The following is a 72,089-nucleotide window of genomic DNA, read 5'->3' on the forward strand; positions in this document are numbered from 1 at the left end:
TGGCAGGTGAGATGCATCGTACCCTTTGCACTGGGCAGTCTGTATGGTCCTGCTTTGACCAGTTCTGAGTGGTTTTTCATGGAAAACTTCTGGGAGATGATGTAATCAGCTGACCTTGCTCCTTTAGGGTATGAAACAACACTTTTAGGGACTTAGAAGCCCTTGGTTTATGGACATATGTGATTGGGGTTGCAGTGCCCAAATATGTCTATAACAATTTCCCCCTAAAGCATGAGGTCATAAATCTTTTGATGTTGGGTGAAATGCTTTATAATGAGGATATGAGGTTTTTCGCAGTGGATGGTGACCTGTAATAAGATACAATACAATACATTATCTTCATAATATTTTCATGATCTAGCTGAGGCAGGCATTCCCATTCTCAGCTTGATAAATTCATTTTCATGTACATGGGACAGACAACCGTTTGTGTGCAGACTCATGATTCTGGTAGAGCAATCATCCCTTAGTTTGGATGATTATCTGTGTAACAATGATGCACATTTGATGTCTTTATTTTCCTGAATATATCACAGCTCGGATGGATGAAACTAGATCCAGGGTCTTCAAAACTCGTTCAATCTTCGCCCGAAAGTACAAGTTGATCCATGTGAAAAGATGTTTTGATGTTGAACATGGAAGGACATCGCCTGATTACCAGCCAATGATGTAAGCTATTAATAGACGTGAGAGGAATCACCGATGATGATGATGACCCTCAAGGTACTGCAATACAATTCACGTGGTGTGAATATATGAGTTGATGTCGAACACCACGCAAAATCTTTCAGTCGAAGGCCATTAGTGTAAACCTGTCGTCGAAAGTGAGAAACTTGCCATTGAGGCATGCAAGCTTCAAAGTACTGGAAGGGTTGTCCCTAGGTCGGCTTCTTGGATAATGAGCTGATGTCGACAAGAAGTGACCCGTCGTAGGAGGGCATTAATGGATCCCACATCTACGACACGGAATGGAGAAAATGATTCTGTAGAGGTGAAAACGATATGATGATACAAGGTTCAGGGTGGCGGTCATGAAAGAATGAAGTGCGAAGGTATTGTAATGGATGAGACACAAGCTGGGTAGGTGAATTCTCTGAGTGACTTCTCTTGAACATATCGGCGACACTGAAATGGATTGGTAGCGTTAACCCCAAAAGTGGATGGTACGGTGGACCAATGGTGGTATGACCGGTGAACGGAATAACCCAACCCGACTCAATCATGGTGATGGAGTGAAAGTGTCATGTTCAAGAGCGAGCTGCTACCAATAAATTTTCTTCAAGTTTTCTTCCCAATTTTCCCTAGTCATTTCTAACCAGTACCTCTTTATTTTTGTCAAGCTTGAGGGGGATAACATATGCTTGTTCTATAACTTTCCCTTCGGGCAAACCCGTCGCTATGTTTTAACAAGCCTAGTGACAGTGAAACTCGCTCTTGTCTGAATGGACAAGTTTGTCGCTATTGTTTTAACGAGTTTAACGACAAGGATAACTCGGTACTTTTCAATTTTAGGGATTCTGAAAAGAGACGGAAAGAAAACTCCAATATTCCTTTTTCGTAATATAATCCCTTAAGTCCGAAAAAGTATAAAACAATGCGAAAGGGATGACTTTTCGATAGATTTAACGATCCGAACAAGACAAACGCTCGATCTTTTTGTGTAATAATCCCTCAGGTCCAAAAAGATTAAAATCTAGAGGATGGATAGCACTTCCAATCACTTTAATGAGCTGGAGAGGCCAATTGCTCGACAATCTTTTCATATTTTACGAGTCAGGTGAAAAGAGCTTAAAGGAGACTCGTTTTTTGAGGAATGAGTGATGTTTTCAGATAGCAACTGGTTCCAAGTAAGGTTTGGAACTTTCCAATCATGACAGTGTAAAGAAGGTGGCTAATAGGACCACTCGTCGCAGTTGTTCCTCAAAAGGGGTACACAATCAAATGGAGGCGAATGATCAGCTAAAATAGAGTGGAGGTGACGGTAAGAACATGACCAAGGCTCAAAAGCTGATGATAATCATTCACAATGGTTATTTACCGGAGGTGGGTTCATTTTTTAATGAGCTTAAACTCTAGTGGAACATATGCTCATTGCTAGGTTTAATTTTTAACGAGCTTAAACTTCGCGTAAAACTGCTCATGCCAGTCGTATAATAAGGATGTCTCATCGATAAGTTCATTTTTTAGGGAGCTTGCACCATTCGAAATTATGCTCCGACTCCTTTTATTATGTAAGCTAGGAAGAACTAATCCTACGAGTTTAAAGGGTTAAGAACCTACAAACTAAGAAAATAAATGGTCGTTTTTCACTTTCACGCAAAAAGGTTTGCATTCCCCTAGGTATAGCGAAGTAGAGTTTCCCAGGTTACCCCTCAATTTGCAGACAAAACATTTTTTCTATCGGGAAAGGCCTACCTTTTCCAAGTTACCCTTCAATTTGCAAACAAAACATTTGTTCTATCAGGAAAGGCCTACCTTCTAATAGAGGTATCTTATTCCAGTCTAATCCCATTTTCCTAAATGGATGGGTGTGTCAGACCAGTCATATATCCTCTACGGAAACCTACCCTATACCTGAAGTTTTCCTACCGAAGCAGACCAGGGTGCATGCCCCCTAGGTTTCAGTCACGACCACCGAATCACTCGCGCTCATCAGGTGGATGGACTGGAGATTGATGAGACATTCCTTGTGCAAAAAGACCTGTTAGGGATGGCATTTGACTATTAGCTATGTGTGAACCGGGGAATGAAAGCTGGTCTACGAGTTGGACCACTCTGCCTTCATGCGGAAAACACATTACTCGAAAGAGTGAGGAGACAATGGCTCCCATGCTATAAATGTAGTCACGCCCAAGGAGTAGATTGTAATCTAAAGGTCCTTGGACTACCATTACGTTCAGATAAATGGTTTTCCTTCTTAAATTCATAGGCAAACTTGGAAGGATCCCTAACGGTCGACTGGTTCATTTATCGAAGCCTGTCATATTTCGCATCTCAGGCAAAAGCGATGGTGAACCAAGCGCTTTCCAAGAAATTGAGGAAAGGATACTCACAGAAGCCCCTTCATCTATGATGGTACCAACCATGACCATTTTGTAAGTTTGCACTATGATTCGAAATGGTACATTAGATGGTAAACAGGGTATGCCTAGTAGATTCCAATCGAAGGAAATGACTAGGTTGCTTAGAGGTGGGACCGAATAAATGGCCGGATACAACTTTGACGAACTTCCTTCCTGCAGTAAAGGGATGGGAAAATTTCCCCCATGTTCATCAGAGTCTTTGTTTACGAAAAGAATTTGAACGGTGTCGTTCTCATTCTCTTTAGTGACTGTATCATCTGAAGGTAAATCTTCTGAAGCCAAGATGGGGTCGACTACCATCTCGACTTGTTGACTTTGGTCCGATGTGGAATCAGAGGGTTTATCTTCAATGATAGGTGCTTCGACCGACAAAAAAGGTGGCTCAGTCAGATTTTCAACTAGTAATGGATTCGGCAAGAGTTTCTTGTATCCAGGAGGGAGTTGCTGTGGCGATGCAGGACGATTATCCAAGACTCTTTTAGCTTCGTCCAGGAAGGGACAATGGTGGAGGGCATGATTGCCTTCACACAGTCTGCAAGGAAATTTAGATCTTCCTTTATGTCCGGTGACTTCGTTTTCACTAGTTGACGATGTACTCTCAACATAATCGTCAGAGGTTGACAACACCGGATTGTGCAAGTGGGGAGACCAGTCTCTTAAGATCCATGGGATGCAAGAACAATCTCAATGATAGTGGTCTCCTTTGCAGATGACACATGGAGATTTAGGTTTGGACAGTGTAGTGTGTGGATTTGCGCTAGACGATGCACGCTTGCCCCTTTTTGTCGTTGGCTCCTTCTTCTTCTTCTCCTTCCCCTTCTTCTTATTCCCAGTTACTTGGTTTTTAGTTTTATTATATTCACCAAGCAAAGAGGAAGAAGGAGAGGGAGAGACAAACGAAGTAGAAGGTTGGGGTGAACTCTGGTATCATCTAGTTGCTGATTCGATTGTTCAGGAATCACGGTGCTTTGAATGACAGAGGTCGAGAAAAGCCATACCAGCAGACCAATTGTCAGTCCTTGAAGGGACAACGTGGCCATATGAGGTGCACCAACATCTCCCCAAGAGGATAAAGGACTAGGATTTCCCCTAAGGGGAAATCCTTGGTTGGTGGACTCCATTTTCTCAACCTAAGACCAATGAGGAACAATGACGTTATTCCGATTAAAATAAATTTTAGACACTTTGACACAACTTGATTTTTCACTTTTTAAGAGTCAAGAAAAAGCTAAAGATGACTCTAGTCGCCTTCGATTTTTAATGAGCCTGAAGTGACAAGTGCTTAGATGGACCTTTTTCTTTAAGGAATTTGAAAAGGAACAAAAGAGACTACTCTAGAAATCTAGACAGAGGGATTACCAAACCAATCGCAAAACTGCAAAATACTTTTTTACGGTACGACATTCAATCTTCCCGAATGCTGTGTTCAGTGCATTGCGATCGATAGGGCGGCAGACACGACTTCCTAAGGATAAATGATATAGCCTATTATGGTCTCCCAATATATACTCGATGGTATGTGGGAGCACAAGTCCATACTGGCACTTGTCATCTCAAAGAGGAGGAATCACCCAACCTACGATGAAAGCGACAGTTACTAGGCTTTACGACATGGAATACATCTCTAGCCTAGACTTCTAGATGTTGTGCGTTAGGTTCCAAAGCGTTTTTATGTTCATTGAATTTATTTTACAGTTGATCTTTCTTAAGAAATTTGCCTTTCAGGTTCACCGCGTGACGTAGATATACAATTCCTAAAATGCAATCTAAGATGATAAACAGTCGTTTAATCTTATTTTTGCAATGAAAAATCCTAGCTACTAAGGAAAGAGAAATGAAATTCTTTCAACATAGAGCAGCGAGCACACGCTAGATGCACTGTCCTAAATCACAATCAATAAGCAGTCTAAATGCAAATGCACATGCATGTATTTGTTTTCTGTTTTCTTAATGTGAGAATGACAAAAAGAATGCTAAGCACAAATCTGAATTATATCTTCTTTCAAAGCGACAGTACTAACGATTTTCTTTTCAAAAAAAAAACAAAATGTAGACAAGACGACTCTTTGCAATTTTGAATTGAAAATTGCTTTCGACACTTGAAGTACTATTAATTCAGATCAAATACAAGAGTAACAGTGTAATCGACTATCAAAAAGAGAAGGATTCTTTTCCTTGATTGAAAATGACACTTGCGACACTTTCAAATCCAAAGACGACAATTCGATTAAGCTACCATTTTGTAAATGAGAATTGTGAATAGCGAAAAATACATAAAAAAATTCACAAATCTTTGCACAATGGAGGTTGGATGATGCAAAGAAAGGGGGTTTCAATAGTGGTCTACTGATCACAGACAACAAAACTCTTGAATAAAGCTGAAGAGAGTGAAGAAAAAACAAAAATCTGGAGGCAAATCTAGTCGTGTCTGATCATCGCACCTGTAACATAGGGAAACAGGGATGGCCCTAAAGAGGTTGCCCCCTCGAAGAGGCTGAATTCTAAGGCGTTGATCTATCTTTTCTATATTTTCTTGAGTTGGTTTCATAACATTAAACTTTTGAACACAACAATAATGGAGGGTCCATCACTGAACTTGCTCCTCTTTTTAATGTTTCTCTCAACTTTATTCTCAATGCTATGATGGATGAGAATAGTCATGTTAATTTGGGTTATACATAAAATATTTTAATATGAACTAATATTGATGTATACTTAAAAACATATTAATAACAAAAACCTATTTTAATGTCCATGGATAAAATGTTTCATTGCACATGTTATATATATATGTGTGTGTGTGTGTGTGTTGTGGGGGGCGGGGCGGCCGGGGGCGTGGGGTTGGTTAAAAGGTTTGAAGTAGTGTTAGTATTAGATATATTTTTTTTGTTGAAATCTAACAAAGAATTTTATGAACATATAAATTTAAATTATGTAATTTGTATAACATTCAAAAATACAATTTAAACAAATGTATTATATATAGAGAGAGAATTTCTTTTCTAATTTTGCATTCTAAAATTTGCACATGAAGAAATTTAATCCTTCTCTACTAATGTTAGATTCCTCCTTAAGAAAGATCTACACTAGCTAAATAGTTGAAATTAAAAAAAAACAACAACAACAACAACATTATTAAATATTTCCCCATCAAAGAATTTTGCTCTTCATCTTCTTTAAAAAATAAGAAATTATATCAATGCAAATATGTCATTTCAAACAATGTCTATCTACCTAGTCATGTAAATATGTGATTTCACATCATGTAGTTTTCATTGTATTGATATCATTTGATGTTTAGAAAGTGCTACATTGGTTGGGAATACTCATTGTTTTATCATTAACCTAAGTTAAGTTGTAAGAGACATGTTTGACCATAATGATAGTTTACCTATTCACCATAATTTAAAAAATAAAATAAAGGCAAATACATTTTATGTTTATTTAAAAAGATATATGTACTTCATTCCCATTACAATTTAATGAAGCATTTTAATTAATGTTTTGATTCTTTTATTTAGTTTTATTTTCATATTTACGTAATGATATAAAATAATATTACCTTTAAAACATAAAATTAATTATTTCTAAAAATTTAAATAATATTAACTATAATTTTAGTTTTAAATTTTACCAAAAATACAAACCATAATTTTTTTTAATGAGAGTGACTCAAAATATTTGTTAACATTTTGGATATATGTACTTCATTCGCATTACAATTTAATGGAGCATTATAATTAATGTTTTGATTCTTTTATTTAGTTTTATTTTTATATTTACATAATGATATAAAATAATATTTTATTTTATTTTTTTTATTTTTATTTTTTTTTCAAGAGAAAAAAACCAACATAGATTTATATTAAGAAAATATAAAGGTCTTCAATACATAAGGCTGTTGATTGAGCTGAAGAAAAGCCCCACATGATTGCAGAAAATGATACAGATAGTCCGAATCATCCATATCTGAAACAGGAAATACCTATAAATCACATCTACAAAGCCCGCTTGTCCTTAAATTTCCACAGATTATACAAAACTAGAGAAACAACCCTTCAATGATTACATTACAAATAACACATAAGAAAAAAGGAGCAGACAGCTCTGCCTTGGAACGGAGATCCAAAAGGACTGATACCATCATTGCCGGAGCAGAAAAAATAACCCCAGAATCATATAGCAGGCACATTTGGCGAAAAGTCATTTTGATGAAAAGATTCATGGCAAGCCAGGATTCGCTGAAGAATGGCATGAAGGGGTTCCTTTGAACCTTGGAAAATTTGTGCATTTCGCCAGATCCACAAGAACCAATAGGAGATGATAAACAGCGACCTCCAAGATGAGGATTGCCTACTCCACCATATAAAAGCATCCTGAACAGAAGAAAAGATAATGTAAGGAAAACCAAAATGTAAAGACAGATCATACCAGATATTAAGGGACGAGGCACATTGAAAGAACATGTGCAGATTGGATTCCGCTTCATTGAGGCACATAGCACATCTGCTCGGGCCCTGCCATTTTTTCCTTTGAAGAACCTCCCATGTAAGATTTTTGTTCCAAAATAACAGCCAGGAGAAAATAATCATTTTGAGAGGACATGCAGCCTTCCAGAGACAGGGAGGAAACAGCGGTTGAGGACTCCTTCCAATAACAGAGATCATATCAGTATAAATAAGCTTTACGCTCACAGACTGATTGGATCTTTTGAGAGCCCAAACCAGAAGATCTTTTGTACCCGATCGAATGATTCCCATGCTACAAAGGCTCGCTTTTACCGAATTCCAGAGAGAGAGCATCGAATGGGGCAGATGCAAATCCTCCCCTTCTTTCCAAACCGGGGAAGAACCAGACCATTCTTTTATCAGCTTATCCCATGTGAAGCATCCCAGCCTGTGAAAAATGAGGACCAACAGCAAAGGAAACGAGAACTCCTGGGTGCATGAAATATGATCATAACCAATGAGCATGCTAGTTCCCGAGCAGAGATTCCAGCTAAAATACTGCATGAAGAAATGATGAACTTTCCTGAGACTCTGCCATATCGACGATCCACTCCTGATACCAATGGACCGCCTCCTGTACCAATATTCAATACTCTTGCCTCTTAGATATTTTGCCTTAATAATCTTACTCCATGGCCCATCGCCAAAAATACCTCGATGAAGAGACTTACAGAGGAGGGCATTTCCAAAAGTGCGCAAATCTAAAAGGCCCCATCCACCAGCACTTTTTGGTTTTGTTATAGAAGCCAACTTGACAAGATGTATTTTGTTCTGAAATGCATATCCTCCCCAAAGGAAATTTGCAATCAATCTGTTCATATGGTTTATAGTGCTAGCAGGGAGATAGAAAATATGAGCCCAATAGACTGAAAGTTGTGAGAGGACGGCCTGTACTAGGATGAATCTGCCAGCCAGAGAAAGAAATTTAAACTCCCATCCTGAAATCTTTTTATAAAACCGATCCAGAAGCCATTGCCAATCCCTTTTTGAGTTTCCTTTTGCCTTTAAGGTGAAACCCAAGTATTTAAACCCTTGCTTAATTGAAAAAGGAGCAATACTCATCAGTTCAGATATCCAGAGAACAATTTCCATATTTGAATCATTGTGAAACAAAGAGGATTTTTCCTTATTGATAAACAGACCTGTAGCTTTCTGAAATTTAGTAAGAATATCATTTATGCATATCCATGAGGCCTTACAAAGCATAGCAAAGATAAGGACATCGTCCACAAAGAGATTATGAGAGAGGGAGACGTCCTTACAAATCTTTACCGGGCGGCATCTCTTCTCCTCAACTGCTTTATTTATCTGCAAACTGAGAGAGTTCATTACCAGAATGAAGAGCAGTGGGGAAAGGGGACATCCCTGTCGGAGTCCTCTCTCCGCTTGGAAGAAAGGCGAAGGAGATCCATTTACAATCACTGAATATCTGACGTTCTCAACACATCACATGACCCAATTGACACTTTGTGACTTCAGTCCAATTTTTGCCAGCAGGATTCTTAAAAAACCCCAATCCACACAATCATAGGCTTTTTGTAAATCAATCTTGAGGATGGCTACATCCATATTCTTTGACAGCATTGTGAACAGACTTTCCTGAGTCATGGCAACCACATCCAAGATAAAACGACCCTTTAAGAAAGCATGTTGGTCCCCAGAAATAAAGGAATTTAGAATAGGTTTCATTCTTTCCGCAATGATTTTTGAGGATAATTTGAACATGATGTTGCAAAGCGAGATAGGCCTAAAGTCGTGAAAGGACTCAGACCTGTACTTTTTTGGAATTAGAGCAATAAAAGTAGAAGAGGTGGCCGAATGTATGCTTCCAGACATCCGGGATGCATCAACCATCCGCAACAAGTCTGTTTTAAGAAGGTCAAAGAAATGGGAGAAAAATTCGATTGGCCATCCGTCCGGCCCCAGACTTTTATCCTTTTTAAAAGATTTGATAGCACTTAAGAGTTCATCTTCAGAAATTGGCTTTATGAACTCTTCATTTGCAGCATCATCGAACATTTCCGGAACCAACTCTATGCCCCACATAGCATCTTGAAAGAGAACCTCCCTTCTTTTATATTGGTTTTGGAAAAATCTCACGGCCTCCATCGTGATCTCATGCTGAGATATGAGGACATTCCCCTTTTCATCTTTTATGCTCCAGATAGAGTTCCTTTCTCTCCTTGCATTTGCGAACTTATGGAAGAATCTCGTATTTCTGTCTCCCTCCTTGAGCCAAATGGCTCTGCTCTTGAGACGCCATGTAGCCTCCTCCTTTTGCAAGATCAATTGTTTCCTTTTCTCCAAATTCCTTATCATGATTTTCAGTTCTATAGATAGACTGTTGGGATCAGCTAACTGTAATAGGGAGTCCAGTTCCTTTCGTGTATTTTCCAGCTCTTGTTTATCCGACCTCCTCTTTTGATTTTGCCATTCCTTCGTCACGGCCCGCAAACTCTCCATCTTTACACGGAAAGGCATATAAGGCGCCAGTTCGGATTCAAGGAGGCTCTTCCATTTACTGGAGATTATTTCATTAAAGGATGGGTCTGCTAAATGAATCCTGTTGAATTTAAAAGGATAACCAAGTCTGATAACATTTTCTCGCCATTTTAAGAGAATGGGTCTGTGGTCTGAGGAGTGATCATTCCCGATGGATAGTACTGGCATTCCCATTTTCCCAATAATGCTAGCATGCATAATGATTCTATCAATTCTCTTTGCTATGTAGGCCTGCCCGGTCCTACTGTTGTCCCACGTTGGCCTCATTTTATCAGGGGCAATGTCCACCAGATCCCTATTTAGTAATTCCTTCCTTAATCTGTCAGCCAATGGGTCAATTTTCTTGCAATTACCCCAACATTCATCAGAACTGAGAATCAGATTAAAATCGCCAGCCATCAACAGAGAATCAATCTCAAGAATTTGGGATTCAAAAAGCCTTTCCCAAAAAGTAAGTCTATTTTTATATGGAGCATAGACATTTAGCAGGTTGAGTACAAAAGCTTGACCCCTGATAGATGTTGTTATTAAAATTCCTGCACTGCATTTATAAGCTTTTGCCCTTATCCATACTGGGTCCCACAATACAACAAGGCCACCAGACTGACCATTTGCCTCAGTGGCGACCATATACCACTTCGGAAACATTCTCCTAAAGTAAGCAATAGACACATAGCTAGGATGCATGGTTTCTTGAATAAAAATGACCTTTGGATGAGCCCTGAAGAAAACATCTTTTAGCGCATTAAACTTTGGGGCTGCGCCTAAGCCCCTGATATTCATAGAAACAAGAAAGGTCATTTTGATGATTCGCCAGCCATACATGCTCTAAGAGGCTGAAACTCCAATGAATCCAGAACAGGAACTTCCACTAGTGATAAATTCCTCACACCATGCGCTGTGACTACAGATCTTCCTCTAAAATGACGACTACCACCTTTAGATTTCTTCCTGACCGTAATATTTTTTGCCGAATTTGGACTTATGTTTAGGTTGGGCGAACTGATCGGTTTATGAATGGTCAATGGTTCAAGTTCCAGAGATGTCCTATTGAGAAGAAAATCAATGTCGCTATCAAGATTGTTGACAGGGGATTCTGAAAGCGAATTATCTGGGGAGAGCAAGGGACAAGGATCTTTTCCTTGTATTTGGATTGGATCCTTTCCTTTTGAGACAGCAGGATGAGATTTAACAGGAGTCGGAGAAGAGGAGGATATCTGAATAGGAAGAGAGCCAACAACAATATCCCTTTGATTCATAACAGGGGGAGAGGGGACCGGGATATCCTCTCGGGGCTCTGGAATTGGAGCGTATATAGGAGGCGAGGAAATTGTATCAAACCGACCGAGAGAGTCTTGAAGGGAGCAACATGGGTCTGGCTCAGATAGTAGATCATGAATAGGGAAATTATGAATCTTTTTTTGAGCATGAACCGAGTGATTTTGTTTCCCCTGTAGAGAGATCTCCTGAACATCCAAGGAGTCCAGGGAGTGCTCGGATTCAGACTTTCTATCTAGCTTGAAGTTAGATTTCTTGATTCTTCTGGAGAGCCGATGACTGCAATTTTTAATCAAGTGTCCGGTTTTATGACACCAGGAACACCTGAAGGGTATGCCCCAAAAGTCTAATCTTTGATGGATTTTAGAGCTGCCCCAAGCTATCTCCAAATGATCGGGATATCCACCTTTATACGGCTTCTCTATAAGGATCCAAGCAATTCGCTTGTCTTTCTCTCCTCTGCACCAGGGGTCTACATACACAAACTTGCCAATCGAATTGCCAATTTTTGAGAGAGTTTCTTCTGACCATAGTTCCAACGGCAAGTTCGGAAGTTTCACCCATATCAGACTGTTCGATGGGGTGTTCTTTAATGGGTCAAAACCTATATACCAACGAGAAAGTGCCAGGAAACTTCTTCCAAGAACCCAGGGATTATTTAGAACCATCTCTAAATCAGATACTTTAAGGAAATGGAAAGAGTACCATTCCTTCATGAGTCGGGAGATGATGGGAGTATATCCTATCAAAGGAGACCATTTGTCCGACAGCCACTTCCTCATGTCCGAATCATCCATTTCAGGGAATTGCCATTTCCCAACCAGAGCTAAATTCTTCAGACTGTCAATACGTTCTGAAAGGGTGGCACCATCCAAAGAAACAGCTTTCGGGGGAGGGACTGTCTTCACAGGATTCTTGGATTTGTTGAAGAATAGGGAAGGAGACCCGTCTTTTCTGGATAATTCCTTTTTAGACCTATGTGACACTTTACAGGCTGGGTTGATTATCATGTCCTCCACCGTAGCTTGCCAGCCTGTAAGGTTAGAAACTTTTTCCCGCGCCTCCTCAGCTTGAATGGTGGCCTGAACAAGCGCCCTTGTGGCTGATGAGTCAGACTCATCCGTCATCTTAATGGAAGATAGGACGCAATCAGTCCAAAAATAGGCGTTTTGGGATCTATCACCACAGCAATAGTACAAGCAATATCCAGCCCGTAGATTTTTCTGAGCAAAATCCCCAGATGGAGTAATGCCTAGAGGATAAGGAATTATATAAAACAAATCAGGAGAGATCCAGTCCGTAGATCCGATCCTGACAAGAGGACGCAACTTGATAGGAAATATTAAGAGCTCCTGCGAGATGTGGATTCAGAATGCTAGAGATAGAAGACTCCAGAAAGGGAAATTGGAGGCGGATCAACTGACACTCTAGAAAATGCTTCTGTTGATAAGACAGAACAGGACAAATACCATTCCCCCAGTCAGAAGACTATAAATGAAAGAGAGGGATTTGGTATACTGTGCCAAGAAGGAGGTACCAACCAATGCAGATGGATTGAGACTGATGACTATTCGGGAAATTTTGAAAATTTCAGGTCACCGGTATGATAGGAAAGGCCTTAAACTTATCTGGTATTCCGGCAGCCGTTTTAAAACAGCTTTTGAACCAGAATGGAAATTGTAGCACTATGCAGAAGGGTAATCTTGGCAATCGATACAACAGCAGATAGGTTGGAAAACACACCACCATTTCCCAATTCTAATGCGAAAATCAGTACAGGGACTGTAAAAAACTATGGAATGCTTTATCTTAGTAGAAATTGACTTCAGCATTTTTATATCAATACCACTAATTGGCCTATATCGATTCCATATAATTGTTAAAACAATTTACTACAGACCCTGATTAAGAAAACAGACATCATCTTCAAGACCCTGATATCAAATGGCATATGATGAGAAAAACATACTGACCTCATTGAGCTTTAACCGGAGCGATGGGAGAGAGCGTCCAAAACCGTTCCAGAAACGTCCATGCAAAGTAGAAGAGAACCCCGAGGAACTGAAGCCCAAAAAGATCCAATTTTGCTACAAAGGAGTAACAAAGACCTCCCTCGCAACGAATTTTTGCAGAGGAACCCAAGGCCGAAAGGCCCCAGATTGGAGAAGGAAAAACACAAGAAAGCGTTCGGTGGGGATATTTATAAGCTCAAGGGGTCAACAGAAACACCATCCTATTCCCGCTTCAGGCGTCCTTGCATGGAAGCTAGAAACGTCAACGTGTCCAGTGGAAAAAGAAGGGAGAGCATGCAGGAGCCTACATCTAGACGCAGGGTGGCGAATCTTGAAGGAAACTATAAACAGATGTCTGAGGGTGGCACTTGTGTGATGACACCTGCCTAAAACCAGAAGAAACCAATCAGCTGCAAGGGATTTAGATCTCCCGAAAGATTGTCTGTCTTACACTTTAACGAGTGGCTAAAACCAGGGAGTGCCTGCAGGATGCTACATCAAGACACAAGGTGGCGTAATCTTGTGAGAAAACTATAATGCCTTGCGAGCCAATCAACTGTAAAAGATTAGGATCTCCCGCCGGATGTCTAGCTTTGACGAGTGTCCGAATCCTGTGTGTGCCTGAGAAATGGTGTCAAGTTCTCTCTGGAAACGCTCGCTCTCCCGCGCTCCGGAGAGCGAGCATTTAAATTTTATCAAAAATATAAACCATATTTTTTTGTAATGAGAGTCACTCAAAATATTTGTCACATTTTGTTATTAATAACCGCAAATTCTTACTAACATGACAAATTATTTTTTATAAAAGGAAATCAAAATATATTATGTATTCTCAAAAACATAAAACTGCTATTATTATTTCCTTCTTTATAATAATTTTTATTTATTTTAATAAAAATTAAAATTAAAATATATTAATCACAACCAAAAAATCATTTTAATGTGTATAAATAAAAATTTCAATGCACATCTTATGTAATATATATATATATATATATATATATATATATATATAAGATTTTATGGTTAAAAAGTTTGTAGTGTTGGTATAAGATTTTATGGTTAAAAAGTTTGTAGTGTTAGTATTTTACACTTTAGTATTTTTTTAGGTATATTTTTTTTGTGCTTGAAATCCAACAAAGATTTTTTGAAGATATAAGTTTAAATTATTCAATTTATATAATATTCAAAAATATAATTTAAACAATAATAATACTAGGCATAGTTTAATTTATAGACTAAATAGCCTTTTTCACCTGAATTCACTAAATAGTCAGTGTTCTATTTAGAAAGTACTAGATTGATTTTTTTTTTCCCTTAGAAAAAAGTCGTAATTTTCATTAATGAGGAAAATTACATTTTGCATATGCCTATGACACATATTATACTTTGGGCTAGAAGCCTTCGCTGTTTGAGAATTCAAGAAATGAGGTGTACTCCACGCAGGGAGACACTAGTCTGTACTATGATTTTCAATATGAAATACGTATTTACTCTACGCAGAGAATATCAAAAAATAGTTGTGATGTATAGGACTACTTGACAATACATTTATATAATATTATATATAAAGTTGAAATATATAACAAAAACTATGTATCCAGCTCCATTTGAGCTTGACTATTCTGATATATCTATAAAAGGTCGATGATAATACTAATGGAAGGTTCCATCAGTTTGCTCCAATATGCTCCATGTTCCTATAGGCCTGTGCGTTGCTTCCTTGGATAGTAGATCGGGAGTTGTGTTCCGCTCCCTGTATATATGTTGACAAATAAATGTGTCAAATATGTTTATGAGTCTGTGTATTTCTTCCATGATGCGTCTCAGAGAAAATGCATGATAAATTGTAATTTTGTTTATCCAATTACATATTGTTTCTGAATCTCCAAATAGCTGTAAGTTTCTGCAATGTTTTTCCAGTGCAAAATGTATGGTGTATTTCGCTGTTGAAAGCTCAACAAAGTTGTTTGTCCCTTTGCCTAGTCCCATACTAAATCTCGTATGGTGAGCATCCTATAGCCGTTATAGTGGACTCTTCATTATTAACCATCATGCCTATGGCTACTAGGAATATAGTGAAGGAATTGAGAAGTGCAGTCACATCCCCAATACTCCCATTAAGGAAGAGCAGCACATCGTCAACGAAGAGCAAGTGTGTCAATGTGCATCCTTTTGTGATGGGGATCCCCCTTAGCCTACCTCTTCAATGTTCCTCCTTTATCGAACAACTGAGTCCTTCCATGATGAGTAAGAAGAGGAGTGGGGACAGTGGGCATCCTTGCCTGAGGCCTCTTTTGGAGTGGAAGAAAGGAGAGGCCGCACCATTTATAAGAACGTTGAATGTTACATTAGTAATACATCACATAATCCATCTTATGAATTCATATGGAAAACCCAAGTGTGTTAATAGCATTCTAATGAATAGCCGGTTTACTCTGTCAAAGGCTTTCGAGAAGTCAACTTTCAGGACCATATCTTTTAGCTTCTGGGTCTGAATATAATGTAGAATTTCTTGAGAAATTCTGACCACTTCATGAATTTGTCTGTTCTGTAGGAAGGCAAATTGTTGAGTTGAGATGTGGTTTGATAAGATCGGTTGAAGGTGATTTTCTATTATCTTGGATATGATCTTGTAGATACAGTTACATAAGGAGATGGGCCGAAAGTCATTGAAGGAGGTGGGATTGTCTCATTTGGGTATAAGGGCGATAAAGGTTGAGTTATAGGCCTCATACATTCTTCCAGAGGATTTGCATTCTTCTATAACTTGTAATAGATCCCCCCCCAGAGTATCAAAGAAGGCCAGGTAGAATTCCACATTCCAGCCATCCGGACCAGGGCTTTTGTCTCGCTTAAACCATTTGAGAGTGTCCTCTAGTTCTCCCAAGGAGACCTCCTTTGTCAATTCCTAGCCTTCTTCTTGCTCAACAAACCTTGGGAATAGTTGAGTTGTCCTCATGATTTCAGCCAAGGTGGCATTTGGGGGTGACTTATAGATGTTCCTGAAGTGGGTAGTGGCCATAGCTACCAGACGGGGGAAGGTGTTCACTGGTTCTCATTGTTCCTCTATTAGCTGCCAAATAGTATTTATAGCTTTGCACCCATTCGCAAATTTGTGATAGAAATTGGTATTGTCATCCCCTTCCTTAAACCAAATGGCTCTGCTTCTCAATCTCCAGCTCTCCTCTCTATCCTTAAGAATTTGGTTTCTCTTAGCCAAAAGAGAGGTTATCTGCTCTTTGTGTTTTGGGGAAGAGGAGATCCCCTCATAGTCATTCTCATACTCCTTAAGGCTTCTTCAGTCAGTTTGAGTGTATGGTCTTCCTGCGTTCTCTCCTTATGAGCCCATTGTTTGGTGAGGCTTTTTAGTTTTTTTGGGTTTTTTGCAAATCCTTCCGATATAGTCCTTTCTACTGCAGGGGGATGAGTCCTCCAGTAATTAGTTACTAGATGGATATATTCAGCATCTTTAAGCCATGCAGTAGTAAATTTGAAAGGACCTTTTGGCTTGTTTATACCCTCTCCGATTTACAAATAGATCCGCCTATGGTCCGATATTCCACCTGAGCCCACCCACTATCTATATCCCTGCCCCAAGTTTAGCATTTGCTCCTTAATGAGGAACCTATCTAGTCTTCTAGAGAGACTGTCCTCCCCTGGTCTGTTGTTTCTCCAAGTAGGCATGATTTTTTGGGAGGGGATATTTATGAGATTATGATCCTCCAGATTGGTCTCAAAAAAACCTGAGAGGTTATCTCTTTGTGCATTGTGTCCCCATGACTCTGCAAAACCAATGGAGAAATTTTAAATCCCCCCCAGAATGAACTTGTCCTTTTGAAGGATGTGTAAGTCTAAGAGTCTGCTCCAATATCCTTCCCTGTTGTCACAAGGGCCATATATGTTGATAATCCTAAGCTCAGTATCGAGCTCTAAGGAGTAAATGTCAACTCCTAGGTGGCCCAAGCTCCCCCAAGTATTACAAATTCTGATAGAGTGATTGTTTACACCCAACGCGAGACCCCCAAACAACCTTGATACATCTAGGGTGTAAAATGTCCATCCAGTTAGCCAAGATTCGAGGAGGTGGATAATGACACAACCCTGGCCTAGGGTTTCTTGAAGAAATAGAATATCAAAGGGTTCTGCTGAGAGCAATCTCCTCATGGCTAGTTTTTTGTCAAGGCTAGCCAACCCTCTACAATTGAAGGAGAGAAATTTCATGGAGGAGGGAGCTCTTGGGTATTCACTGCTCTAAGTACCCAGTCGATGGAGTGTTGCTTACCCACAAAAATCTCTTCCCCAGCTTGTAGCTTAGCTTTGGATAGAGAGGAGGGTCTGCCTCTAGTCATCTTTAGGGGAAGGGGAGAGGTGATTAGGCAGATACCCAGGGTGTTAGGGTCTTGAGAGTGAATCTGGGCTCGGGTGGGGTATCTGAAGGATGCAGGGTTGGAATGGGGGGGGGGGCATGTATAAGGGAAATGGGAGGAGGTTCATCAGGAAAGGATGGTTGAGTGCAGGAGATGGTGGGGGAGGAGGGTTTGATAGGGAAATCCATAGCTATGGGAGGGTTGAAGGTGTGAGCAAGGGACTATACTGAATAGAACTGAACAGAACTAGTATCAATGCAGTGCAGAGAAACATTAGAGTAAACAGAGGAGGAGTTTGTATTCGACATACCCGTAGAGAAAGCAGCCTCAGCAGCCGCCCTTGCTCTGGTTAGAGGAGGAGAGGGTGCGCCGATGGGTGCCTTTCCCCGCTTCTTTCTGGTCACCTTAGTAGGCACAGGTAATGCTTCTAAATGTGCCAAATTTGCTACCTCTTCCACCACTGGAGGGCTACCCTGAGCTTGTGAGTTTTTCTGCAGTGTTTCCATCCCCTTAGCTCCCTCCCTCACCTTCTTGTTTAGAGGACAATCTTTGTACAGGTGTCCCACTTTGTGGCAACGTCTGCAGTGGAAAGGGACACCTTCATAGTCTAGGGTTTGTTTTCAAGAGAAGGTTTTCCACTGTAAGGTGATATGCTCCTGAAGACCGCCCCAAGTATCCAGATGAACGAGTATCCTGGCATATGCCATCATGCCCGAAGCCAGATATGATCTATCATGTTCGAGATAGGTTCCCAGAGTGTTGCCAATGCGCCAGAATATATCCTCTGACCAGAATTGAAGGGGTAGTCCAGGTAGCCGAACCCATATAGGCCCGACTCCTATCTATTCTTTTTCCAGATCAAAAAGAGGGTTCCAACACCGGAGAAGAATTGGAGCATGCTCGAAATGCCAGAAGGACGACATGACCCAATTTGTGTGCTCAGCTCTAGCAAAGCGTAGAGCAAACTAGCCTCTAACAAAGGTTTGTATAGTTGGGAGGTCCGCTAGGTGCTGCCCCCATACCTCAGAGGTCCACAGCTTAAGCCTAGCTACTGTGTAGCTACGGCCGCGAATTATTCCAACCAATACTCAGTCCGTTGTGTCCATGGTGTCGCCCCACTGAATATCCTCCTTGAGTCTGAGAATCACGTCTTTGCCTCTAGCTTTGAAGCACTTCCTTTTTTTCCCCAGCCGTGTTGGCTCTTTAGGGGCATCCGAATTATCCACCAACTGGTTAGGGTTTGTATAAGGGTTATCAGGGCGGGGATCTTCGGCCACTGGAATTGGTTTCAAAAAAGGGGGTACCGCCACGTAACAACCCAATGGTGGCACCTTAGGTACAATAACTTGTGGTTTTCCCTGGGTTAGGATGAGGTGTCTCAGGGGGTTTCTTGAAGATTCAGCAGGGTGAGATGAGAGGGGGGTTTGTGAGCTAGTAGCCTCAAGGTTTGGGTGGAGGTAGGCTGATACAAAAGTTGCAGCAGAGGGTGACTATGGCGGTGAGAGAGGAAATGGCTAGATCGGAGGAGGCTCTGAGAATGTCACTGTGGAGCAGGAAGGTCCCGAGATAAAAGGTAGACCCGCAATGGTAGCAATAGGTCGCAGCAGAAGGGAAGGATTTCATCCGCGGCAGAGCGAGTGGTTTGCCAAATATTGACATTCTCCAACGATTCCTTTGAATACTCTACTAGGTCAAGCTCCATCCCTATGCCAAGATGTTCTCTGCCAACTGCCTCCTAAACCATCGTAACCATCGCTGCGGTGAGGGTATTGAAATTTGGTGGGTATGCAATAATCGAGGAGGAGGGCGGTAAGCTACGCTGTTACTGAGGGCCTCGAGGGGATATGGGTACTAGGAACCACCGTAGTTGATGCAGTCAAAGGGAAACAAACGACGACAGCTAGAGGTAGGTAGGGTGGGTAGGGTGCAGTCGTGGCAATCCGCTGTAGAAAAACCCTAACCCTTTTCAAACAGTCTTCGTGGCTCCGTCGCCAAGGTCAGTGGTCACCACCAGTAATATTCACAGTCACCAAGTGCTAGATTGATTGTTTGAGTGATTGGGAACATTAATTGTTTTCTCATTAACCTAAATTAAATTGTAAATGACAATTTACCTATTTACCTTAATTTAAAAAAAGCAAAAACAAAAACATATATATACTTCATTTCCATTACAATTTAATGGACCATCCATCAGGGCCCTGCGCCCTACAAGGAGGGATCAGTTAGGCTCAAGCACTTCAGGCTAGCGAAGAGGAGGGATCGGTTGGGCTCAATCACTTCAAGCTAGTGAAGAGGGTGGGAAGTGGGGATTGGCTAGTAGGTTGATTCAAGTTTGTATGCCCTCAAGGTGGTGGATAAGGAAGCCATGTTTCACATGAATAAGTTTCACAGGGCTGAGGTGGAGAAACAGATCCTCTCCACGTTGGACCACCCCTTCCTATACTCTATGCACATTTTGAGGCTTCACATTATTCATGCCTTGTCATGGAGTATTGTGCAGGTGGAGACCTGCATTCTCCTAGGCTGCGCCAACATGGAAGGTGTTTCAATCTCAGATCTGCAAGGTTGGTATACGTCTCTTGTATGTATTGACTTCACCCGTTGTGTTTTGTGTTGTTGGTTGGTATTGTAGAGTATTGGTGAGTGAGCATGTGTCTTTGTTGGGCATTCCCCTCCTCTGAAAGTTTTAGTGTGTGATACAACAGTGAGATACACATATTTTTTAAGGTGGGGTGGGGTTGTATTAGCTTCTAATCCATAAAATCATTTCTTTCTGGTTTTCTTATCTTTTGTTTGCTTGTCTTGTGTGTGTGGAGACTAGTCTGCCATTGTTATTCAGTTCCCTGAAAAAATGTTTATTGGATATGGCTTGATTCAAGGGCTCTGACTGAATGAGAAATTTTATGTTGATAAAATGGATTCAAGTCTCTCTATATTTTATGTGGCTATGTTGATTTTGCCTTGGTCTAATTACACATTGAAGTTATTCATCACCTTGTACATATTCAAGCCTCCTTCACTTGTAGTTCAGTGTACCACCCTGTGATAAAAATTGATATTAAATTAGCTAAATAGCTCTCCAGGTGAGATACCTAAAGAGTGCCAAAGCACTACACACACAATACACCATTCTACAATCAGGAGAACAACTTAGTTCATATCCCTAGATAATGGGATCCCAATCTTATCTAAAGAAACAAACACCTAAACAATAATCTAAGTTTAGCTTTCTCCATTAATTCCAACACCCCCGCTTAATGGAGAAATGGTACTGAACAATAACATATGCATGTTGGTCTCAATCTCAGCGAGGCTTACAATTAAAACATGAAACGAATTGGTAACAAAGTTTTCATTTTAGTCTTCTTGCATCAGAGCCCATACCTGTTTATCTTCAATCGAGGCTTCATCTTTGCTTTCCTCGCCATGAGGTAGTTGATCTAAATTTGAAACTACTTGAAATTTGTTTGCAAGGTATTCAATTCAGAATTAAACATGTTTAAAAGATTTCCATGTCTTGCAGAAAGAAAACACATGAAATTTTCAGCTGTTCATGACCCATTTAAGCATAACAGAGTTATTTCCTTTTACTGTTGAACACATTAAAATGGATTTGTTCTGCAAAATAAATCAACCACAAATGAAAAATAAGATGATAAAGCAGTTCACCCCCTCCAGGGCTATGTCTACTGGGTCCAAATCTCCCAACTGGGCTTGTCCTTGTTTTTATTAAATGCTCAAATTGAAAATACAGATAAATAGAAGCATCTACAGGTGAAATAGATGGCAAAAATGGATTCCGAACACTTGAATCCTTTAGTATTGACTATTGGATCACCTCCAATGGATACCTGCAACCCTATACAGTCTTCACAAAATTGGGCCCTAGTGGCTCCTAGAACTTTGACGGCTCCAAAACCTCTGAAAATGACCTTAGATGGCTGTAAGACCTACACCAATGGCTTTAGAAGGTCAAAAATACCCAAAATCAAAAAAAAATTCGTCCAAAACCGACTTTCCTAGCCAAAGTTGTGGCCATTTAAAGTTTCTCCAGTTTTCCCCTAGAAAAACTCCAGCTAACTTTAGTTAATTCCAGATAGCTCCACCAATTATGGCGGGTTCGCCAAATTTGGCGCTCCTGCCAAAATTCAGCCAACTTAACTGCAGTTACATTTAACGTTTGGTGGTTTCCTCGGATTTCGTGCCAGGCGGAATATTCCTTTTTTAATTTTTTTTTGAAAAAATAAAATTTCTAATGTTATGGACAAATTCTTCTTTTTGCCATAACTTCTTCATACGGCGACCGTTTTTCGAACCATTTATGGTGCCGGAATCGGGAAAACGAGCACTTTCCAGTCATTCAACTTTGAACCAGTTCTAAGCACTTTAAATTTTGAGCATTTTACAACACTTAGGACATGAGCACCTGATCACGCCTCCCCATTGGGAAGCTTTTGGACCCCAAAAGCCTTCAACTACTTGTTAAAGAGGTGAGGGTACAACTCCCTCACTCTGTCCACCTCCATCCACTTTGCCTTGTTCGGTTTGCTGCCTTTGAAACCAACCCGAGCATAATCTACATTGACCCTCCTTGAAGAGTGTGTCCTTCTGTCAAGGATTGTATCTTCTTTCAGCTCATCTAAGAATTCTAGCGAGAAATCTTCTATAGATGGCAGTTGAACAGCATTTTCATGATCAGCAATCAAAGGAGGTTCATACAAACGTAAGTTCTCCACATTGACAACAGAATACATTTGCATGTAGGAAGACAAATCTAATTGAAAAGCATTATTTCCAACCTTCTTGAGGATTTTGAATGGACCATAACGAATAGGCTTCAGCTTTTTACCTTCTCCTTGCATCCTTTCCTTACTAATGTACAGCCATACCTCATCTCCTTCTTGAAACTTGTGATCGACTCTATGCTTGTCATGTCTTTCCTTGTACTTGCCTTGACTCTTCTCAAGTTGTTCTTGAATTTGCTGATGTATTTGCTGAATCCTTTCAATGAATGAACGAGCTTTGTCAATGTCACTATGTCCCTCAATGGCAACATCTTTCTCAAGAATGAAATCAAGAGGTGATTTTGGCAAATAACCAAAACAAGCTTCAAACGGTGAGGTGTTTGTGGAAGAGTGCTTGGCACGATTGTAAGCATGTTGTATGTAGTGCTTGGGATGCTTGCTGCAATAACCTCTCAAGAGGTGCACAATGGTTATGTTCACAACTTTGGTTTGTCCATCTGTTTGCGGATGGAAAGCAGTACTTTTTTTCAACTTTGTGTCCATCATCTCCCATAGGTTGGACCAAAAATTCCCCACAAATCTGGAATCCATGTCACTAATAATGGAAGTAGGCAAACCAAAGTGAATCCATACATGATGAAAAAATAATTCAGCAGTTTGTTCAGCAGTTATAGTTTTCTTACAAGGCATAAGTATACACATTTTGCTGAAACGATCAACTACTACATATAAATAATCATGTTGCTTTCGAGATTTTGGCAAACCTGCTACAAAATCCATAGAGATGCTCTCCCATGGTCTAGAAGGTACCGGCAAAGGAGTATATAAACCAAGCTTCCTGTTGCTAGGCTTGCTTGTAGCACATAATGAATAACCTCTTATGAACCTTGAAACAAAATCTACCATGCGAGGCCAATAGCAATACCTCTGTAGATGTGCAACTGTTTTGCTCACACCAAAATGGCCAGAAATAAGAGAAGAATGGGCTTCTCTTATGACATTTATCCTTTCCCCCTGTGGTATACACAACTTTCCAAAATGAAACAGAAAATTGTTATTCATGTGATAGTCATTTTCCTCTACATGATTTCCTTTACTCAAGTTAGCATACACATCTTTAAAGTCATCATCAGATGCATATTGTTCTATGTAACTATCATGTACAATGGAAGCATTCTTAAGTAAAGTAACAACACCAATAATAGGCCTTGAAAGCATATCAGCAACCTTATTCAAAGTACCTCTCTTATACCTTATTACCAAATGGAATTGTTGCAAGAAGCCCATCCATCTGAAGTGTCGTGACTGTTGTAACTTGTTTTGTGATTGCAAGTACTGTAAGGGCTGATGGTCGGTATGTATAACAGTTTCTTTGCCCATCAAATAGTGTTTCCACTTTTTGACGCTTTGTACCAACGCATACAACTCCTTATCATATGTAGGATAATTTACAACAGCACCATTAAAAGTTTCAGAATGAAAAGAAATAGACTTACCATGTTGTAGAAGAACTGCATCCATAGCATAATCACTAGCATCAGTTTGTATCTCAAATGGCTGTCTCAAATCCAGTAATGCAAGGACTGGAGCTGAACTAATATTCTCTTTCAAAGATTCGAAATCTTTTTGCTGCTTGCCTCCCCATTGGAAAGCATGCTTCACACTTGTCACTGCATGCATAGGAGCTGCTATAGAAGAGAAGTTAGAGATAAACTTCCTCCAATATTGAGCTGCACCCAAAAAACTTCTTACCTCTGTTATGGATTTTGGAGTAGGCCACTTCACAATAGCCTCACTCTTAGCAGGATCAATTCTCAAAGCACCTCCTCCTACTATGTGTCCCAAATAAACCAAAGAAGTCTTTCCAAATTCACACTTTGACATTTTAAGAAATAACTGATTCTTCTTCAAAACATCAAGTACTTTCCTAACATGCATGACATGATCTTCTCTAGACTTGCTGAAAATTAAGATGTCATCTAAGTAGACAATAACGAAATCATCAAGAAAAGGACGCAAGACATCATCCATTACCCGTATGAAAGTTGCAGGTGCATTGCACAAACCAAACGGAATCACAAGCCACTCAAAGAGTCATTGTTTGGTTTTAAAGGTTGTCTTCCAAATGTCACTTTCTTCAATTCTTACTTGATGATATCCACTGCGCAAGTCTAGCTTAGTGAAATATCGAGCGTCTTTCAGCTGATCTGGCAAATCATCTATCCTTGGGAGTGGGTAACGATTCTTTACCGTTATCTTGTTCAAGGCCCTGAAATCAACACACATATGCCAAGTGCCATCTTTCTTTGGAATCAATACAATCGGTGACCCACATGGCGAAGTACTTGGCCTTATGAAACCCTTGTCCAACAAGTCCTTGATTTGCTTCTTTATTTCAGCATTCTCCCTAATAGACATGCGGTACATGCCTATGTTTGGAAGAGGACAATCTGGATGCAAATGAATTTCATGTTGAATCTCCCTTTTAGGAGGCAAACCTGTTGGCTCCTGAAACATCTCATGATATGCATCAACTACATCATACAGATCTGATTTAAGTTTTGGATCACAATTGTCAAATGACTCATGATTCACATCAACCTTGGGCTTAATCATAAGAAGAACAAAATTCTTACTTGAATTGACCAGCCTTTTTACCTGTCCTGCATTCACCATCGCTATATTTGTCTTCTTGCGATGAGCTCTAACAATGAACTCCTTGCCATCTTTGAACAGATGATATTTGTTTTCATGGCGATGAAAGATAGCTTTCCTGTCAAACAAGTAAGAACTTCCCAAAACAATTCCTGCTATATCAAAAGGTACCACATCAAGTTCAACTGTGTCAATAAAATGTGCAGTAATTGCAAAGCGCAATGTGCACTTTCTTGAAACTTGTAAATTTGCATCCTTGCAAATCCATCCAAGTGGATATGGCTTCGAATGTGGAACGGTCTCAAGTTTAAGCTGCTTGACCAAGTCCTCTGATATAAGGTTTGCTTGTGACCCACTATCAAAAAGTGTGTCAATTTTAGTATGTTTTGAAATCACCCTCACATGAAACAGTTCAATTCTTTCTTCCTCATTAGGAGCTTGTACATGGCAGTTTGAGGTACTAGTGCTGGCTTGAGTTTCAATTTCTTTTCCCTTCAAGTTTTTCAAACCCATGGCTGCAATTTTGGTTTCATCACCTGAATCTTCCCCTAAATCTTGTGTTGTAGATGTAGTAGCAACAATTTTTTGTTTCCCTTTGGATTTGTTAAATTGAGGTCTTTTTTCAGGATATAATTTCCAACAGTTTTTCTCCTCATGACCTGGTTTAGAACATTGTTTACAGATCACTTTCTCACTTTCATGTTTGACAGATGCATTCTTTTTGCCCTTTCCCTTGGAGGTTTTCTCTTTGTTTTTCCGCTTGGGGGGCTTGTTTCTACCCTCTTCAAATGTGTTTTTTCCCCTTGCCTCTAAATGGGTAGCTTGGACACAAACCTCGTCCAGGCTAGTAGGGTTAAACATCAAGATGGTGTGTCTAAGGTAGCTATGCAAGCCACCAATGCAAATCTACCCCTAACAAGAGAGCTCTTCTCCTGAATTCTTGGGTGTAGTCTTGGACACTCTGACCCTTAAGTTGTCTGAAATTTTGCCAATTCATAATGGCTTTTTTCATGTGAGCAAGAGGATAAAACTGTTTTTTAATGGCTAACAAAAATTCAGGCCATGTTAAGTTAACCTTACCAAATTTCTTGATCTCCTCTTTAGTCTTGGCCTCCCACCAGACCAGTGCTGCTCCATCCATTCTCAAAGAAGCCAACTGAATCTTTGTGGCATCATCATGCATATTTTGGATCCTCAAGTAAACTTCCAACTGCCTAATCCAGTTGTCAAGCTTTTCTGCATTCACTTCACCATTAAACATAGGTAATTCGAATTTTACATCAAGCTTCAAAAAAAGACTTTTTCTAGAGGATCTATGCTTATGAATGGAAGAAGACGAGGATGAAGAGGAAGAAGGTGAAGATGGGGGTGGTGGATCACCATTTCCTCCATGTCCTTTCTTGGAATGATCATCATCCTTCTTACCTCCTGAAGAGCTCTCTCCTTCATGTGGATGTTTGGACCCTTCTCCAACCAATTTCTCATTTCTTTCTTGGTACAATATCCTCACCATTTCAGTGAGGTCCAAGAAAGCCTTTCTGAAGACTCTTTCTTCTTCTCTTGGATCTGTCTCTGTAGGAATTTCTCATTCATGTTCAGACATCCTTGAAGCTTCTGCTGAGACTCTTGAGGGTGAAATTGAAGGTGGAGGTGATGGCTCTATGGCCTTCCTTGACTGAGGATTCTCTCGTTCTCTAGTCAACTGCCCTTCCCCTCTTTTGAGTTTCAACCTAGTAGGCATCAATACTTTGCAAGACAGTTAGAAAATCTTTGCACAAAAACCCTGAGCTCTGATACCTACTTGATCTGAATTTGAAACTACTTGAAATTTGTTTGCAAGGTATTCAATTCAGAATTAAACATGTTTAAAAGATTTCCATGTCTTGCAGAAAGAAAACACATGAAATTTTCAGCTGTTCATGACCCATTTAAGCATAGCAGAGTTATTTCTTTTTACTGTTGAACACATTAAAATGGATTTGTTCTACAAAATAAATCAACCACAAATGCAAAAGAAGTTGATAAAGCAGTTCACCCCCTCCAGGGCTACGTCTACTGGGTCCAAAGCTCCCAACCGGGCTTGTCCTTGTTTTTATTAAATGCTCAAATTGAAAATACAGCTAAATAAAAGCATCTACATGTGAAATAGATGGAAAAAATGGATTCAGAACACTTGAATCCTTCAGGATTGACTATTGGATCACCTCCAATGGATACCTGCAACCCTATACAGTCTTCACAAAACTGGGCCCTAGTGGCCCCTAGAACTTTCACGGCTCCAAAACCTCTGCAAATGACCTCAGATGGCTGTAAGACCTGCACCAATGGCTTTATAAGGTCGAAAATATCCAAAATAAAAAAAGAAAATCGTCCAAAACCGACTTTCCTAGCCAAAGTTATGGCCATTTAAAGTTTCTTCAATTTTCCCCTCAAAAAACTCTAACTAACTTTAGTTAACTCCAGATAGCTCCGCCAATTATGGTGGGTCCGCCAAATTTGGCTCTCCTGCCAAAATTCCGCCAACTTAACTGCAATTAAATTTAATGTTTGGTGGTTGCCTCGGATTTCGTGCCAGGCGGAATATTCATTTTTTAATTTTTTTTTGAAAAATTAAAATTTCTAATGTTATAGACAAATTCTTCTTTTTGCCATAACTTCGTCATACGACGACCGTTTTTCGAACCGTTTGCAGCGCCGGAATCGGGAAGACGAGCACTTTCCAGTCATTCAACTTTGAACCAGTTCTAAGCACTTTAAATTTTGAGCATTTTACAACACTTAGGACATGAGCACCTGATCAGTAGTGATATCTCTTCACCTCATTTCTTCCCAAGTGATGGAAAGCTTTAATTCTAATTCTCACTCTTCTCAAAATTATGAGAGCCTCGATAGGAGAATTTTCTCTCTCACTATTTATGGCGTCAACCATCTGAAAATCAGCTATGATGTCTTCATCATTCATCGATGTAACGTCTGCACATACATAAATATTAATGAGATCATTACACTTTAAATATAAATTTTCTCCAGTGTTGTCTTCTTCTGCCACGTCTTTGCAATCAGCGTCTTGTGGCTTGTTCCATTGATCTTCAACACTTTGATCCTCTTCACTTCCTTCTTGAAGATCAACTCGTAAATCTTGCACAACAAATTGTGCCTCTTGATTCTCATGGTCACTAACAAAACCACATTTTTTTCTAAAATTTCGTCTGACTTGAACATACTACCCATGCTAATTCCAAATGCTAATATGAAAAAATCATCATCTTCATAATAAAAAATATCTAAAAATATAGACAAACTGATAATTGGTGCGGTCAAACACCAGCGATTCCACAAACGCTGAGACTATCCCAACAGCCACACCACAGTCAAATTCCCACCAGCAAATATCTCCACAGCCTCTATGGCTCCAGAAACAGATCAGATAGCCTCCAATCAACTAGTTCCAATGTGGCCGCTCAGTGCCTTCCAGGCTTACAGATTTTTTTTTTGACATCATCCAGCTTTCAATTACCAGATTTTTGATGTTTAACCTGGAGCGCCATCGCAAGTTTTGATCCGTTGTTACCAGATCTGTTGATTAACCTTAACAGTCTCCTCTGCTCAGCCTCCCAGCAAACTCAGCCGACTTAGACTCTTTGCAAAGCTTGAGCCCACGCGCTGCGTTCCTCAGCCTTCTCCACGGCAGAGTCGTGGCGGCTTTTGCATCCCCAATCCTGGATTCAACACTCGACAGCAGAAAATGTCAGCCTTCAAGCAAGAGATCTCGGCTTCCTCCTCAACAGTCCAGGTGCCCTCCAGATCTAAAAGCAGAACACGGGTTCAGATCCTCTAAAGCATGCAGAAAATAGCAGGCCGCTAGCCACGGTAGCCACTCCACCACTGTGCGGAGATGGATCTCCAAGACGCAGACCACTGTGCCGCAATCTTCTCCGCCTCTTCCCGTGGTTATTGTAGCCGAATAAACCAATTTCTCCATAACTAAACATACAACAACTTAGATCTTTAAGCCTTCACACAAATTTTCACCGTTACGCCAAACAAATCCCTGATCTTTAACAGTTGCATATGCTTAACTAAAGAATCGTTCTTTGTAAAGAATTGACGCCAAACAATAATTCTTCATATAAAATAAAAATTCAAAGAATTGTTTCAGATTTAAGTCGTTAAGCTGTTCAATTCTTTAAATCTTGAGCAGCTTTGGATCTTGACATCCCCTGCAGGGATTAGAGAGCGATAGTAAGCAACAAAGATCGACTTTTACAAGTGGACTTCTCCTAAAAGAACGACAATAATAATGCTCAGCTCCAGCAAAGGTATGTACGCACATTCACCATGACTCGGCTCATTCACCTGGTCCAAATCTCCAACAGGTGTTGGCTCTTCCACAACGCCAACATATCCCAAACACATCTCCACATTGGCTAACCAAAGGTTGAATACAAGAAACAGTGAGGCAACGCTCAAACAGAGACGCTGCCCACACCGAGTCTGCTCTACAGACAGGTCGGCTCACCAGTCGGCAACCACACAACACACAGGCCTCTGACCTATGTTGATAGGCTTGGTTTATTTATTTTCTTTTTTCCCAAATAGTGTTTTTATTTCAAAACTTATGAGGTGTGTTTGCAATCTCCACTCTCTTGGATTTACAGATTAAGAATCAGAGACCCTTTTATTAAGTACCCTATTAAGGTAGAGTGAATTGTGTGTAGTGTTGTCTGTTTGAATCTTTGTGGATATTTGATTCGTAGCTCACGTTTAACAATTTTTCTGTTTTTTCCCTTTCAGATTCTACGCAGCAGAGGTTCTTCTAGCTCTAGAATATCTGCACATGTTGGGAATAATATACCGGAATTTGAAGCCAGAGAATGTTCTGGTGACGCAAGATGGCCATAGAATGCTTTCAGACTTTGACCTCTCATTCTCATGCCAAGTCACTCCGACATTGCAGAAAAGCTTCAGCAGACCTCCTTCCACAGCCGTAGAGCATAATAGGATACCATCATCGTCAAATTCTGGTGCTAGAAGAAATTGCATGTTCCCATTGCGGAATAAACGACAAAAAAAGTAGAAGAATCAAGTTTCGAGCGAGGGCAGGCCGGAATTAATAGTCGAGCCCACAGAGGCCCGGTCCGGATCTTTCGTGGGAACCCATGAATACGTGGCCCCGCACGACAACGCCGTGGACTGGTGGACTCTGTGAGTCTTCCTCTACGAGATGCTCTTCGGCCGGACTCCGTTCAAGGGCGCCGGAAAGGATTCCACGCTCACAAATATCATCACCCATTCGTTGAAATTCCCGGCCAATATGAGCAGTATAGGCCAGGCGGAGACATGAGGGGCCGAGGCCGAGCAATGGAAGGCCTCCGGGATCTGATAAAACAGCTTCTCGTAAAGACCCGAGGAGGCGGCTAGGGTCGGCCCAGAGAGCCGCCGATATCAAGAAACACCCATTTTTCAAGAACATCAACTGGGCGCTCATATGCTCTGTTCGGCCCCAGGAGTACAACAAAAACTCAGACGCACCAAATCTTCCCCTACCGATCACTGTAAAATTCAAAACTTGTCCAGAGCTGCCGAGGCACAAGCTGCTGACTTCGACTACTATTACTTGATCACCATCATCCAATTCAATCCAATCTGGTCATCTTTTTAAGGGTTCCAATGCGTTATTTTTCTGTTCGAAGTTGGGGTCCAGGCTTCTGTTCTCCGTTTTCCGCCATTGTATTATAGATTCATGTAATTATCAGAGCCGGCATGATATACAGTATAAAATATAAAACGGTGTTTGAGCGTGGGTTTTGCAGGTGTGATTCTTTCAACTTTTGGATTTTTGAGATTGAGGTGATGGGATATGCAAGCAGTAAACAAAAGATTTTGGGACTCTTAATAAAACAGACGATAGTACAATTAAAGAATTTCTCAAAATTATTCTAGATTGTAAAACCGATTCCAAAAGCCAAAACTCCATAAACCAGAATTATTTATAATACCATAAATCATACCCATATTATTACAATTTTTTCATTTATACCTTTAACCCTTATCCACAGTATTGTACTGAGACAAAATTTGCCATAGCTTGCCATTATGTCGTTACCAAGGATTTCCATCCGCATCATTTCTATGGAGCAGGAAGGTCCCGAGATCGAAGGTAGACCTGCAATGGTAGCCAACAGGTCGCACCAGAAGCAAAGGAGTTCATCCACGGTGGAGTGAGGGGTTTGCCAGATATTGACATTCTCCAACGAGTCCTTTGAATAGTCTACTAGGTCCAGCTCCATCCTTGTTCCAAGGTGTTCTCTGCCAGCTGCCTCCAGGACCATCGTAACCATCGTCGCGGTGAGGGTATTGGAATTCAGTGGGTATGTAGTAATCGGGGAGGATGGTAAGCTATGCTGTTACTGAGGGCCTCGAGGGGATACGGGTACCGAGAACCACCGCGGTTGATGCAGCCGGAGGGAAACGAACGACGACAGCTAGAGGTAGGTAGGGTGGGTAGGGTGCAGTCGTGGCAATCGGCTGCAGAAAAACCCTAACCCTTTTCAGACAGTCTCTGTGGCTCCATTGCCAAGGTCAGTGGTCACCACCAGTGATATTCACAGTCACCAAGTGCTAGATTGATTGTTTGAGTGATTGGGAACATTAATTGTTTTCTCATTAACCTAAATTAAATTGTAAATGACAATTTACCTATTTACCTTAATTTAAAAAAAAAAAAAAAAAAAACATATATATACATCATTTCCATTACAATTTAATGGACCATCCATCAGGGCCCTACGCCCTGCGAGGAGGGATCAATTGGGCTCAATCACTTCAGGCTAGTGAAGAGGAGGGATCGGTTGGGCTCAATCACTTTAGGCTAGTGAAGAGGGTGGGGAGTGGGGATTGGCTAGTAGGTTGATTCAAGTTTGTGTGCCCTCAAGGTGGTGGATAAGGAAGCCTTGTTTCACATGAATAAGTTTCACAGGGCTAAAGTGGAGAAACAGAACCTCTCCGCGTTGGACCACCCCTTCCTATCCTCTATGCACATTTTGAGGCTTCACATTATTCATGCCTTGTCATGGAGTACTGTGCAGGTGGAGACCTACATTCTCTTAGGCTGCGCCAGCATGGAAGGTGTTTCAGTCTCAAATCTGCAAGGTTGGTATACATCTCTTGTATGTATTGACTTCACCTGTTGTGTTTTGTGTTGCTGGTTGGTATTGTAGAGTATTGGTGAGTGAGTATGTGTCTTTGTTTGGCATTCCCCTCCTTTGAAAGTTCTAGTGTGTGATACAACAGTGAGATACACATATTTTTTAAGGTGGGGTGGGATTGTATTATCTTCTAATCCATAAAATCATTTCTTTCTAGTTTTCTTATCTTTTGTTTGCTTGTCTTGTGTGTGTGCAGACTGGTCTGCCATTGTTATTCAGTTCCCTAAAAAAACGTTTATTGGATATGGCTTGATTCAAGGGCTCTGATTGAATGAGAAATTTTATGTTGATAAAATGGATTCAAGTCTCTCTATATTTTATGTGTCTATGTTGATTTGGCCTTGGTCTAATTACACATTGAATTTATTCATCACCTTGTACATATTCAAGCCTCCTTCACCTGTAGTTCAGTGTACCACCCTGTGATAAAAATTGATATTAAATTAGCTAAATAGCTCTCCACATGAGATACCTAAAGAGTACCAAAGCACTGCACACACAATACACCATTCTACAATCAGGAGAACAACCTAGTTCATATAGGCTTTTTCTCAATCAAGGTGGTTTCAACCACTCCATAGATAATAGGATCCCAATCCTATCTAAAGAAACAAACACCTAAACAATAATCTAAGTTTAGCTTTCTCCATTAATTCCAACACTTCAGCTTAATGGAGAAAGGGTACTGAACAATAACATACGCCTGCTGGTCTCAGTCTCAGCTAGGCTTACAATTAAAACATGAAACGAATTGGTAACACAGTTTTCATTTTAGTCTTCTTGAAGCAGAGCCCATACTTGTTTATCTTCAGTCGAGGCTTCATCTTTGCTTTCCTCACCTTGAGGTAGTGATATCTCTTCACCTCATTTCTTCCCAAGTGATGGAAAGCTTAATTCTAATTCTCGCTCTTCTCAAAATTATGACAGGTTGAATAGGAGAATTTTCTCTCTCACTATTTCTGGTGTCAACTATGATGTCTTCATCATTCATCAATGTAACGTTTGCACATACAGAAATATTAATGAGATCATTACACTTTAAATATAAATTTTCTCCAGCTTTGTCTTCTTCTGCCACGTCTTTGAAAATCAGCTATGATGTCTTCATTATTCATCGATGTAACGTCTACACATACAGAAATATTAATGAGATCATTACACGTTAGTCTACACATACAGAAGTATTAATGAGATCATTACACTTTAAATATAAATTTTCTCTAGCTTTATCTTCTTCTACCACGTCTTTGCAATCAGCGTCTTGTGGCACGTCCCATCTTCAACACTTTGATCTTCTTCACTCCCTTCTTGAAGATCAACTTATGAATCTTGCACAACAAATTGTGCGTCTTGATTCTCATGATCACTAACAAAACCACAATTTTCTGAAATTTCTTTCTGACTTGAACCTACTACCCATGCTAATTACAAATGCCAACCTGACAAAATCATCATCATTAGAATAAAAATATCTAAAAATATAGACATGTCGATAATTGGTGCGTTCAAACACTAGCAATGCCACAAAGGCTCAGACTATCCCAGCGGCCACACCACAGTGAAAATTCCCACCAGCAAATATCTCCACAGCCTCTATGGCTCCAGAAACAGATCAGATAGTCTCTCCAATCAACTAGTTCCAATGTGGCCGCTCACGACCCTCCAGGCTTACAGATTTTTTTTTGACACCGTCCAGCGTTCAATTACAAGATTTTTTATGTTTAACCTAGAGCGCCATCGCAAGTTTTGATCCGCCGTTACCAGATCTGCTGATTAACCTTAACAGTCTCCCCTGCTCAGCGTCCCAGCAACCTCAGCCGACTTAGACTCTTTGCAAAGCTTGAGCCCACGCGCAACGTTCCTCAGCCTTCTCCACGGCAGAGTCGTGGCAGCTTTTGCATCCCCAATCTTGGATTCAACACTCGACAGCAGAAAATGTCAGCCTTCAAGCAAGAGATCTCGGCTTCCAGTCCGGGCGCCCTCCAGATCTAAAAGCAGAACACGGGTTCAGATCCTCTAAAGCATGCAGAAAATAGCAGGCCGCTAGCCACAGTAGCCACTCCACCACCGTGCGGAGATGGATCTCCAAGACGCAGACCACTGTGCCGCAATATTCTCCGCCTCTTCCCGTGGTTATTGCAGCCGAATAAACCAATTTCTCCACGACTAAACATACAACAACTTAGATCTTTAAGCCTTCACACAAATTTTCACCGTTACGCCAAACAAATCCCTGATCTTTAACAGTTGCATATGCTTAACTAAAGAATCGTTCTTTGTAAAGAATTGACGCCAAACAATAATTCTTCATATAAAATAAAAATTCAAAGAATTGTTTCAGATTTAAGTCGTTAAGCTGTTCAATTCTTTAAATCTTGAGCAGCTTTGGATCTTGACATCCCCTGCAGGGATTAGAGAGCGATAGTAAGCAACAAAGATCGACTTATACAAGTGGACTTCTCCTAAAAGAACGACAATAATAATGCTCGGCTCCAGCAAAGGTATGTACGCGCATTCACCATGACTCGGCTCATTCACCTGGTCCAAATCTCCAACAGGTGTTGGCTCTTCCACAACGCCAACAGATCCCAAACAGATCTCCACATTGGCTAACCAAAGGTTGAATACAGGAAACAGTGAGGCAACGCTCAAACAGAGACGCTGCCCACACCGAGTCTGCTCTACAGACAGGTCGGCTCACCAGTCGGCAACCACACAACACACAGGCCTCTGACCTATGTTGATAGGCTTGGTTTATTTTTATTTTTTTTTCCCAAATAGTGTTTTTATTTCAAAACTTATGAGGTGTGTTTGCAATTTCCACTCTCTTGGATTTACAGATTAAGCATCAGAGACCCTTTTATTAAGTACCCTATTAAGGTAGAGTGAATTGTGTGTAGTGTTGTCTGTTTGAATCTTTGTGGATATTTGATTCGTAGCTCACGTTTAACCATTTTTCTGTTTTTTCCCTTTCAGATTCTACGCAGCAGAGGTTCTTCTAGCTCTAGAATATCTGCACATGTTGGGAATAATATACCGGAATTTGAAGCCAGAGAATGTTCTGGTGAGGCAAGACGGCCATAGAATGCTTTCAGACTTTGACCTCTCATTCTCATGCCAAGTCACTCCGACATTGCAGAAAAGCTTCAGCAGACCTCCTTCCACGGCCGTAGAGCATAATAGGATACCATCATCGTCAAATTCTGGTGCTAGAAGAAATTGCCCGTTCCCATTACGGAAGAAACGACAAAAAAAGCAGGCGAGGGCAGGCCGGAATTAATAGTCGAGCCCACAGAGGCCCGGTCCGGATCTTTCGTGGGAACCCATGAATATGTGGCCCCGCACGACAAAGCCGTGGACTGGTGGACTCTGTGAGTCTTCCTCTACGAGATGCTCTTCGACCGGACTCCGTTCAAGGGCGCCGGAAAGGATTCCACGCTCACAAATATTATCACCCATCCGTTGAAATTCCCGGCCAATAGGAGCAGTACAGGCCAGGCGGAGACATGAGGGGCCGAGGCCGAGCAATGGAACGCCTCCGGGATCTGATAAAACAGCTTCTCGTAAAGACCCGAGGAGGCGGCTAGGGTCGGCCCAGAGAGCCGCCGATATCAAGAAACACCCATTTTCCAAGAACATCAACTGGGCGCTCATATGCTCTGTTCCGCCCCAGGAGTACAGCAAAAACTCAGACGCACCAAATCTTCCCCTGCCGATCACTGTAAAATTCAAAACTTGTCCAGAGCTGCCGAGGCACAAGCTGCTGACTTCGACTACTATTACTTGATCACCATCATCCAATTCAATCCAATCTGGTCGTCTTTTTTAAGGGTTCCAATGCGTTATTTTTCTGTTCGAAGTTGGGGTCCAGGGTTCTGTTCTCCGTTTTCCGCCATTGTATTATAGATTCATGTAATTATCAGAGCCGGCATCATATACACTATCAAATATAAAACGGTGTTTGAGCGTGGGTTTTGCAGGTGTGATTCTTTCAACTTTTGGATTTTTGAGATTGAGGTGATTTGGATAGCAGTTGTCTATAACGTGATTTTTTGAAAGTTTTTCAGGCGGGTTTTTCCGGTCTAAATCCTGCAGGAATTTATTGGAATCGCAAGTTTGATAGTTAGTTTCTGGACAATGAAAGCGTTCCATGGGTTTTCAAGGGTGCTGAATCCAAATATGCAGTTAAAAAACCATTTTAACTGCAAGAAATCAAGATTTAACATCAGTTTCTTCCGCCGGATTCCGTCACCGAAATCTCCAAAAAGTCGCATTATAGACAACTCCGATTAGATATGCTAGCGGTAAACAAAAGATTTTGGGACTCAATAAAACAGACGATACTACAATCGTAGAATTCAACAAAATTGGTATTCTATAATCTAAATTATTTATAATTTTTACAAATTTTATAATTTAAATTATTTATAATTTTTACAAATTTAAAATTATTCTGCATGGTAAAACCGATTCCAAAAGCCAAAATTCTAGAAACCAGGATTATTTATAATACCATAAATCATACCCATATTATTACAATTTTTTCATCTATACCTTTAATCCTTATCCACAATATTGTACCGAGACAAAATTTGCCATAGCTTGCCATTATGTCGTTACCAAGGATTTCCATCCGCATCATTTCTAAGAGACGAAAGCATACTAAGAAAATCGCCCTTCCCTCCTCCATTACACAACGCAGTTTCACGCTCCTTTTTCAGGCTCAGAATCTGTTTCTGAGAATCTATTTAACCAATCACAAGAAGGGCTACACTCAGCCTTTGGCTCAGGCTCGCAACAATCACAAGGAGGATCACATTCAGCGTTTGGCTCAGGCTCGCAACAGACACCTGCAACAACGGGAGGGATGAATCCATGGTTTTTTATTACTATTTTTTTAATGTTTTTCCCTTTGTATATTTTTTTTTAATTATATGGTGAATCCGTAACTGCTAGGCCTAATCTTTGGGAGACTTAGGATCAAACTTCATAGCTGCCACTATAACACCAAGAGCATAACCAACCACCTCCAAATAGGGTATACTAAGTTCCTATGATTTTAGCAAGAGCACTCACGGGAAAGGAGAATCCGCCCCTCTAGCCACCACCACAGCAGGTCATTGTACTCCATGAGATTTGAACTTTGGTCTCCCTGGGCTTTGCCCATACACATCACTGTACAAAAGGTAGTGGGCTTGGCCCGGTCAAGACCAGTCCGTCATGACAAGGCCGACTTTACCACTACGCGGCCTCCACGGAAGATGGAAAAAAGATTCACAAGATTAGTAAATTGGTTATTAGGTAGTTATTTGATAAAATGACCTAAAACATTTCAATCGTCTTAACATATAAGACACAACAGCACCCCATTAATTAAAATTCAATTCATTTAATAATTTTCAACATCAATTCATTTAAACAAATTGATTCCCAATTACACTTAATAGTGAAACTATTTTTTATGAAACTGTTTTTTAAAACTTATAAAACTTACCAAAATTAAAATAATTATATAACAAATTTTTATATAATTTTTCTAATTTTTTAATTCTAATTTTTCTCCCCCAAAAGCTCCAAAGTACCCATTGAAGCTCCCGAAGGTTTTGGAGCATTTCCGACCAGCGCCCAAGCTCCCAGGAGCGGGGGAGCTTGGGGTACGTGCTCTCCAATGCCTGGGAGTGGTACCCGTGTAACTATGCAATAAAGTAATGGACATAGATTTACCAGAAAGAAAACTAATAACATTGACATACTATACTATGACATTTATCATTATTATGTCATTGAAATTGTTAACCAGTAACTAACAAACTTTAGAAGAAGACAAAGGTGTAATATTTTTGTTCTATGTATTTACAATAATATATATCATTTGACAAAATTATAGAAAAGCATGTTAAGAATAGCATAAAATACGTCAAATATTACAAGCATAGATCTGATTACCAAGCCTTAGAGGGATCAAAATCTCTTGAGATGCGATTTGATCTCTTTGTACCCTTAGTATATTGAGAGTTAAGATAGATATAGGCTCTTTTAATTCTCCCCTTTAAATCGTCTATATTTGACATGAATACCATGGGTCAATACCATGGGTTATCATAAACCTTAAGCTTGAAAACCACCCATTACTTGACCAAGTCAATTTTACCGAACTATCCAACAAAATTTAATAGGAATAAAAAAATAGCTTTAAATTTGTATTTTAAGATACTGTTATTTTCATTTTTTATTTTATTTTATTTTGACTTTGTTAAATTTTCACATGGTATGACAATGCATTACATTACAACATCTTTACCGTATTCTATGCTCGCTCTAAACTCAATGAGAAAATACTGAATACTATGGGCTATCCAATGTGCTATGTTTTATGTTTTACCCATTACCATGGCCATTTAAACCATCTAGAAGTAATGAAATTAAATATTCAACTATTTTATGATCTAGTCATCACTAACACAACTTTTTTATTTAAACATTACTCCACATAAACACTCTAGTCAACATTTATTAATCCAAATGGCCATGAATACAATAGGTTTTTACCTTATCACCCATATCTATGAATGAATTAGTAAAAGTGGGGTAATTAAATAGTTCTTATAGCTATATTATCATTTACAGTCCAACTTTATATCTATTTCATTGCTACCGTCTCAATAATTCCAAACACAACAAACCTAGATTTATCATAACTTCTAATCCACCAAACCTAGAGAGTGATTCATTTAATTATTAATTATTATTGATAATTAATTATAATTATAATTATAATTAATAATTGTTATAATTATAATTATAATTATAATTAATAATTATAATTATAATTAATAATTAATAATTTTATTTTATTTTATTTTATTTTATTTATTTATTTTTTATGTAATTTGACCTATTCAAAATGTTAAATATCACATTACATTGCACCTCTACAATAATAGGTTTGAGGGTTGGAGAGCTCTAGGAAAAATTACATAGACAATTTTTATTTGTTTTCATTTTGCCATGTGAATGTTCAAGTGATATGGGTTAGGCCCAAGATCAAATATATATGAGGAATTTATTACTTAGCAAGAGAGCAAACTCAAAAAGGGTGGAGGAGCCTTCTCCTCATCTAGCCTTATCCCAAAGGGCCAAAGATGTTCCCTAGTGACAGTGGAAATAGAGTGGAAGGTATGGAATATGTTGTATCAACCACTAGGGGACTACATGAATAAATTACTTGTCAACCAATAATTTTTTTACCAAAATACACCCTACCAATGATCAAATTCAAAATGAGACTCTTAAAACCTTCCATGATAAAATGTTTATGACATAGAGAGAGTAGGAGAGCCTACTCATCCTTTAGCCATATCCCAAAGGACCAAAGATGTGCCTTAATGGAATTTGAAATAGGGTGAAAGGGATGAAATAAATTGTGCCATAAACTAGGAGACTATATAGACAAATTACTTGTCAACCAATAATTTATTTTACCAATATACACCCTATATACCCTAAGAGTGATCAAATTTGAAGGGAGACTCTTAAAAGATTCCATGATAAAATGTTGAAAAACAAAGTTATGTACCCACTTGAAATAAAATATTTTAAATAAATTAATGTTTGACTAATCATTTAAAAGTAGTTTAAAATTTCAATAGAAAGTAATAATAAACATACTTAATATTTTGAAATAAGTTTTTTAAATATGTCAGATATTTTTTCTAACCATTCAGCCCTGGTTTCCTTGAAGAATTTCGAAGTGTTAAAAACGGAAACATAATTTTTTTAGACAATATCACAAAAATAAAAACTATTGTAGACATGCAATCTATGTATTCATATGATGAGTGGCATTGCGTAGTCTATTAATATTTCGTTCATAAGATACCCTTGATTACCCAAATAATCATGTTCATTTTAGATATCTCAGACATATTTCCATCTTATGTTGGAAATCGAATTACTAAAGAGTTGTTTGCGGGAGGTGGGAGGTGTGAATGAGTAGTGATAGGATTTATAAAATTTTAAAAACTTTTTGCCAAAGCGCTAAATGTTCAGTAACCCAACATAAATTTGAAAATGTAAACTCAACATAAAACTAACAAAAACACTGTAACAGGTATTAAGAGAATCGTGTACAAGAAAGCACATTTGTGGTGGAAATCCTCAATGGGAGAAAATTCACGTTGTGTCTATTGCCTTAGTTTGAATCTTCTATTACTAGTTAAACAAATATGTTACATAGATAAGTTGACCACTACCTCAGAGACATGATTCAAGTTACAAGTTGTTTCCCATCATTAGCTGGAAGGCTCAAACCTCTTGCCTAAATTGTTTGCTAGTCACTACCAGCAAGAAGTTATACTCCTATCTTGGCAAGCCACCTCTTGTCGTATGCCCCAACCTCCTCAACCTCTATACGGACCTCCTTTCAAAATTACACGCTAGGCCCAATATGACCTATTCAACATGCACAATACAACAATAACTCAAATCTACAACTCATTTTTGAAACATTGTTGATCAATGCTACCAGTGTTATCATTATGATTATATGTTTTTCTTGATATCAACCTACATTGTTTTCACAAGAACCCTACAAGATTCACAAGAACATAATATTGCAGGCCTCTATGGAATATGGCATTACAATTAATCACTATTACTACTAATTAACACAATATGATTAAAATGATCCATGTGAGTTATTCAATCAGTTAATAAAATTTGATTAAAGTGGTCCAATGAAGTTATACTTATTCTTTGGTTAATCTTGATTGGTTAATGTAATGCTTCATGTGAGTTGGTTAATTGATTAATGTAAAATGGTATAATATTTTAGTGATGGCACTTTGTTAAATTATTCATTGGTGGTCCAAATATTTATAGATATTTCTATTATGACGTTGAAGACGATTGAAATAAAAACAATTTGTGAATTGTTACAAATTGGTTTTTGGACCAAATTGGTCATGGATCTCGTCATTTGAGAGCAACTACTTGGACTAAGTAAATAAAAATATATTAAAGTGAAACGCAATTGAAATGGCGCCCAAGGATTCAATGAATACCATTCATTTGGCCTCTCGTAATAACAAGTAGGGGTGCTATAAAAATTAATCGGTTTTGTCGTTCGAAGTGCACTTGGTGATCCCAACTATCACATCGATCTGGGGGAAAACAACACACGTGTAAGATGGATTTGTTTTATGGAAACGTTTATCTGGGATTTCGATTTCGATTATGCAATGCGTTAAATATCTTGCAAATATATGTGGTATGAAGAGTGCAGTGGTTAACCAGCCTGTTATAGAGTATTAAATGTTTTGGGAGATGCAGGCTGGATAGTCCGATAACACGCAAATTTTTATTTTTTATTTAATGCTCAATCTCTTCGCTCGCGTGTTATCGGGTTATCCAGCCTGCATCTCCTCGAACATTTAATACCCTATGACAGACTGGTTAACCGCTGCCGACGAATGTGTAAGTGGTAAAGCAACCAAATCAGCGTTCTTCCTTTTTCACTATATTCAAAACCAATGAATAGTGAACATAAATAAAATATGATGATTTCTATATAATTTTGTTTGGCACCGACATATTTAAAAAATATTATCCATTCAACACTATTCAGTGCATTGAAGTGATTTGGGCAATTCATAGCAATCAAATAGATGCTTATCCTTTTCACTCGTTTTTTAAACCAACAAATAGTGCAAATAAAATTCAACTTGTGCTTTTTCTCTTATTTCGCACATTGATTTTTTCAAATTTGATACATCTAAATTGAATAATTGATTGAATGTTGTGCATAATTGAGAGATCTCGATTACAGAGATAAGTAGATCAATGTAGTGTGATTGGTGCAGAGCCTATGTATATTTTACATATCTATGGTTATTCATATCCCTTATGCAAATTGATATGCTCATTTGTCATGGTCTTTGGCTCTGACATTTATTATAAAAATTTCATTTAAAGGGTTCTTGTAGGTATTTGTCTATCTCGATGAACACACATATAGTCAATCTTCTTTTTGCAAAGATTGAAGTGTGAAATTTTTATTGTTCCATTGGAAGAACTTGCATGCAGAAAATGTGATGAAGGATAGTGTAACAATGACTTATCTGCCTTCGTATCATCCAATTTAAAAAATAAAAATTCTATGACAATATGCAAAGACCAGTATACATAGATCTATATGAATTGGGTTTGATCACAATGATGTTGTTTCTTGGTGTGCTAACCACCATGATTGCAAATTATAGAATGGTTGTTGTTATTTATTGAAAGGGAACAAAGTTTTATAAGTCATGCTGCTTCTTTTGTATTATGAGTTGTGTTGTGCCTAGCAGATGTTTTTGAACTTGCTTCTATTGAGTATTTGACAGTAGTATTACATATTGATAACGGTGATCTAGTTGTGAATGGCTTAAGAAATATTGGAGGTAGAGTATTGATATGGTTCATGTTACACCAATGTTCTTCTTGTGATAACAATGCTATTACTATGATAGAGTTATTTGATTTTCTTGACTGGTATTGATGGCAGTATGTCTAGCTAGCAGAATATGTGTCATAGAGGATTGATGACAAGGAAACTATAGTGACATGCCATGATTTAGAGATCCATGATAGTGAAAAGAGACTTATGTTGTTTGTTCTCTTTTATGTGTTTCTTGTCTTCGTGAATGCCTATTGATGATGACGCTTTGAAGAGATATTGCTATATTTTCGTAGATGTGTTTGCCTTGGCATTGAATCAATACACATTAAGTTTGTACTTGGATCTTTTTATACATTTAAAAATAGTATTTTATGGAGAGAAGGCTTGGCATAATAATGAAAATGTATTTTTTGTTGCTTGTTATATGAAATTATTGTTGAGAAGTGAATTGGCTTGCTAGTAAATAGTTTGGCTTGGTATTTGAGGATATATTCTAGGATTGACACATGTTTTTGTCTTATGTCAGGTTTCCTTGGTACAATCATTGTGATGGATGACTAATGATGTCTTATTAAATGTTGGACAATTACGGTTTGATGAGCATGATATTTTTTTAATAGTGCAAAGGATTTGGGATTAATGTTTTATAGAGTTAATTGGTATGGGTTGACAGTGTTATGGCTTGGTTGACATAATATTTGACAAAATTTATTTTGATGTAACTTGATATTGATAAGTTGTTGAGGTATGGAGAGGTGTAATTAGTTTTTTAGTGATTGGCATATTGGCATTAAATTATTCAGCTCGATCAATGTTTAGTATATTAGTATTGAACTGGGTATAGGTTTTGATGGTTGATTGAGAGAAGTGGATTTAGTACAGAAATTTTGAAATGTGTTCCACATAGTTGCTGAGGGTTGTAACCTTTAGTGAGGGAGTAGGAGCTTCCTTCTAATGAAAACCAATAAAATTGTTGAGGGAGTAGGAGCTTCCTTCTAATAGGATCCAGTAAAATTAACAAGGGAGTAGTAGTTTCCTTGCAGTCGGAGCTAGAGAAACCAAATGTCGTATCTTCCCACATGTAGGAGCCTACAAACTGGTAAGATTTTGTGCCAATACAAGATGTAAAATATTTTCTTCATAATAAGAAAGAAGATAGAGATGACAACAATGATGCTTTTCTCGCACATTGGGTTTCCACCTAAAAGTCAATGTGTTTTTATGCTTTTATGTTTTTATGTTGATGTGTTAATCTGTTATGGTTTACATGCTTTAATACTTAATGTTTCTCAAGGTTTATAACATAATATCTTGCTAATGAAATAATGTTTCAAGATAACTTCGAAATGACAACATAAATTAAGTAAATTTAAACTGGGCATGAAATACTTGAGCTTTGAATCCCAATTCCTTTTATTGTCCTCTAGCAGCTTTTTAATTATCCCGATCAGACTTTTATTAGAGGATTCTGCCAGACCATTTCCTTGAGGATAATATGAGGTAGAATGAACAAGTTTAATACCCATAGAATCTCACATTTCCACCAACTCTTTTGCCCTGAAAGCTGCAACATTATCTGTGACTAATTTTTGTGGACAACCAAATCTGTTTAAAATATTCTCTGTCAAAAACTTCATGACCACATTATGATTAGCCTTCCTGGTAGGGACTGCTTCAATCCACTTGGTGAAATAATCAGTGGCTACTAATATCCACCTGTGCTGGCCACTGGAATGTGGATTGATTTCTCCAATAAAATCCAAACCCCACTGCTGAAAAGGTCCTTTTGCCTGAATTGGTTTTAGGGGCAGGGATTTCAACTATTGTTTTCCTTCAAATCTTTGGCACCTGTCACAAGATTTAACAAAAACAAATACATCAGAAAATAAAGTGGGCCAATAGTACCCAGCTCTGAGAATTTTGTGGGTTGTAGTTTTCCAATAATGATGCCCTCCACACATGCTGTTATGAAACTGCTGCATAACTTCTTTTGATTGTTCTTTGTCCAGACACCTTAAAAATATTCCAGATGGATCCCTCCAGTAGAGCAAATTATTATTGATGCAATATTTTGCTGCTCTAAGTTTTAAAGTTCTAGCTTGACTTTGAGTAAGTTCTGAAGGGATCTCTAGCTTCAGCAAGAAATTAATTATTTCAGTATACCAATTACATGAAGCTAGATTCTCGGCCACTGATTTCTTTCGGTCTGGTTCAGCTGCTTCCTCCTTTTCATCTGTTTGATCATTTTCTGCATTTGCATATTGGAAATCAATATCTAAGGACCTGCAATTTTCCTCAACCAATAACTTGGCAAGCCCCTAACCTCTGACCAGCGTAGTGGGCTTCAGCTCTATGTTAAATTCTATCATCTTTGCAATCCATTTTTTCCTTCTTCCATTAGCATCAGGTTGTGTTAATACATATTTAATTACAGCAGAAGGCACATATGCAATTATCTTCGAATGCAAGATATAAACTCTGAAAGCCTTTAATGATTTAATAAGAGAATATGCCTATTTTTCTATAATATTATACCTGAGTTCAGCATCCCTCAAGTTTTTGCTAAAAAATGCTACTGGATGTTCTGAACCTTCTTCATCTTGCTGCAATAAAATAGCTGCAATGGTGTCTTCAGAGGCAAATGAGAAAATATGGAACTCCTTGCTGTAATCTGGGCTGCTTAGTGTGGGAGCTTCCATAATGGCTTTCTTAATGGACTCAAAAGATTTTTTTTTTGTATTAGTCCATTTGATTTCTACCCCTTTCTTCAACATGGAGGTAACATGCTTTACTAGTTCTGCAAAGTTTGGAATAAACCTCCTGACAAAATTAATTTTGCCCAGAAAGGATTGGATATCCTTCTTTGATCTTGGGACAGACAAAGCCTGAATTGCTTTGACTCTTTCTGGGTCAATTGAACACCTGCAGCAGACACAACATGTCCTAATAGCTTGCCTTCTTCCAAAGCAAATTGTGATTTTTTGGGATTGATTGAAATTCCAAACCTCCTGCACTTCAAGAATACTTTTTTTAAATGTTGTAAATGATTTTGGTGGCTGCTGGAGTAAACTGTTATATCATCAAGGTAGATAAGCACAAATTTGTCCTTTTCTCCCACAAATGCTATATCCATAGCTCTCTGAAAGGTGGCTCCAGCATTCATCAACCCAAATGACATTTTGGAATACATAAAAGTGCCCCAAGGAGTGGTGAATGTAGTCTTTTCTTGATCATTTGGGTGCAAAACAATCTGATTAAAACCTGAAAATCCATCTAAGAAGGGCATTACTTTGGCTCTTGAGACCTTTTGCAACAAATGCTCCATTTTCGGTAAATGATAGTTATCTTTCTTGGAGAATTTATTTAAATTTCTAAAATCAACACAGAGTCTGATTTCTCCACCCTTCTTCCTCACCACCACCAAATTGGCTACCCATTTCGAATACCTGAGAGGGACAATGATCTTGGAAGCCAGCAACTTTTTAATTTCCTTTTCAATTAAAGGAAGAAGCATCGGATTTATTGGTCTCAGCTTCTGTTTGAATGGTATTGTGTCTTTCTCCAGAGGGATTTTATGCTGAATTATATTCTTGTTATAAGTTTACAGATCACTATACTCCCAGGAAAACACATAAGCAATCTGCCTCATTAAATTGCAGTATTCAGTACTTTGATCAGCAGAAAAATGAGTGGACAAATTTACATATTTAGGCTGACCTGGACTTCCTATATCATGCTTACAGACTGTAGATTGGTCTTCTTTTTGGGCAGCCTTGTAAGGCACATCATTCTGGTCAAACAGTCTTTCAAGAGGAATTAGACCTTTTGGAATATGGTTACTAGGAAGTTGGACAATGCTGTTTTTACCAATTTTATTTCGAAGCTGGAACTGGGGATTTTCTTCCAAGGGATCATTCTCTTGGTCAATTTGCAATTCAGATAATTCATCAATGACTTGCAAGAACCTATTAAACTCATTATCATCTTCAAAAACTTTCCAATGCTGGACATTATCAGGTAAGGATGATCTGTACTTGATTTGGACTTCATAAACTAATCTGGGAGGCATGGGAGGTATAAATAGACTAGCAGAAACAGCAAGGGAATCAGCAAGCTGATTTTGGGCTCTAGGAATATATGAAATATAGAAATAATCAAAAGAGTCTCTGATTCTCCATACCTCATCTCTGTATGCTTTCAGCCTTGGGTGCTTTGTTTGAAATGTTTTGTTCACTTGCTGAATTATCAGATTAACATCTCCAAACACTTTCAGATTCTTGATTCCTTTGTCTTTAGTTGCAATAAGGCCCAACAATAGAGCTTCATGTTCTACTATGTTGTTTGTGACTTGGAAAACCAACGTAAAAGATAGTTGAACATTTTCTTTCTCTGGAGATATTAGCACCACCCCTGCTCCTACAATCTCCCTGGAACATGCTCCATCAAAGAACATCTCCCAAACCTGACTTCCTTGCTTTTCCTCAGCCTGAACTGTTGGTTTCCTGAGTTGCAACGAGGCCTTCTGAGATTATTCTATTTGGAGAATACATTCTCCAAAATCAGTGTCCACTGCATATATAGGATGATTTGTAGGATTCTTCTCATCACTAATGATGTATGCCAACTGTGCTTCTCTGTACAATCTCCTGCTTTCTCCTCCAAACATTGGGACAATGGCATAAGATAAATCATTTTGTAATGTCCCACCTAGTCTCTTAATCCACCCTCTGGATAGAAGCATGCCAAACTTAGGAGGGACATCTACCACCACAATATCCATGATCATGCTCTTCATGGGTAGCTGAGTTAAGGTAATGGCTAGATCTTTAATCAATCCAAGACATTTCACCTTCCTTGAATCAAAAGAAAATAAATCATGATAGGGTCTGGTGATATCAAGGCCTAACTCTTCCATGACAGCTTTAGGCATTAAGTTGTGGCTGGCCCCTTTGTCTAGCAAGCAATTGTGGAGGATTTTGTCATGAATGGTCAATGAGACATAAAAAGATGGAGAATTATTATCAGCAGGATCAATCATAGGGTTGAGCACAATGGCAGGCTTGTCATCTTGAAAATTGACAGAGTCAGCGGAGGTTTGTTTGGTTTCTAGCTTAAGGGCTTCAAGGATAGGCTTCCTAAATATTTCACTCTTCACCAACTCAACCAGAGGCACAGATATTTTCAATTTCTGAACTTCTGACTCAAAGCTGAAAGAAAAAGATGATTTATCAGAGCTTTTTACCTCTTGAACTGGAGCTTTAAGGATGACTGGATCAGCTCCTGGTCTTCTCTACTTGATATTCTGTGGTTCTGTTTGGGCAGCAGCTAATTGTGCAGGATTTTCTTTGACATTCTTTGCATTGGATCTCAGATTATATCTCTGCTGGTCACCAGTTTGTAGAACAGCTGCTTTGTCCCATTCTTGATTGTCTTGTTCCTATAGCAATGATTGTTCATACTCGGCCAATTTCAAAAATGTGGCGCTACCTTTATCTTCCATACAGTGAATTTCATCCTCATCTTCTTCAAATTGTTCCTCCTCCATGACTACATTTTGGAAGGGAGCTTTAACTTTCTGTTCTTCTTTTGAATCTTCACCCCTCTGTATTACTTGTAACTATTCATTTGCTCTTTTGAAAGGATTTGGATTTCTTGGAGCAAATGTGTTTTGCTACTTTGTTTTCCCTGCATTTTGTTCAACCTTTAGCTTAGAAATTTCAGCAGCCAATGACTCTATCATCTTGGTCATTTTATCTAATTTAGGCTCTGAAGATGAACTAGAGGAAGAAGAAGCCTGATTTCTCTGCCTCTTCCTATCATCTTGACCTTTTAGTTTCTCTGCAACCATGATAATGGATTCTACTTCTAGTGTTGCATCCTGCATGTTTACTAGCGTAGCACATCTCCTTTCTCTCAATAACAGGCAGAAATCAGAGTCAAAAGCATTTGCATAAGTGAGTTTTTCAGATGTAGGAGTAGGCTTTACCTCAGCTGGTATCTTACTATACATACGATTGAATCTTTTATTAAAATCAGGCAAAGATTCACCATTTTCCCTCTTCAAATTGCCAAACTCAGTATGGTAATACAACAAGTCCTTTTTATCTCCCCATTGCTTCAAAAATTCATCATCTAATGCTTCAATATCAGTTATAGATCTCTAGGGTAATTCTCTAAACCACTTCCTAGCCTCTCCATCAAGGCTCTGGACAAAAACTCTCATCCACACATCATTTTCACTTATATCTAAATTATCAGCATAACTGTAAAAAGCTTCAAGGTGTTCTTCTGCTGTTACTCCCTCTGTTCCATTGAATTTAGGCATATATTTTTGATATTCTCCCATAGGCATAGGATTTAAAGGCACAAGAAACACCAATGGTCCATATCTAGTAGCAACAATTCTCTCAATCCTCGTAGGTGCTTGCTGTCCTGCCATGGTTGGAATATTTGGGAGAATACTAGCAGATTGAATGGTAGGAAGTAATGTGATGGATGTCAGAGATATAGGGATGTTTTGGACTAAATTGGAACCTTTGTTTGGACTGAGATTCAAAGGGGAACTAATTGCACAAGGGGCTGAACTAATCTCTGAAGATATTTCCTTATTAACAGTGTTGGGCTCTAAGTCTTCAAATTGTAAATCTTCAGCAATAACTTTATCTTTCAGAGATGCATGAGACTTCTTAGGCTTACCTGATCTTGATGCCCCTTTCTGTGAAGATTTCTTCGATTTAACAGTCCTCTCAGGTTCAGGCACTAGTTCAGCTGGTGATTTCTGAGGATTTCTTCGAGTGTGTCTCATAAACTGAGCCAGAACTTCAATGTGGAGTCGCCAAAGGATGGTCTTCCTCCAATGGAGTCGCCAGACAGATGATTACAACCAGAAACTGTGTTCAAACCTTGTCTGTCATCAAAGCTTGAAGTTGTGTCGTTCTCCCAGGGAAGCTGATCTTCAATTCTCCTCTCCCCAGCAACGACACCAATTAATGTTATCACCCCAAGAAACTCTCCTAGGTTGTACATCAGAGATGCTTGGGAACATTACAAACTCAACAAAAAGTTGGATAAATGGTGGATGAATGAAAGAAATGCTGCATATTCAAGCCAGATAACCACTTCCACTATGTTTGACCCCAGACATGGGTGAACACCCCCAGACTACAAGGCTTTATACCACCAATTACTCATAGTTTGAGGAAAATGTGATGATGGAGAAGACTGATCACACCAGCAGATGCACAGGACCCTGTGATGGCCAGCTGCAACTAGTTTAAAGGTCTGTAAATTTGTTTCTAGTACACAGAGAGGATGACAGCTCTCTGGCATTAAAATAACAGAAACTTGCAAACAAATTCAATGATACATGCTAAATCCTAACACAGAGGTGGGATGACAGCCCCTCTAATGCTAGACATTAACAACACATGAATAAATGAAAAATAGGCACAGCCTAGAACAAGAAGAAGAAGTGGAAAGTGAGCAATCAACAGCAAAAGAAGCTTGTATTAGCTGGAAATGCAGACCATAAGCTGCAGGTTACATAGTAGTTACAGTCTCCAGAAGTTGAAGCATACAACATAATAACACTCATCAACCTGCTTACATTGTTTTTCTGGGTATATATAGAGTTTGACAACAAAATTGCTCTGCTAGGCTATGCGTGGAGATGTCTTAATTGACCACCAACCGCATTTACAGTTAGATATGGATCTTCTGCTATAATCTGAACGTTTTAATGGACCAACTTGACATTCTATGGTACTTTGTTGTACTCCTTGAACAGGTGGAATGTCTCATTAATAAATGTCCATAACTGCTAAATGAATTCAACTGCTCGAGGCAGTACTTTCTCATCCTTGACCGCGTTATTCTTTAACTGTGGTAGCTGAGGAATTTATGCACTGAAACCGGACTACCTCTTTCTCCTTTGCACGGGAAAAACAGGTCGCAACCACTAAAAATGCATTGAAAATGAATGGGCAGCTAAGAATGAATGCTAGCCATTGGATCGCGTAAACGGACGGCCGAGAACTGATGGCGGGAGGAAATGAATACACAGAGGCGTAGGGATCAATAGCAGCCGTCAGATACCGTAAACGGACGGTGCAGATTGGATCATGGAAGCCATCGGGAAGAAATTGGGAAAGGAGGATTACGGACTGTCTGATCACGATCGGGGGGATCCAACGGCTGACGGGTGGCAGAGTTGATCGTGGGTTAACGGGCGGGGAGCCATACCGGAAGGGAGGTAAGCGGTTTCCCCACACCGCTTTATGGCCAAGGGTGGTTTTCGTACAGGTGGGTGTGATACAATAATATGACGACGCGTGGCAGGTAGGTTGGCGGGGGAAACCACTCTCCCGCGGGCTAATGGGCGAGCGGTTTGCAGGGTGAAGGCTTGCGAACACCGTCAGATGATAAGGTGGGATAATCGGACGACCAAGAGAAAAGCATGGATAACGCACATGTTGGTTGATAGGACAGGTGATGTGACCAGTAAGGGGCCCGTCGAGCTATGATTTTATTATAAGCGCGCGTTATAATGAATTAAACATTAGATCCTAGGTTATGATAAAAACAAGGGTTAATGTGGGTTTTAAAGGGTTTCAAACCTTTAATAAAGGGTATAGGAGTTTATTAATTTTTTAATACAAAGAAGCTCGGGAGCTAGGTAAACAAGGATTAAGGCAAGGTTTCAAAAGGGGAGTAACAGGAATAAAGGAGAAGGGGAAACAGAGGAAGGGGAAACAAAGAGCATTAGGCAAATGAAAGGGAGAGATAAAACAAACTGCTGCAAACGCTTTGCAACCAAAATCAGCATTGCTCAACCTGAGTTCATTCATCAAATATTGCAAATTGTAGCAGAGCTAAGAAGTCCAATGGGGTTACATTTATTCTTTGGTTAATATGGATTCGTTAATGCAATGGTTCATGTGATTTAGTTAATTGATTAATGTAAAATGGTCCAATATTTTACTTCTGGTACTATGTTAAAGTATTCATGTGTGGTCCAAATATTTATAGAGATTTGTATTTTGAACACGATTGAAGAAAAAACAATTTACGAGTTGTTACAAATTGGTTTTTGGACCAAATTTGTCATGGATCTAGTCATTTGAGAGCAACTACTTGTACCAAGTAAATGAAAGTATATTAAAGAGAAAAGTAAATTGAAATTGCACCCATGGTTTTAACGAATACTGTAGATTCAACCTCTAGTAATAAAAAGGAGGGGTGCTACAAAAATGAATTGATTTTCATCATTCAAGGTGAACTTGGTGATCCCAACTCTTAGATTAATCTGGAAGAAAACAAAATAGTTGTAAGATGGATATGTTCTTTAGCAACGTTGATCTGGGATTTGGATTTGGATTATGCAATGTGTTAAAGATCTTGCAAATGTATGTGATATGGTTAGTGCGTAGGTGGTAAAGCAACCAAATCAACGTTCTTCCTTTTCACTCTATTCAAAACCAATGAATAGTGTCCAAAAATTAAATATGATGATTTTTATATATTTTTGTTTGGCACCAACAACTTTCAAAGAGATTATCCATTCAACATTATTCAGTGCATTGAAGTGATTTGGGTAGTGCTTAATAATGAAATCTATGCTTATCATTTTCCCTCCTTTTTTTTTGAACCAGAAAATAGTGCAGATAAAATTGAACTCTGCGTTTTGTCTTATTTGGCACATTGTTTTTTTTCCTTCAGATTTGATACATCTGAATTGAAGAATCGATTAAATGTTCTGCATAATTGAAGGATTTTGATTGCAAATATAAGTAGATAAATGCACTGTGATTGGGAAAAATTCTATGTAGATTTTATGTATCTATGGCTATGCACATCCCTTATGTAAATCGATTTTCTCATTTGTCTTGGTCTTTCACTCTGACATTTATGATCAAGATGTTAGGTCCTTATAATACTAGTGATTCCCCCACTACTATTGTCATTGTAGCCCTTACTTATATTGTTGTGCCCCTATTGTCCCCATATTGTTATTATTGTGCCCCATAAAAGTCCACTATTGTTATTGTTGTGCCCTTATATTATTATTTTTATGTCGACTTTGATTATATTGTGACCCCTTAGACTCCTATATATAGAAAGGAGGTTTTTTCATTTGTATCATCCAAAAGTTATTCATTTGTGTAATGTAAAGGATTTTTCCCCCTCGAAGAGGCTGATTTTGAAGTTGTTTATCTATCTTTTCTTCTATTTTGTGAGCTAGTTGCAAAACATTTGGTACCAGAGCTTTGGATTCTAGGGTTTCTTTTCTCCAAACAGGTGATTATGGAATTTTCACTATAACTTTGTTTCTACAATGTTTCAGAAGCAGAATTAAAACCCATTTGAGTAGAGCTCTCGATGAACCTTGGGTCTGAATTTCAGATTTTTTCTCGGTATATTCTCGGAGATATGGTCCAAGGAAGTTAGGGTTTTTGAAGACTCCCGAATTCCATCCCAAACACGTGACCTTTGGAAAATCATCATAACTTTCTCTCTAAGAACTGGATTTAAATTTCGTAAGAAGTTACAGAAAGAGCACATACTATTTTTTTGTATATTATTTTCAGACCTGAAGGTCAAAAGAATGACACGTGGCACTTCGTACAAGTTCACTCTACTGAAAAGTAAATAATTAGGTCATCCTGGGAGATTGGGCATAACTCTTTCTTGGAGAATCAAATTTCAATCAGACTGGTGGAATTGGAAAGAGGACTCAGATGGATATCGTAGGATGAAATTTCCAACCTTGGAGATCTAAAATTACAGAGATACAACAGATTCAATATTGAGCTCCTACAACACGAAAAAAGGTGTGTAGTCTTTTTAAAAATTTTCCCCAAAGAAAGAAAATGGAAACGCCTAGTAAGAAACCTGAAAGATCTAGAATGAATCATGAAGAAGAGGAAGAAATGCAACATGATATATGAAAATTATGAGACCATGTGCAACAAATTTCACTCTCACAAAAGGTAAAAAAAGCTAAGATGGATGTTTTAAAGAAAGGTCTGGAAGCTAATATGAATGGCGTGGAAGCTAAGTTGGATGGAATGGAAGCTAAGATGAATGGCATGGACGTTAAGATGGATGGTATAGAAGAAAAACTGAAAGGAAACATGGAAGATTTGAATATAGATATGACAAATTTTCTACAAGAAATGCTTGCTAATGGTGAAAGGGTAGTAAAGGAAACTTATGATGAGAACAAAAGAAATGTTAATCATGATTTCATAGAATCTAACATTGGATTGAAGACCCACCATGTTCCAAAGATCAATATGAGGAATTTTTATGGCAAGGATCCCTAACATGGATACTACAGATGGAGCAATATTTCGTTCTCCATAATTTGCAAAACACACAAAAGGTACGCATTGTCACTTTATATTTGGAACCAAATCAGTTTGTATGGTATCGATGCCTTTTCTCTCGTAAACAAATAGTCACTTGGGAAATTTTTATGGAAGAAATGATAGCACATTATGAGGATACAAAAAGCAACACCTTTTTTAGACAATTGATAAATCTCAAACAAAAGGGTTCAATAATGGAGCACATTGAGGACTTTCAAAAATTGAATATAAGGGTAAAAGATATTCTAGAGGAGCATAGGAGTGATGTGTTCATAGGGACTTTAAAGGATAACATCCAACATGAGGTTCACCTTTGGGAAGTTGATTCATTAGAGAAGGCATTCAGGTTGGCAGGAAAAATGGAAAGCAAAATTATGGAAACAAGGAATCCTACCACTCACAACTATAAAGATGGAAGTGTTGTTGCCCCTAGCCTTTCACAACCTAAAAGGTTGTCAAGGGATTTGTTACAGTTGTGATATCAAATACACTAAAGGTCATAAGTGTGCCAAGAAGAAATTATTTTACATAGATTGTGAAGAGGAGAAAGAAAAGGAATAAGAAACGTCAAAAGAAGAGGATATACGTCAGGAACAAACCCTAGAGCAAGAAGAAATGAATCCGACCATATCTTGTAATGCATTGGCTAGAATTACCACTCATCAAACTATCAAGATAGAAGGACATATCAAGAAGAAAAAGGTAATAGTGTTGATTGATTCGGGCAGTACCCATAATTTTATTCATTGTAAGATAACCAAGGAATTGAATTGCTTCCTATATCGAGCACCAAAGTGTCAAGTGATGGTTGCAAGTGGAGGAACCATAAATTTCTCTGGAAAGTGCCATAATATAAAGATGGGAGAATATGTATTGAATAACCAAATGTTTTCCATTCCAATGGGTGGTGCTGATGTTGTACTAGGCATCCAATGGCTACAATCTTTGGGTATGATAGCTTTTAATTTTCAAGAACTTTTCTTGAAATTTTGTTTGGAAGGAAAGGAAGTTGAATTAAGGGGTACTACAGGGAAACCAAGAAATATAATCAAATATAACGGAATGAAAAAGCTTCTAAAGAAAGAACAACGAGGAATAATTGCATAATTATGTTCGCTAGAGGTTCCCACATTGAAATCATTTATTTCTCCAGATCTCCAAAAAGTCTTGGACAATCATTCCAAGGTATTTGAGACTCCCAAAGGCCTCTCACATATTCGTGATCATGATCATGCTATTCATTTCATTCCAGGAAGTGTTCCTCCAAACATCAGGCCTTACAGATATCCCTATGCCCAAAATAGTGGAATTGAATGTATGGTTGCAGAAATAGTAGAGCCTAGTATAATTCAACCTAGTCAAAGTCATTTCTCTACTACGTAGTATTGGTGCATAAGAAGGATGGATCATGGCACATGTGTCCGGATTATAGGAGCTCAACAAGATTAATATTAAAGATAAATTTCCCATTATTGTCATTGATGAATTATTTGATGAAATGCATGGATCAATTTACTTGAACAAGTTGGATCTTCGTTCAAAATATCATCAAATCAGGATAAATACTGAAGACATTTTGAAAACAACATTTATAACTCATGAGGGTCATTATGAATTTTTGGTCATGCCTTTTGACCTTACCAACGCACCTTCTACATTTCAAGGTTTGATGAATTCCATTCTCAAACCCTTCCTTAGAAAATTTGTGTTAGTATTTTTTTATGATATAATAATCTACAACAAGTCTTGGAAGGAGCATGTTCAACATGTTGAAAGGGTGCTCAAACTATTGGAGGAGAAACAATTATATGCAGAAAGCTCCAAATGTTTCTTTGGAGTACAAGAGGTGGAACATCTAGGTCATATTGTATCTCATGAAGGTGTTAAAGTATACCCTATAAAAATTAAAGCCATTAAGGAATGGAAAATCCCCACATCCATAAAGAATCTGCGAGGATTTCTCAGATTGACAGGGTATTATCACAAGTTTGTTAAGAATTATGGGAGAATAGCAGCACCTTTACCAACATTATTGAAGAAAGATGCATTTTCATGGACTCCAAAAGCAACGAAGGCTTTTGAACATGTTAAAGAGGAAATGTGCCAAGCACCGGTCTTAGCTATGTCAGACTTCACAAAAACCTTTATTGTGGAATGTGATGCCTAAAGAAATGGAATTGGTGTTGTTTTAATGCAAGAAGAAAGACCCATTTCTTTTGAAAGTTGTCCAATCAAAGGAAAGTATTTGTACAAAGCTAGTTATGAGAAAGAAATGTTGGTAATACTACACGCACTTAAGAAATGGCGCCCCTACCTAATGGGAAGACACTTCAAGGTAAAAAGGGATCATGATAGCCTTAAATACATTTTAGAACAAATATTGTCTTCATAAGAGCAAAAAAAAAATGGGTCACAAAGATGTTGGGTTATGAATTTGAAATCATCTACAAAAAATGGAAGCAAAATGTTGTGGAAGATGCATTCTCAAGAAAGGACGGGGATGTGGAAGCATTGCTTTGCACCATTTCTATTATATAACCAGATTGGATAAACGAAGCAAGGGATGAATGGAAGAATGAAGAAGTGTGGGCACTCATTCAAAAGTTACAACAAGATCCCAGTACATCTGATACATTTAGCTGGAAAAATGACTCATTATGGTACAAAGATCTATTATACCTATGTAAGAATTCCCAACTCAAACAAAATATTCTTATTGAATTTCACACCTCTCCCTTAGGAGGGCACTGAGGATTTTTAAAAACTTACCACAGGGTTAAGAAGGATTTTTTTTTGGATGGCCTTAAATCTGATATTCAAAAGTTTGTGGCAGAATGTTTGGTTTGCCAACAAAATAAAGTTGAAACAATTAAGACCCGAGCTCTATTACAACCTTTATCCATTCCAAGTCAACGTTGGGAGGAGGCTTTAATGGAATTTGTCATAGGTTTACCCAAGTCTGAAGGAAAGAGTTTCATCATGGTGGTGGTTGACAAACTTACCAAGTATGCACACTTTTGTGCATTATCTCATCCATTTAAAGCCAATATAGTTTCTACTGCATTTATGGAAACAATTCAAAAGATACATGGAAATCGAAAGATTATTGTAAGTGATAGAGATCCCATTTCATTGGAAATTTTTGGACGGAATTATTTTCTTGTCTTAGTACTCAGTTAGCTCATAGCTCATCTTATCATCCTTAATCTGATGGGAAAACTGAGATAGTAAACAATTTTTTTCAAGGATATCTTTGTTTCTTTGTATATGATAAACAAACACAATGGGTGAAATGGTTGCCTCTGGCTAAATGGTGGTATAACACTTCCTTCCGTACTGCAGAAAAAATGACCCCATTTATGGCACTTTATGGATATCATCCACCATCCATCACATCATATTTCATAGAAAATTCTAAGGTTCAAGCAATGGAAGATCACATCAAGCATCAACAACAAGTTCTCCAACTCTCAAAGGATAACCTCACTTTGGCACAAAATATAATGAAACAACAGGCAGATCATTATCGTAGAAAAAGAAGTTTTGATGTAGGTGACTGGGTATTTCTACGGCTACAACCATATAAACAAATGTCCCTCCAGCAAGCTAAGAAGGATAATAAATTATCACCAAAGTACTATGGTCCATGTGGTGAAGTAAAATTATAAGCGCGGACATGAATGAATTCCTCTAGCCCGATAATGGGCCTAGCCACAACAAATACATTCTATGGGAGATTTCCTTAGGTTAGAACCAATAAGAGGGCGTACCTCTTAGTCCACTTATCTTGTTTGAAGATGTCCTTGATTGCTTGCTCCAGCTATCTCTCACTTCCTTCTTCAATTACCTGAAACAAGTAAACAACAACAAACAACAAACGTGATAATAGACAAATTGTAATTCAACCTACTTAACAAGTCAAGAAACATTAAGCCATGAATGTATAATATGAAAAAACATGTAGGAAATCAATTGATAGTTGCATATATTAATATCAAAGAGAGATTACAACCATTTGTCTTGATGTTGCAATCCTCCTTTGATAAGACTAGGTTCCCACACACTTCTGCTAGCATTCCATGATGGCCTCAATCAACAATAGTTTTAAGGCTCTTCCCTTTAGGCTTCACTCTAAACCAAATCACACTTCTCCCTCACACAACTAGATAGCTACAACTAGTAATAGCTTACTGTCTACTGCAAACCAAAATAGCATAAGCACACCAATATCAACACTTCAACACTAGCTAGTGCTTGGGAAGAAGGGAGGTTTATATAGGAAAAATGGATGGGAGATGGATCCTCTTCTCATGGGAGAAGGACTTATCCCTTGAGGTAGTTCCATCATTATAGGTGAAAGGAACCCAAACTGACATCCTCGACCCCATCCGACCAAACCATTTACCAGACTTCCGTTACGAGGCTTTTAGAGCTAGAAGCTTCAGCTCCAAATTTAAAAAACTTTCCAAAACAGGACTGATGCGACTAGAACACAAATCATTCGTGCCGGTCGGTGTGAGGGATAGTGCTAATCTCTACACATTGGCGCGGGGAAGAGAAAGGTCATTAGTGTTGGTCTTGTAAACTAGGAAAAACAGAAGTTTTAGGGGAAATGGTGAAAAAGGGAATTGATCTGTTCATGAAGAGGGACACAATGGGAGTTTCTTCATGAAGGCAAGGCATGCGGGGTTCACTGTAGAGGTCCTCCAGGATCAAGGAATGGGGAGTACAGGGACATTGACAAAATTTTGTGTAACAAGTCCCCCTAAAGCGTGAAGGCTGAACTAGAGTGAGGGATGAAATGCTTTATAAATTAGTGTGGGGAACCGGTCTACTGTTGGAAAACCTGCAAGAAAGTACAGATACACATACATAAACTGAGATCTCTGTCAAATGATACATGAATCATGGCATGGACGCAGCCATCCAGAGAATGATCATGTAAATGGATCCGGGTATGGGCACAACCATGCGTCAAAAAGGATCATAATGAAACCACGATATGGTCACAACCATCCAATAATGAGAAGGATCACATATGATAACTCATGTTTTGGTCATAGCCAACCATCTGATAGAGACATGCATATCATCATAACCATGTCACACCATTTCACATCCTGGACTTTTGTAATCTGAGTCCAGGGTCTTGCGCTCCAACACGACCTGATCAAAGTACAAATTCTAACATGTGAATAGAGGTGTTGACGTTGAACATGCTAGAAAGTCGCTTGATTACTAGTCAATGATGTAAATTGTTAACAAGTGTGAGAGAAACCACCAATAATGAAAATGGTCCTCAAGGTACTATCAGCACAATCCACGGAATGTGAATAAAGGAATTGAAGTCGAACACTCGTGAAATCACTCGATCGAAAGCCAATGATGTGAACTTGTCGTCGAGTGTGACGAACTTGCCATTAGGGCATGCAAGCTCTAAGGTGCTGGAAGGGAGTATCTTGGTCAACTTCCCGGATAATGAGTTGGAGTTGATGGAAAGCAACTGTGCCAAAGGAGGGCCATAATGAATCCCTCATCATCGATGTGAGACAAGAGGATGAAAAATTATTTTGGACGATATAGAGAATCAGAGGTAAGTGTAATTGCAGAAGGACAACTCTTGAACATATCGGTGACACAACTAGAATTTGGAAGCTTTTGGATCCATAGGATCAGTGGTCATGATGGTGTGGCAAAGATCAAATGGAAGTAAAAAATGAACGGCCCAACCCAGGAAGGTCAACAATGCAAAGGAGGATATCCCAACCCGACACAAAGCAAAGAGTGTCATGTTCAAGAGTGAGCTGCTGACACAGTTGATAGATTTCCAAATTCCCCCCCACCATTTCTGGCAGGTACCCCAATTATTTTTTAAAAGCTTGAAGGGGATAACATATTCTTGCACTGTAAGTTCATCCTTTGGACAAATCCGACCTAGTAAGCTTAATGAGCCCTAGGAAGGAGAAGCTCACTTTCGTCATGGTGACGAATCCAATGTCTTTTAATAGTTTAACAAGTTCGACAAAGGTGTAACTTGGTATCTTTTTCATGTTTAGAGAGTTTGAAAAGGACACGCAAAAGAAAACTCCACTGGTTCCTTTTCGTACGTTTGTGTCGCTTGAGCCTGAAAAGGTAGAAAACAATACTTGAGAGAACTGCTTGACCATTTTAGTAAAGGAGTACCGTTTTCATAAATAGTGCCTCCCAACCCGAAAAAGGGGTAAACTTATACTGGGCGCACGACATTTTGCATCCATTAATGAGTTCGAAATGACAAGGGCTCGGCCATATTTTCACTTTTAAAGGGTCGGAAAAGAGCTGAAAGCGGACCCCCTATTTTCATTCTCTTTAACGAGTCAAAAAAGGAAAAAATACTCAGAAATATTTTCATATGAGTTTAACGAGTCGAGAAAAGAGTTGAAACATGACTCATCATCATCGTCAAACATCCATCGCCTTTCGCTACACAAGTAAGGTAAAGTGTATTGTTGAGTCCTTGAGGCAAAATAGGTCAAAATATTTACAAAAACCTAATATTTTCATGAAAAAATTAATAAAAAGGGGAAAAGTAAATATATTTTTACCATTTACCATTTTGCCTTTGTTGTGAAGACATTTTACTCACTGTTACCCTAATTGCTCTGGAGCAAATTGCGGGAGATTTGGGAGGTCAATCGACAAGCTACTAGTTTCAGGTAACGAAGTGCTGAGCTCCATTTTCATGCTCTTTATTTATGCCTTTAACCATTTTTTTAGATTTTTAAGGAGGTTTTTGAAAATATTTTTCGCCTTCGGTTGGCACGATTTCCAGGCACGGAATCGCACCAGTCGGGAGTGATTATCAAATCCAGCCACATCGATCATCGCAATTGTTTCTAAAATAGGTGCGCTGATGCCGTGGATAGGGAAAAGCCCTATTTTCTCAAAAATTGACCGTTTAAACTTAAATTTTATGTGCCAAGGATGATTATTGACTCAAATTAATGTCTTTTGTAGGAGAGAATCGTTGAAAATGGTGGACTGGAAAGAACAAGAACATGAAGATGTTGAAACCTAAGCAATGAATGACCCAAATTTCCTGGAGGCTTTGAGGGCTTGCGAGCTCCTAAAATTCTTTCTTACGCCAGGGATGCGGGCCCAGCCCGAGTTGCTTCAGTACCTGATTAGCCTTTGGGACGTTAATCAGGAGATCTTTGTCATTGGGGACCAACAGTAGGAGTTGGAAACTTTAGATATATACTTCATCATTGGGCTATCCTACAGAGGGGAACTAGTGAACTTGTATGGTTCACGTCCGATTGGGGCAAGAATATCTTCCTTGCTTTCCAAACACTGCCTTGAAGCCTTGGAATCCAAGAGTGGGAAGATAGAGATTTCCAGTGTTTGGGATCTGACACTGAGGGTGCTTCTGTTGACTATCAACAAAGTGGCGGGGTCCCAGGCGGAACATGAGACTAACAAGTCAAAGTTCCTTTATGCTATTAACTGCACAGCTCCTTCGATCTTCAACTGGGCAAAGGCCATGAAGATGAACACTAAGCGCTATCTGTCCAAAGCTAAGGCGGGGAATCTGAAGAAATTTGGCTTTGGATCAGTGCTTGTGACCTTCTTCCTGGAACGAGTACCACTCTTCCTGTATCAGCTAACTGAGGTGGATCCTCCTATGCCACGTGATCCACAGATGGCCTGCTAGAGCCGCTTGATGCCTAGGATCACTGGGGGTAAGCACATGTCATACCGACCTGCATTATTTTCATGGCTACGATGTCAGAAGATCTTTGTGGAGGACTGGCCATACAACGGCACTTATTTCCGAGGAGATCCAGACATGCCTTTACCAGATGTAGAGGACTTCGATGACAAAGGTAAAAAAAAAAAAAAAAAAATTCTAATTCTGAGATTTTTTAATTATTTTTGGTATATATTTGATTATAACATTTCTCTTGTTAATGCAGATGTTGGACCAGAGCGGCCTGCTGGGATGTCCCCAATAACCAGGCGCGTCCCCTACCCCATTGACGTTGTCGCTCCTTATCAGGAAGGGAGTGACAACGAGGAGGAGATCACCAGGAACCTTGAGGGGTTGACTTGTGGTATCTCAGAGTATGATCAGGTAGGAGACATTCCTCGTCAGTACCAAAGACACACTGTGGGAGTCTTGGAGCAGATCCACTAATTTTTGACTCATGTTGCACAAGCCGTATCATTCTAGCACGATCACCATGCTGATTAGTTTCTAGGTCTAGCACTTACATGTTTTTTGAGGCCTGCGTGCCACAGATAGATGAGGCCTGCGAGCCGCCGTCGTTATTTTAGACACACATATTATTTTTTGGGGTTTTGATGCCTACTATGGTACAAATGGTTTGTTTTATCTTTTACATGTTTTGTAAATGTCTATCCAACACATGATTAGCTAATGCATCTATCAATGTATTCATCGTCTAGGAATATGATGATATGTAATGTAATCAAAATTCCTTTCCAATAGATGAATACGGAGATACATTCTCAATATTTGAGGGTTTCTTACGGAATATTTCCCGTTGAGTTGAAGGACAACAAGCTATGAGTCCAGGTTGACAACTAGTTCTCTGATTCCCAAAGTGACGACTTCTGACAACAGCTCGATGACCACACTGTATTCAACAATGTTGTTGGTTGTGCGACCTAGACAGATACCTTGAAGGTCAATCAACTCACCATTAGGGTCATATATATTCCATGGTGCGGATGATAGGTTCTAGGTACTAAAGCAAGCACCATCAGTGAAACCAATCTGGGGAGTCATAAACATGTGCAAAGCAAGAAAAGAATAGTAAAAAGGAAAGCTATTTGAAAACTATCACACAAAACCACGCTGTACAAAAATGATGACACACTAATGTACACAAGTAACCATGCAAGATGACCTAAGCATAATACTTCTATTTCAGGGTTTATTGAGAGGATTTCCTTCATAATTAATAAGCTCATAGGCTCCTTTCTGAAAAATGCGTTTAACGATGTAGGGCCCATGCCACATAGGTTTGAACTTGCCTGCCCCCAACTTATCATTAGCTTGGTTGTGTAGTAAGACCAAATCACCCTCAGAGAACGCTCGAAGGGAGACTGACTGATCGAAATGGGATTTGAACCGTTTCTTTTGTGCTTCGATGACCAAGGTGGCGAGACGACGAGTCTCGTCCAGTCGTTCTAAATATAAGAGGTGTTCCTCTTGAGGTGATGTTTTGGGGAGGAGTTCAACAACTAGCTTGAGTGAAGAAATCTTGCATTCGATCGGCAATGTTGCTTCCAGACCATAAACCAACTGGAATGGTGTGAAATTAGTTGTGTCTTTGGTTGAGGCTCAGTAGGCCCACAGAGTTGAAAAAATCATGAGATGCCAATTTGACTTGTGCATCCCAATAGTACGCTGAAGCATTGTGACCAAGACCTTGTTCACAGCTTCAACTTGGTCGTTGGCCTAAGGGTAATATGGGGTCAAGCCATCGTGGCGCAAGCCTAATGCAGATGTCAGCTCAGCCATCATGTAATCTCTGAAATGGGAGCCATGGTCTGTGACAATGGCTTGAGGTACATCGAAACTAGAAATAACATGGTTAAAAAGGAATTGAGCTGCTGTCTTACCATCTGCAGAGTATGTAGGCATCGCTTTGGCTCATTTGGTGAAATAATCCACAACGACGATAATATAACCATGCCTCCCAATCGAACGAGGGTCACATGTCATATAATCGATGCCCCATTTGGCAAAGGGACCAACAGTAATGATGGGGTGTAGGTGAGTGGGTGGGGCATACGTCTTGTGTTGGTAAATTTGGCATTCGTGGCAATTGTGAACAACAAGAATGCAGTCCTTGAAGATATATGGCTGAAAATAACCACTGTGAAGAATTTGTTGACCTGTAGCGTAACCAGACATATGACCACCACATGACCTAGAGTGATAGTCATTGAGAACTCTTTCAGCTTCCTCGATCGTAAGACATCAACGAAGAACTGAATCGAGACCAACACGGTATAAAGTACTGCCAATAATACGGTAGGGTTGGGAGTGATGTCGAATGCTTCAGCAATCATCCTTGGTCAACGCAGACTAGAATACACGATGATATCACCGCACCATGGATCAAGGGTCCTAATCAGGAAAAGGGTCTCATCTGGAAGCTGTTCATCTACACTAACAGGGAGAGACTTGGAGGGAAGGGAACAAATCAATTCAGCGAAAACAAGTGACTTCTTAGATTTGGCTGTAGTGAATACCAAATCAAATTCTTGCAAGATTACGATCCATTTAGAATACTTGCCCCCTAGCAACTTACGAGTCAGGATATAGGTCATGGAGTTGCATTCAAAAATCATTGTAGTCGTGCGAAAAAGGATATAGTGCTGAAAGCGTTGAAAAAATTGAACAATAGTCAAAGCCAACTTCTTGACATGTGCATAACGCATTTCAGTGTCGAGGAGATTCCGACTAAGGTTGTAGATTACATGTTTGTGCCTTCGTCATCGTCTTGAACCAAGAACATATCAATGGTGCTAGGGGTTGCTGCTAGGTAAAGGAAGTAATATCGATAATAAGCCTGTGTGTGCAACAGAGTAGAATTTATGAGGATGGCCTTGATATCGTTAAAATATTTTTGGGCCACCTCATCCCATACAAAGGGCATTCCTTGTTTGAGAAACTAGGTAAATCTTGTGGCTAGCCCATCATAGTTGGGTATAAAACGACGGAGAAAGTTGGCCTTTCCTTGCAGGCTTGGGAGTCAGTGCAGTGAAGATGGAGGGGGTAAATTTACAATGGCCTCGACTTTTAGCGGATCTAGGCAAATACCATCCTTGGAAATGATGAAGCCAAGGAGTCATCCCGATTCTATGCAGAAAACACATTTATGCGGGTTTAACCGAATGTTATAGTGTCTGTAGCACAGAAAAATCAGCTGAAGATGGTCTGGGTGATCTTGGTGCTTACGAGAATGAGCGGGAAGGTCATCCAAGTAAGGCTGGACAATGTTGCGAATGTCATGAAATGCATAGGACACCACCTGCTGAAATGTGGCTCTAGCATTTTTGAGGCCAAAAGGGAGCTTCTTGTACGTGAATGCACCCCACGGACAGATAAAGTTTGCCTTTTCTTTCTCAGCCAATGCGATGTTGATCTGGTTGTAACCAAAAAAACCGTCCATAAAGGAAAAGATCTCACTCCCAACACATTCATCAATGATTTGTTCAATGAAGGGAGTAGGATAGTTGACTTTAGGACATGCACGATTGAGATCGTGCCCTGCTTTTTAGTCACTGGGACAATATTGGACACCCAGTATATAAGGGGGAAGGGATAGATGAACCTAGCTTTGAGAAGCTTTTCAACTTCACCCTTAATAGCAGCGGCCTTCCTCGGGTGTACCGGGCAAAGAAGTTGATGAACGGGATTTGCATTAGGATACATTAGTATTTCGTGCACCACAATGCTAGGATCAATGTTGGGCATTTCTTCGTAGGACCATGCAAACACATCATGGAATTCCTAAAATAGATGAATATATGTCTTGATCAAATCTGGAGAACAAGATACCCCAATATGAATGTGTTCAAAAATACCAGGTTTGATAGAAATGTCAATCAACATCATTTGGGTAATATTACCCAGATTTCCTTCTAACCATACTTCATGAGTAACAATCGATGGTGGAAATGGAGAAGAGGACTTTTCGAAAGCAGTAGACATGACCACCAGGCGAGGTAGGAACGAGGAGCGATGATGAGTATCGATTCGAGGTGGTTCCTCGAGAGACATGATCTCCATGATACCTTCATCAGCAAGGAAGGTCTCAGCTAAGGGATCATGCGATTCCAAAGCGCCAAGCCACAAGGATTGTGAATACATATCGAAAGAGGTCTTCGACATAGAAGAATCGGAGGATGCAGAGTTCGAAGTTGAAACAATTTCCACGTAATTGACTTCGGCGGGGCTAAGCGGCATAACCTCGCCCTAGGTATCAACAAGGTCCATTGCAGTTATGACCCAAGGATCAGATTTAATCAAGATCATGTTGACAAAGGCAACATGTGGAGGTGGGAGTGGAAAAATTCCCATTAAGGCAGAATTTTTGAAGAGACCTACCCCCACACTCTCATAGGGAGCACCAGAGTGCTTGATGTACCAAACATTACCATCTTAGGAGGAAGAGGAAAAGAAAGACAACTGTCGACGGTGACAATCTTCCCTTGATGGGGAAAACGAATCACATGAAATAAAGAGGATTCGATGGCATGCATGGCATGAGTCCAACTTTTACCGCGTAGAAGATTATAATTGAGATTGGCGTTAACAATTTCTACTTTGACTTGCACTGTCGTGCCCTCCAGGGTGATGGCAAGGTTAGGTAAGACACCAAAGGGTCGCGAATCATGCCCATCGAAAGCTTCCAAAGTGTTCGAAGATTGGTTTAGCGTAGGAGAACCAATAGCCTTCCAACATGTGGTCTACATGATGTAGGTGGAAGCACCTTCATCGATGACAGTTTGGTGGATGGTCTTCTCATTGATGATTACCTGAATAAGAAAGGAATTTTGATGAGGGAGTCACGGAACATGGTTCTCTAGATCAAAACATATAAAATTGGAATTGGTGGGATCAATGCCCCCGATAACTGACAAAAAATATTTCCGTTGTGACAGGAAACTTTGGAGTACCTTGAGAGCCGACATGACTGACGGTGCCTGAGCCAAATCTTCAAAAATATTGCAGTGCTGAGTAGCTCGGGCATTGGGATTATATGAGGATTTCCACAGCACACCTCGAGAGGGTGGCCATATAGAGGAATCAGGGTTAAGGCACTCAATATACCAAGGGCTAGAACTAGAGGTAGAAGAAGAAGGTGTAACTTCTTTCTCTTTCCCAGCTACCAGAGCTGGAGTTTGATAGTCTTTTGACCTAGTAGCCACATTAATAGGCATACTCATCATGAACACTTGAGATCCGGAGGAAACAGATTGGGGTTGGTCTACCATTTTGGTCTGTTGTGATAGAAACGGCTCTTTGAGGATAGCATGGGTCCCTTTGAGCAGGCGACTAACTTCAGATCGTCAGGGACAATCCTTAGTGTAGTGATCTTCCTCGCAAATGAGGCAGGGATACTTAGGTTTCTGTTGTGAAGATTTGCTAGCAGACGATTTGGGAGGACCCTGTTTTGGGGCATCGGATTTAGCTTTGCCTTTGACTTTCTTCTTTCCTTTCGAGGATTTGTCCGCTGCAGTAGGCTGGACAGCGTGGACCTCTGAGGTTTTACCAGGGCCAAGTAGATTATGGGATGAACTATTAGGAACAAAATTTGAGACCAAATTCTGTTTGGAAGAAGTTTCAGCAGGGGTCTGGGATATTGAAAAAATAACTGCATCAATTGGAGGAACAATTGGTGACTTTGATGATGCAGGATCGGATGATGGCCGCAGAGCATTAGGTAATAACTCGTACAAAGTGCCAGACTGAGAGTAAACTACATCCAAGTACTAGGCACGAGCGATGTCCTGCTCTTGAGTGACACATCCACCCATAGCTATATCGCGAGAAATTGGGGCCACGAATGATTTAGTGAACCATTCAGTGAGCAACTGATCAGCAATCTCGAATTTGATCAGGCGGCGTCTATGTCTCCATTCATGGATATGATCAGAGATGTGTGTCGCAGTATCTTGCTTAAGTGATGTGAGAAAATAGGTTCCAGTTTCATAGTGAACTGGCAGTTGAAAATGCGTGAGGAAAGCCATGACTAAAGAGTTAAAGTCATGGTAAGTACTTCGAGGTAGTTCGATGTACGACTTTGCTGCAGCACCCGTGAGGGTTTGTTGGAAAAGACAGAGACGATTGGAATCGTCCACGTACGAGTTCGATGAGCACCAGAGGTGATATGTCATCACATGGGCTTGAGGATATTCTTTAGCTTTCCCATCAAACTTTGAGCAATCACTTGGTATCTTGGACGGCACCAGAGGCTAGTACGACGAATGAGGGATTGGATCATTCGTAAGATGAGATACATCTGGCAATTCGAGTGTAGCCAAGAAAGGCAATTGGGTGTTAAAAGGCATGGGAGGTTGATAAGCGGGCCAATAGGGACGAGCCCATCCCTGCTAGTAAGGATTTTGTCCCCACAGTTGGGGATTTTGGCCATATGGCATCTAAGGTTGCCCACATTGCAGATTACCTTGACCATAGGGAGGATTTTGACCTTGAATACCTTGGAACTGTCCAGCCATAGGTCGATGATAAGCAACATACGGGTTAAAAGTCTATTGAGCCTATTGACCTTGGACATATGGATATGGGACCTATTGTCCTTGAACATATGGCTCATGGACCTGTTTTCCCTGAACAAGAGGGTTGTGAGGAGATTCCGGCCAAGATCAGCGGATGACCTAGTATCGAAAGTGGGTAGAGGATGAGATGATAAAGGTTTAATCCTCAAAACAGTTGCGAGTTCAACATATTGGTCCTCGAGTGACTCTGGTAACTCAGGAAATGACTCCTCAGACAATCTTTCAGACGGAGGAGAGGAAGAGGAATTGGGTGAACCAGATGGTTCAACCATGATGGCCTTGTCTTAGTTGATAGAACAATTAACTTCAAGGCTTTAAAAATTTATTTTAATGGAAACTCACGATTTGGTCTCAGAAAAAGACTAACAGGGTGTTTTGGATCATGGGAAAATCAATTATTAAGACGCATAAAAGACTGGTGCTCTGTCATTTTTTAAGAGTCAAGAAAGAAACAAAGATGACTCTATCACTTTCGATTGGAAACGAGCTTGAAAGGAAACGTGCTCGAATGATCTTTTAAGTTTAATGAGTCAAAAATATCAAATCATTGTTCTGGATGATTTAGGTAAACATGATTACCGGGCAACCGTGAACTGCAAAATACCTCCCGCAAACCAAGAAGTACGAGCAGGCAATCTCCCCGAATGTTGTGTTCGGTGTATCATGTTTGCAAGGCGGTTGTATCAATTTCCAAAGGATTTAAGGATTTCATCCTAGTGGGGTCTCCTGTTATATACTCGACAGTACGGGGAGCACAAATCTGTACTAGCGTTGTCTAATGTCGAAGCTAATGACAACTGCTAGGTTTAAAGACGTTGGAACACGTCTCTAGCCTAGTCCTTCTAGATGTGATCGTAATTTCAAATGTGCCTTAGGTTGATTGAATTCATTTTAAAGTTGATCTTGAGTTATGTTTCAGTTTTCAAGTCTTAGCGATGCAACTCGAAAAACCTTAAATGCAACTAAATTCTCAATGCAGCACAATCCTCCACATCTAGCTTTTACAGGTTCTTCACACCAACCCTTATTTGCTTCACTTGTCCTGTGGCTATGTGTCTCAGGAATGCCTTTCCTTTGCTGAAGATCACATCATAACCACGGTCTTCCAAGATTGGAACAGAGACGAGATTTTTCTTTAGGCCCAGAATGAACATAACATCCTTGAGTCTCAGGGGGGGCCTGACTCCCTCTGAAAGATGACTGTACCAATCTCAGTCACGCTATACCTTTTGTCGTATTCCATCTCTATGTGCATATGAAAATATTTCTCCTCTAGGTCACTGAAAAAATATCTACACCTTGTCATGTGGAATGATGCACTTGAGTATAAGAACCACATGTGCCCATGATTTTGTTGGTCATGTATGAAATGAGGGTAAATTCAATCTCAAACAGTGAAGCCAAAGATTCACCTGCCACTCCTCCTAAGGTCTTCTTTCTTTCCTTCTTGTGTGGATACTTCATGGCATAATGCCCAAATTGATGACAATTGTAGAATTTAATTTTTGGCAAATCTTTCTTCTTACCCCCACCAAGTTCATCATGACACTATGTAAACTTGCTTAGATTGTGTGGAATTGTGTCATTCTTCTTCATATTGATACTTCGAAGTTTTTCCTTGAGCACCAACTTCATGTGGTCACTATTATTCTTGAACAATTATGTCAGTTCTTTCCACATCGCAAACAAAGCTTATTTTCTATGTATATTCGAGACAATATGATCCCGTACTCCCTCCAATATTACTCCCCTTGCCTTGGCTACATCTTTCTTCCACTGAGAATGGTTATGGACATCAGAAGCTTGAGCTTTTCCAACATCTGTCTTGATGTATTCTAGCAATCCATTATCATCCAATACTACCTCCATGTGATATTATCTAGATAGGATCATTATATTGTTTTTCATCCATATCAATGCATTTGGACTAGAAAAAGTGGAGGAAGCCGGACCCAGTTTGGGGAAACATGGTTTGAAACCTTCTGGGAGAATTTTGAGGCATCAAGCGACATTTTTGGGGGGTAAAAATATGTTTCTTTACTATAACATCATTTCATGTTATTCTACACATAGAGATATTTCCAACGGCCGAAGAAGCACATCAATCAGATTTTGTATGTAAAAGTTATGCCACTCAGAAGTTGACCTTCCTGTTTTCACACATAGTTTGGAAGGATGCCACTTCAGCCTCCATTATTCATGGAAAATGGGATAGCCACGTGATTATGATGTAAAGACTCTAGAATATGCAATATTGTAACTCTATTTAAGAGTTGACGTAGTCAAATTTAATCACTAGAAGGCTATCAGAATGTGTTATAACCAGACCACTAGGAGGAAGAGACATTCCATTTTTTCGAGATAATTTTGTTCCATAGCTAAGAAAATATAGTTAGGCAAGATAATATGTAGAGCACATAGAGAGGATCTATGCACTATAACATCCCACGGGCCATAGGCATTACTTCTTTGTACCTACACCCTTATTTCCAAACAGAGAAAGAGAGAGAAATAACCTCACCTTCCAATCAGGTTTTCTTCCGAAAGGGTTTCCTAGAGAACATATCTTGTGTCTTATGTGTGTGTGAGTTTATTTTTTTGTTTTCTACTTTTCTTCATAATTTCCATTCGCATGCATGCACTAATTTCAATTAAATATACATATCTTAAAGTTTAATAAAACTGTAATACTGTAGAATATCATATTTTTAATATAATATTATCATATCTATTGTGATGAAATGTCCAATGGAATGTCCACAGAAATTTACAAATAAATTGTTATCAGAGTCATTTTCTTTCGGTATTTATGGATATTTCAGGGGATGTAGGTCGATGGGGTTGAAAATTGTAAAACCCTAATCATGGTCAATGAATCTGTAAATGAACCTTGTGATCCTGCAGAGATGAATTTTTCGTGGCTCAAACAACAAGTCACGGATATAAACCAAAATGAACACCTCCTCAAGGTGGCATTAATAAATAATATAGGGATATTTGGAAAATATGGGGGGTTTGAATTCAGAGGAAAAATAAGAATGGGGATCAAAAAATTAGGGAGAAATGGAGAACCAGTCGAAGAAAGGACCCGAAAAAGATCAACCCAGATCAAGTGTCCTGAACCAATAACAGCCCCTGTTTAAAATGGAAGAAAAAGTCGATATCAAGCCATACCATAGTGAGGTCAACATTCTGAAGATGAACCACTGGTTTAAACAACTATAATTTTATTTAGATCGAGGAAGGGAAAAATATCTCATTCACTTGGTTGAAATTAGATAACCATGCACTAACTTGGTGGGAGAGCCACACGAAAACCCTGAGGTTGGAGGGAGAACCTACAATGACTAAGTGGGAAGATTTCAAAACCCTCATTAAGTCACATTTTTATCCCATTGGGTACGTGGAGGACCCATTGGGTACGTGGAGGACCATTGGATCCGATGCCATTACTTCAGGCGAAATTCAGGCCAAAGCATTTAGGAGTACACCGCGAAATTCAAGAAGATGGCTATAATGTTGGGTATCTCTCCAAAGAACCCATATCTACTCCTCAAGTCTTTTGGGGGTCTGCACTTCCATCTGTGTGAGAAAGT

The 72,089-nt window shown here is 39.3% G+C and overlaps 2 pseudogenes; both read left to right on the plus strand.

The window, feature by feature from the left end:
• Window positions 1-19,245: 19,245 nt before the first annotated feature.
• On the plus strand, window positions 19,246-30,777 carry LOC149181800 (protein kinase PINOID 2-like; annotated as a pseudogene).
• Window positions 30,778-31,547: 770 nt separating this feature from the next.
• Window positions 31,548-36,151, plus strand: LOC149181801 (protein kinase PINOID 2-like; annotated as a pseudogene).
• Window positions 36,152-72,089: the final 35,938 nt, after the last annotated feature.

This window comes from Pinus tabuliformis, chromosome 3_2, assembly GCF_031772625.1.
Source record: "Pinus tabuliformis cultivar Carrire ecotype Pingquan chromosome 3_2, CPIR1, whole genome shotgun sequence".
Taxonomy (NCBI): Eukaryota; Viridiplantae; Streptophyta; class Pinopsida; order Pinales; family Pinaceae; genus Pinus; species Pinus tabuliformis.